We start from the raw sequence: 72,089 nt of genomic DNA, 5'->3' as shown, positions 1-72,089 counted from the left end.
GGGCCGTTTCAGTAGCCAAGTACCTTTCTCAAAGGGCATCAAGCATACAATGACACTAAGCCTATATATAAGAAGGAAACACCTGAAAATCATGTAAGTAATAATTACCTGAAAAGCACCATATATGCATGTGTATCCACGTGCAGGCCGCATCCCGGATGTAGCCAGCTGGGGCGGAACCAATATAGCCCAGGCTATCACAGAGGGGAGCGAAAAAAAAGGTTCCCGGGTACCGGAAGTGATCTCACTCCGTCACCACGGCAACCCGCAGCTACCCCCGGCTGTCTAGCGCACCACAGTAAACACTGCGTGCACGATCCTCAGACAGGGGGAGCCGCTATAAGTTACCAGGTGTCGGAGTCTATCACACTCCGTTTTCACAGTGCCCTGATGCTGCCCACCGGTGCCCATGCCATAGTTCACCAGCCTCCAAAAAGGCACATAGACATTGGGCGGACTACAAGTAATATGCACCTAATGTATGATGATATAAAATCTTATGAACCTCATAAGAAATATTAATGAGAAAAATACAGTGGACTATATTATTAACTAACACATAGCAGTACAACCGCAATAATCGTACCACTCGTAATGTTCTAATTATAACTTATACCAGCAATCACTTTTTCTCAACATGTTATGCAATACACAATCATGATATTACTGGGAAGGAAGAAAACTACCAAAAAGTGATAGTCATAAAAACTAAAGTGAACAATCAATATACAAATAAATGCACATAAACAAATTCACAACAAAATGCACATAAGAACTTATATAGGTGGAGAGAAATTGAATGTCGGGTCCATAATAAACCTAAAAGCGTGTATGTCCAATATCTTTCACGCTGCAACAATAGCGTATGTCTGTCCCCACCTCTCCTCAATGGCATAATGTAATCAAACGGTAAGAACTTAAAGTCATTCAACCGATGTCCTGCTTGCGCGAAATGTTTCGCCACCGGTGGCGTGGTATTGTCAATCTTGTCCAGAGCTTTATTAATTGAAGAGCGGTGCATTTTGATCCGTTCTTTCAACATGCGGATGGTTTTACCCACATATATTTTGTTACACGGGCACTGGATAATGTATACGACGAACTTGGTGGTACAGTCCATGCGATATTTCAGATGAAACTTTTGGCCCGTAAACGGATGTTGCCAGTCACTGCATGTCAGCATGAACTTACAGTTGACACAGCCACTGCATTTCTTAGCACCAACTACCAACTTCAGCCACGTGCTGTTTCCTGTCGCTTTCGGTCCCACATCCGTGAGAAACACTTGTTGCCCAAAATTAGGGCTTCTCTTATAGCAGAACATGGGGTTATGCAAGCAGTGTGGACCCATTATCAGAAAGTCCTTAAAATATGCCAGTGCCTAAAGATTGTTCCTCTCAATATTTCTGAGTTTATGGAGTATGTATTGGGAAACATCATCCATTTCTCCACTTCCAATTTGTCTCTAGGACACAATAACTCTTCTCTCTTCAAGGTTAAGCATTTTTCTTTTGCTGTAATGACTTTGTTGACATCATAACCTCGAGAGATAAAGTTTTGTCCCATCTCATCCAAAGTTCTGGTAAGCTCTTCTCTATCAGAGGTGATCCTGACAGCTCTTACCAGTTGTGAAAACGGAAGCCCGTGTTTGAGGGGCTGTGGGTGAAAACTTGTTGCTAACAACAAATTATTTTTTATCAGTTGGCTTCTTGTAAACCTTTGTACCGAAAGCACCATTTGTCACTGAAACTAATACGTAAAGAAAGTTCACGCTAACAGTACTGCTGGTACACGTAAACCTTATGGACCCGACAATAAGGTTAAATTTCTCTACAAACTGATCCAGCAGTGATTAAGTGCCAGTCCACACTATGAACAGGTCACCTATATACCGTAAATAAAGAGCAATAAATTTGGAAAAAAAGGGTCTGCCATAATAATACGATGGGGCCATTTTGGACCCCATGGCGGTCCCTTTAAGCTGTAAATAAAAAGTATTGTCAAAAAGAAAATATTTTTTTTGTAAAATGTATCCAATTAATTGCAACAAAAAAACAATCGGTGGACCTGTATAGTGTGGACTGGCCTCCAAGCATCTCCTAACAGCCTCAATCCCTACTTCATGGGTTAAGTTAGTATATAACGATGTGACATCTAGTGTCACCAAGATGCAGTTCTCAGTAGGCATGTCAAGTTGGCTGAGTCTGTTTAAAAAATGGGTCGTGTCCCTTAGCCAGTGAGGAGTATTCTGGACCACGTCTTGTAGATAGTGGTCAACATATTGTGACACTGGCTGGGATAATAACCCAATGGAGGATATAATTGGCCTCCCAGGTGGGGAAACCATAGACTTGTGTATCTTTGGTAGTATATAGATGAGTGGCACTCTGGGATGCTCCTGTGTCAGGAATCCAAGTGTGCCCTCATCTATCCAACCATTCATAAAGCCCACCTGTAAGATGGAGTCCAGTTCACGTTTAAAGGATAATATTGGATCGAACCGCAGCTGCTTATAGCATGATGCGTCCGCCAACTGCCTCAACACTTCATTAATATAATCAATCCTGTTAAGAACCACAGTTGCTTCACCCTTATCGGCCGAACACACCATAATCAATGGGTTCTCCTTAAGGGACTTCAAAGCCTGTTGTTCAGCAATACAAAGGTTAGATCTGCGGACCTTAGATCTCTTAATTTGCGGTACAACCTCTTGCCGTACTAGGCGCATAAAGGTGTCGACCGAGGGGTTGTTCGCCTGTGGTTCAAATTTGGAGCGAGTTTTAAAGGGGTTAATCTGGAGATCTGCGGAGTCACCCACCATGGGGTCACTAGAATGCTGGGTAAAATGGTCTCTCAACTTTAACTGCCTATGGAACCTGTATAGTTCCACTTCACAGTCAAAGGGGTTCTGTCTGTGTGTCTGAACAAAACTTAAACCTTTATTAAGGACAGCTAATTCAATAGCAGTAAGCTGATAATCAGATAAATTATATACAATTACCTCTTGCCCTCCCGCTGTGACCTTTTTTTTGCGATGCTTGACCCCCCTCTCCTGCCGGGTTTTTTCCTCTCCCCTTGCCCTTGAACTGGGAGGTCTCCCCTAAAAAAAGATTTTAGGGTATGTCCTCCCAGATGAATCTGTGTCACTCTGAGAAGTGTTAGAGTCCAGATCTGTAAATTTTATATCTGTCTGTCTCGTGTCACCCCTCCTCTGTCTTGGAAAATTACCCCTCCAAGGTCTTCTATTAGGCTGTCCAGAGAGCCACGGGTACACCCGTAGTTCCCTATAGTCTTCTTTCACCTGCCTGTACTTGTTCTTTTTAACAAGCAACAAATCAGATTTAAAAGTAGCTACTGACTCTTCCAACTTTGCTAGCCAATCACTGCTGGAATCAGCTATCACCACATCCAAGCCTGTAGTCTCACAATTTTCAATTTCCTTCTGTACACTAAGGATATCGCTATTAATCTGTTGCACCACCAATACAATCAGATCCCTGCTGCATTGGTTAAGAATTTGGCACCACGATTTGCAGAAGTCCTTATTCATACGACCTACTGTGGGCTGGTTCTTAATTCTGAACCCGCGAGGGATTAGACCATCCCTATGATACTGGGAGAGGGTCAGCCTATACAACTCAAGTTCAACAAGCCTTTTACGTAATTTTAGTAGGTCGGAAAAGTATCCTTGTCACAAGCCAATTCAACTGTCCCAGAAAAAAGGATTTTATTGGCATCTTTCTCCGTAAAGAGTTTAGTGCCAGTAATATCCTCCAGGTGTAATTCCATCTCAATATATAGAAAACACTATGGAAGAGAATATTTAAAATGTGCATATGCACAAACAATAAAATCATCGGCAAAGAGGTGCATATCCAAAAGGTCCATAAGGATATATAGAAATAGTGGGTGGAAATATAATACTATATATATATATATATATATATATATATATATATATATATATATGTATATATATATATCTTGATTCATTAAGTCAGTGGTTTCCAAATTGTGTGCCACGGATTGGTGGTCCAGGAGCTATTCAAATTATTTATGGTCATTGTAATTGACAAAACCTATGATGGTGGATGACAATCATAAATATATATACAAACAGAAGCAAATCTAGTCCATCACCACAAAACTGAATCTAATGGTCCATACACACTGGGCGACTATGCACAGCATGTATTGACAGCGATCATCACTATCATCGCTGGGGGAAATCCGCTCAGTGCATACACACTAAGCAGCTTTCCCCCTGCCCAGCACCATCAGCGGGGAGAGGACTGCTTTGCATAGCGCAGTGCTAAGCCATACTCAAAGCCTCTCATCTGCTGGTATTAGCAGCAGATGAATGTCTTTCCAGGCGATGATGCAGGAGCGTGCAGGAGCGCGCAGCAGCACTCACCGCTCATCGCCGGGGCATACAAACTGAGCGGCTTTGAGCTGAAAGCCACTCAAACATGCTGTTTTGAGCAGCTTTCAGCTCAAAGTTGCCCAGTGTGTATGGGCCTTAAGGGGAAAATTTCTAAGATGAGAGTTCTATTTTACAAGGGATGTTGCTATGGGCAATCAAACAGATCCTGTCTATTATCTTCCTGAGGGTATGGCTAAATAAAAAAGTAGATTCTGATTGGTTAAGGAAAAAGAAAAAGTAGTGCTAACACACCAATGAACAATTAAAATATGCAACTTTAATAACATATAAAAACAATTGCTAATACACACCTCAACAGGGGCAAGGATCCGTTCCTATGAATACCGCCAATAGTCCACATATAACTCCAATGGGGTAATTGTTCGATGAATGTACAAAGCAGTCAGTAGCACAGCGAAACGCATGGTCCACGCCTCTTTGGACTCAATTTGTTTTCAAGCAAACACCCTTCTACACCAAAGGACTTGTCCCACCTGCTGATTCATCTGATCGGATATATTTTAGCCCTGGAAGTCTCTTGCCAGTTATACTATGGACACCTGATCACTCGCAGGAGTGAGGACTCCCGAGCCGGCTAATTCTATCTGAGCCATCGGTTGAGTCCACTAAAACATCTTCAAGACACCATAAAGTGGCCAATACAGACTCCATCACATTCATCCACCAGGATCAGAGCAGGACAAAATACCCTTCAATTTGGTGACTATAGAATTGGGTCCATATTAATACATTTGATCCATTTTCTGTTTTTTTAATGTATTGTATTTTAATATGTCTAATTATTATTAAATAATTATTGATTGATTGGCTAAAATCAGCACTGCTTTTTCTTGTCTATTTTTATTTAATTTCACCCATTTTGGAGCTGACTACTCCCAAAAGCAGCTGCTTTTTGATAAAACAACTCTAGGCAAGCGCTCTACACTAACCTAGGTTAGTTTCTTCTCTTTTTTGAACAAATAAAAATATACCTTTGACAAAGCTGCACAACCTTTGACACCCTTCCAGCACTTTATTGCACCTCACCCCGGATCCGGACCAGCCGCCCAACTAACAGAACTTTTCCACCCACTCCATCACCCCCAAAGCCCCACCTCTGGACTTCCTCTTCACCACCTTATGGAGAACACTTGCTGACATGCATCCTAAAAGGGAATACAATCTCCTGGTGACTGCACTGTGGTAACTATAACCTATGTGGGTTTGCAGAGACTGACTGTCGGAACCCTATACCACATTCTGAGTTACATGTGGACTATTGGCGGTATTCATAGGAAAGGATCCTTGCCCCTACTGCATTGAGGTGTATTTGCAATTGTTTTTATGTGTAAATTTGCATATTTTTAATTGTTCATTGGTGTATTAGGGCTACTTTTCTTTTTCCTTATTTCTTGTATCTGAGGGGTTGCTCTCCCCTCCTCCAGTAGCTGCATCATGTCACACCGCCTGCCAGCACCCAGTTTGGTTGCCTAGGCAACACTACATCTTTTTTCCTGATTCTGATTGGTTGCCCACGGCAACATCCCATGTGAAATAGAATTTCCATCTTGGTAAATTTTCCCCTAAGGATTACAGATAAACACAATCTACTTAATATCATTTCTACATTGTGTTTTGGCCTAGGGGTGCCACGAAAAAAATTCTGATACTTTAGGGTGAGTCAAAACCAATGCATTAAGTTAAATATCTTATTTACATTGTTTAGCTACTGCTTTGGCTATTTTGAGTGGCCATGCTTTATTAAAATTGTTCATGTTTCGAATTACAAACAGTGAAACTGGAAAAAAATTGGTACTTGTGTATTAGCCGGGCACCCTGTACGTAGTTAGCATAGCGGCACTGTCAGAATCAGTGTAGTGTTCCCGTGGCCAGCATAGTTAGCGTAGTAAGTCAGAAGTAGTGTAGTGTTTCCTTGGCCAGCGTAGTTAGCGTAGTCAGTCAGAAGTAGCATAGTGTTCCTGCGGCCAGCGTAGTTAGCGTAGTCTGTCAGAGAAGTAACGTAGTGTTCCCGCGGCCAGCGTAGTTAGCATAGTCAGTCAGAAGTAGCATAGTGTTCCCGTGGCCAGCGTAGTTAGCGTAGTCAGTCAGAAGTAGCATAGTGTTCCCGTGGCCAGCGTAGTTAGCGTAGTCTGTCAGAGAAGTAACGTAGTGTTCCCGCGGCCAGCGTAGTTAGCATAGTCAGTCAGAAGTAGCGTAGTGACTGAATCTGCGTAATGGTCCCGCGGCCGAGTAGCTAGTGTCTCTGTCAGAATCAGCGTAGTGTTCCCGCATAGCGTACTCAGTCAGAAGTAGTAGTGACAGTGTAATGACTGCAGAACCTGTGACAATGTCTAGCTTGGCAAAGACAGAGGAGGAGGCAGTGTTATTCTTCCAGCAGCACCATTTGCATAAATGGACACCCAATGCGCCTCAGCATGAAGGAGTCAATGTGGCGCTGCCATTTCAAATTGTGCCGTTATACGCTAACCCTGCTCCTTCAGGCTGAGAAAGGCAGCGGCACAGATGCAGAGACAAATGCATCCACTTCTGATGCTGTTTCTGCCAATGCAGATTCCGTAGAATAAGTGATTTATTATTTTCTTTTCTCATGATTAATTGATTTTAATGTTATTTGTTAATGTGATCTTTTCTCCTTTATTATTAACTAAAATCAAGTTAACAGTTAACACATGTTGTTATTACTGTCTCGGATGTATGATATGGCAGGTGTGAATGTGTTCCTAAAACACCCCCACTATCCATACCAGCCCGAAGCGTGGTAAGTGGACACGTTACGCGTCCTCCCGACCTGTTCATACCCCCACCATCCACGTCGGCGTGGAGTTGATTTTATAAAGTGTGGCTAGCGGACGCGGAACACATGTGAAGTACTCCACGTCCCCTCGCGGGGCTCGCTGCGCTCACCACGCTTCGGGATGGCGTGGATAGTGGGGGTTTGAAAATGGCTCCTTTAATGTGCATAGAACGCACCTGCGCCCGCATACCCCCTTTATGCATGAGGCGCATGTGCTAATAATTACTGAGATGCAGAAGTATCTGAGACGCATCTGTGTCTCAGACAGCCGGAGCATTTCTCCGCCGGCGACCACATGATCACCTCTCCGCTGGCATCCGCCAGCGCAGGGGATCTGGCGGTTACCGGCGCTGTGTGAGAGGTTCTCACTAGGCTTTGCAAGGATGCCGGGGAAACAGCAATGGACGCCGGGGACATAGGGACAGATCCGGGCTGCCATGGACTCACTATGCTAGGCAGTCGTTGGGCTGCCGTGGAGTCACTACGCTAACTATGCGAGGCAGCCGTTGGACTAGAGAAGAAAAAGATAGGAACAGCGCTGTACTGAATATATGAAATATTTAATAAAATGTAAACATTTAAAATACAATAATTTGGCCAATATAGACAAACAAGACACACAAACATATAACAAGAACTTCCCCCTTGGTGTTAGAACTGGTTAATTTTGTTATGCATGTAATTGCAGACTTTCATTGCTCATTAGCAGAGCCAGTTAGTAGGTTTAGACAGGTCAGAGTTCAAGTCCCCACAAAATGTGCACATTAGTATTGTGGTAATACTTATTGTAATCCAGGGGTATCAGGTGGCTTGTGACTTCAGCGACAAATTTCTCCGACCGCCCACACTGCGGTCATATCTGAGACCAATCCAGTTGCTGGATAAAATATCAGCCTGAAAATCCCCTCACAACGCGTTTCTCCGCCTACGTCCCTCAGCGGCTTCCTCAGGAGAAGTATGTGTTTGTGTGTCTTGTTTGTCTATATTGGCCAAATTATTGTATTTTAAATGTTTAAATTTTATTAAATATTTCATATATTCAGTACAGCGCTGTTCCTATCTTTTTCTTATCTGGTCCTGTGCATAAAAGGGGTTTTGGTAATCCCCCTACAGGTTCAGCAGCAGTACCGAATATACAATCGGCGCTCAGTATCATTGTGTGGAGCCGTTGGACTACACTGACAGTGTAGCTTAGCCTACGGCTGCGTATGTATCCTAATTGGGCGCCCAGCTACTACACAAGTACCAAAATCTTAAATATTAACAATTTTACTACTAGGATTTGTGACAAGGATTACAAAAACGGGGACTCAGATGAAAACAGCAGGTCACAGCATAGCAGGTTGAAACCAAATGCAGTCGGTATTACAGGCAGTAGCATACAGGCAGACTTAGCATAGCAGATTCTTGAAATGTTCTACAAATTCATGGGTTCAAATAGTGGATCCTGAAATTTTTAAAACCAGCACCAGGTTCAATGGCTGGTCCTGGTTCCCAAAATATGGAGGACAACATGACTAGGGGTCCCCCATATTTTCAAAACCAACACCAGGCCCAAACAGCCAGCAGGGTAATGCCACAGCCAGGGGAAACTATTCCTATTGGTTACCCCGGCTAAAGCATTCACCCTGTGGCTGGTCAGGCCAGGCAGGAACCCTGGGGGAGTGGGGACCCACCAATAAAGAGCTCCCCACCTCCAGAATTAACCATACCTGGCCTGAAGCCTGGAGCTGTCCCCAGTGCCCCAGGTTAGTGGGCACCAGGCTGATTCCAGTGTGCAAAATGTAATTATTAACTATTCGGTTCTGCTGTGGAACTATGTGTCCCAGCAAGCCTTCCCTGCATAGATCATTAACTGATATTCAAGAATATTTCCTTCTGGCTATATTGGATTATCTTTCCCAATTTTCCATACCACTGTAGTAAAATCTGTGTGGAACAGACTGTCTAGAGGCCCTTATATTGTTCCCCATACTTGGGATATGTAATATCCTGAGTATAAAGAGGCTGCCAGCTCAAAAATTTAAACATCCATGTTCAACAAGTGTAAATCAGACCTCATAGTTATAACCCTTTCAGACATAACAGCAAATTACAGGGTGAAGCATTTCTACCCATAATTTGTGTAGTGTGAATGGGTCATCCCAGGTCTTAAAACCCAGGTCACTGACCCTGCTTTTTACCAGGGTCGTCGACCCTGGGATTTGTGACCCAAGTTGACCTTTTCACACTACCCAAATTACCCTTGTAATTCAGCAAATTACCTTGTTGACAGATTTTTTAACCTGGTAATTTGCTGTTATGTGAGCACCCGGCAAAATGACCCAGCACTCAAGATGCCGGGTAATTGCCAAGTCACATGTAAAGGGGTGATAGAGTGCAAGTAGGATAATAGAAGCCTTAAAAGTCAAAAGTAATGAGGCTCTGGAATAGTTCCAATGTGTCTGCTTAAAACACTAGGGACAATCACCAATATCCAAAAAATGTTTTAATATTTTGTGCATCAATCACAAAGCAAAGCTGGTTGACTTTATTTATGTGTTGACCACAGCTCTGTTGCAGGCTGAAACTTTGGTCTACTGTAGTTTGCTTTGCGGGTGATGTAAGCTAATAAACATTTACCATCTACCACGTTGGAACTATTATTCTGGAGCCTCATCACTTTTGTAGTGGAGCATCCAGTAATTTGTCACTTCATGACATCAACGTGTCTTACATCTTTTAGCAATGCCAATGTGTTTGGTCACTCTGCTTTTGGCTTGGATTTTCTAGAGAGATATATAGTGATCTTTTTAGATCTACTTTTAGGACCCAGTCTACTAAGCCTGCTCTCCGACTTGCTCCACTTAAACCATCCTGATCCACCTCCCCCATTTTGTTCCATTGTCACCTAACCTCCCGCCATGCCAGCAATTACTGTGTTCTCAGCTGCAAGTTCATCCTCCTCTAGACTAATACATTACCTGCCTTAACTCCCTAACAACTAGCAATGGAAGACATTGAGGTGCACAAATGCTGGAGATTTGGAGATTGGCCAGACATTACACAATGAGAGAGAGAGAGAGAGAGAGAGAGAGAGAGAGAGAGAGAGAGAGAGAGAGAGAGAGAGAGAGAGAGAGAGAGAGAGAGAGAGAGAGAGAGAGAGAGAGAGAGAGAGAGAGAGAGAGAGAGAGATGTAAGAAATGTATTTACTTTATTGTACAGTACTATATCCATTATATATATTATTCCGAAAACCATGGTCTCCATAATGTACTTAAAAATTTTTTTTTTGCTAAAAACCTTCTGGCTACATCTGTAACTGGCACTACTGGGGGAAATAACATGTAACAGGTACTATATATGTGCAAGGAAATGATTGCTTGGCATTCAAATGCAATTTCTGAGATAGTACACAAACTTTGTTTCATTTTTTAAAACCTTGTTTCAACACAAATAAAATATATTTGTGTGTATTTCATGTGTTTGATGCGTTTGTACAACATAAATGCAAGATACTGTACCTCCAGGATACCTCATTCAAATATAAATATATTCCAAAATACGGAATAACCCGTTATCCCAAATTCTTCTGGTCCCGAGCATTTTGGATAAGGGATATTCAACCTGTATAAGCCCTAGTGCTTCCTATAATAATAAAAAAAAAATGGGGTGCACAAAGACAGGAGATGGAACATTTTTAAATGATTGCATTGTGTACATGATAGGTTTTTAAACCCAATTCAGTTTTATTTGAGATATATAGATATACAGATGGCGCCGGGCTTGTCTTTGCTGGGGATGGCGGAGGACTCGCCACCCGCCATCCCCCGCCCCTCGCCATCTGTATGTCGGAAGGGGACGCGCGTGCACGAGGTGCACGCGCGTCCCGTTCCGACGGTGCCTTTCCCCGGGTCCCCGCCGGCTTCCCCGGGTCCCCGCCGGTCCACACCGCCCCCCCCGCAGCCCCCCGCAGCCCTGCCCGTCTCCCTGAAGCTGGAGACGGGCAGGACTGCACCCGCCGCGCCGCCTCGCCGCCCGGCTATTGAGACGCTCGTGCGTGGGAGACGCACGAGCGTCTCATTCAGCCAGAGCGCCAGATTGCTGGCGGATCGCCAGGGACACGGTCCTGGCGCTCCGCCAGCAATAATAAGGCCCGCTCTATCTGTATATATATATATATATATATATAGTCCAAGGGTTTCTCCAGGGAGAAAGTAGGCACTCTCCTAATTAAAGTCATAAAACTTGTTTGTAATCCAAGTATTTTGATTTATTAGGCATCCAATTAGTTGGTACAATATATTGTGCTCAAGGATACTCCGACAGTTCGGTCCAATAAAGGCGGACCTTTATCAAGGAGCATGAGTCAGCAAAGTACATATAATCAGCGATGTGGCAACATTAAATCTGTTGGAAAACCTCCTACTGCAGGTGTCCTACCGAGCCTGACGAAAATGCACACGCATTGAAACGTTGCCATCTTCAATAAACTTCTGTAATTTTGTATCTCTACGAGTCTGGAGTGCTGTGTCCACCATACGAAGTCTATATATATATATATATATATATATATATATATATATATATATATATATATATATATATATATATATATATATATAAACAAGAAACAGAGTGCGCCACTATATTGACTCTCCACCACCAGTAAGAACTGTACTGATTTACGGACACATATCACAATCTTCCATGGTTTAATACATAGTTTTATTAAAATGTATTATATTAAAACTTTTGTTTGCAGTTTGGTCATTTTTCACATGGAACATAGATGGGTGTTTCTATTTTGCAACTTAGAAAGGGTTGCTTTCGTTGTCTCAACTGTGCTGTCTGTGGAGCCCTCACGGTCGGCAAGGACTTTTCTCATCCACATACAGGTCGCAGGTACGAGCTCAGGCACAGGGTGACATGTACCACCAGGTACATTGTCTACCTTATCACTTGTCCCTGCGGCCTTTGCTATGTGGGAAAGACCGAGCGCACTTTGAGGGAACGGATGGCAGCGCACAAGACTTCGATACGGGCAGCGTATTCTAGCGGCCACAGCGATCAACCTGTCGCGTGGCATTACCTGCTGAATAAACACAGCATCACACAACTTAAATACATGATCATTGATCATGAGCCCTTGACAGCCAGGAGAGGTGACAGGGCTCTGCGCCTTCTCCAAAGAGAGGCAAGGTGGATCCACAGGTTAGGGACACTCTCGCCCAAAGGCCTTAATGAATCCGCAGGATTGCATTGCTTCCTATAGTTATTTTCAGTAATTGGTTGCGTATGTTTGCACAGTTGCCTCCGTATGTTGTTACTTTCGTCTGTTGTCATGTCATCCTGCTTTATGTATTAGCATTTGGATTGTTATGCGTTTACTGCTGTATATGTATATGTATTTGCTATCGCCACGCATTGCAACACTGTTTTACTTTGTTTATATTTTTTGGATTACAGGCTACCATGGTAACCGGCGGGGCGTGATGACGTCACTGATGGGCGCATCAGCTTCAGCGCAGCGGTCTGTGTGTGTCTGCTCACTTGGTGGAGGGAAGATATAAGGTATGTTTGCACTGTTAATTGGTTGTCCTGATGACGATGTAAATACATCGAAAACGTTTGACTAGTACCTGCGTTTGTGTCATTTATTACATTCGAGTGCCGCCGCTTCCTGCTATTATATATATATATATATATTATATATTTAGCCAGAACCGTCACTCACAATCAGTGTAGGCAACGGTGGGCGGGCTTTCACGGGTGATTGACAGGCCCGTCCACCGTTAGCCACACTGCAAAACCTGGCCACTTCCGTTCTACACACTATTTTATTCTACACAGCAGCTCCCACACTATCCGCCCCCTCCTCGGCCGCCACTCCCCATGACCGCCCAAAGCCCGCCCCACGGCTACACACCGCGCCCCCACCCCCAATACATCCCTTCCTACACACAGCCTCCCAACACTCCCCATGCCCACCCATCCACGGCCAAACCCCGGCCTACGCCTACACACCGCACCCCCCCCCCCAGCCTCGCTCTCTGGACACCCTCACCACCCCTTAATGCCAGGCACTCAGCCCTGCCTCTACGCCCCATCCAAGGGACAACCCCCCACACCCGCATGGATCATAAGCCTCTGCCTTGCGCAAACACCCTTTTGTATGCAGTTGTGGCATCCCCCGTCACCCCCCCTCCTCTGCAAAGAAATGTAAATCCGACCTTGCCTGAGCGCAGCAGCTTCCGGCAGCACTGAGCAGCAAAGACTGGTCCAGTACTCCAGTAACCTAGCGGCATGTGCGTGAGCTTCCGCCAGGTGTCAGCCCCGCCTCCCATCACCATCCGCTATTGAGGGCTCCCCGGGGAGAAGCATCCCCACGGCACCTTCCCCCAACACTGCCATCAAAGTCCGCTGCGCAAATATCTGTGCCGCCGGCCACTTCCGCAGCAGCAGCTAATCTGCTACAGTGGCGGTCTGGGCCGGGGGGCAGGGTGCCATGTGCCCCCCGGGCCACTCGGTTACCTAGAGTTTTGGGCCACTTTTAAAGTCTAGAAGGGCCCTGGTGGTCCAGTGTGTCCTACCGCTGTGACCCGTCAACTGTGCAGCAGCTGTCACGCAGCCAGGAGCGAAGTGCCGACAAGCGGCAGTGAGAGAGTGATTAGAAGCGGCCTGCTGAGGGGTCAAGCGGGTCAGGTGCAGCCTGGCTGCTTAAGCAGCACATTCGGTCATCAATTCCCAGGGTCTGTCTGTGGCGTTTCCTGAGCCCTCCTCCTTCCCAAGAAGCTACACCCGCAGCCTGCCCCAGTCACTCTCTGATGACACAGCGTAGTAAGCGCCGGGGCTGAAGTGATGTCCTTCTCTGCCTCCTCGCCACTGCCTGCTGCAACAGTTGCGGCTCTGCAATGAAGAACTGCAGCAGAGATGCAGACTTTTTCTGTGAAGAGCAGCACTGGTAGCAGGCGCCAAGCCACACGCAGGTACCCACAGAACCCCCCCCCCCCCCCAACACTTAATCCAGCCCGGGGTACCTGTTCTGTCAGCACGTAATTCAACGTTAATCACCTTGAAACTGCCTAGAAAATTCCCTGTTTATTTTACCAAATGCCATGGAGGGGGATGGCACCACATCACACCCGTCATCTCACTCCCTCTTGCCCCCTATCAACCCCCCTTCTTCTCCACAGCACCTCTCCTGTCAACTTACCTTCTCTGTTGTTGCCCTCTGTCACCTCAACCCCATCACCTCAACCCTTTGCCTCCCCCAGCAATTCACCCTCTAACCCAGTGGTTCTCAACCTTGGTCCTCTGGACCCCCCCACAGTTCCCATTTTCCATGTCAACCTGCAGGTGCACAGGTGCACTCATTATTCACTGACACATTTTAAAAGATCCAAAAGTGGGGCTAATTACTTCACTTTTGATTCTGTGTGGAGACCTGGAAAACATGAACTGTTGGGGGGGGTCCTGAGGACCGAGGTTGAGAACCACTGCTCTAACCCTTGGTAACCTCACCCCTGGTCACCTAACCCACTCTAACCCCTCTGTCAACTTACCCCCAGTCAGCTTAATAGCACGCCCGCTTTTTAGTGACCACACCCCTTTTTTCGGGCCGGTGCTCTGTAATTGCCCCCTAGGCTAAAAGTTGCCAGTCAGCCCCTAATCTGCTATCACCTGCAGAAAAGAGCCACCCTGCAGCCGCTGCGCAGGGCCTGCCGAGGCCACTACAGCAGCCCAGATCTAAGCAGGACTGATTGAGGCCCTGGGGGCTGAACCCAGAAACATGCACCACCATCAGGAGAATGGAGAAGGTACCTTTCCCTTTCTCTCTCTCTCTCTCTCTCTCTCCTTCTCTCTCTCTCTCTCTCCTTCTCTCTCTCTCCTTCTCTCTCTCTCTCCTTCTCTCTCTCTCTCTCTCTCCTCTCTCTCTCCTTCTCTCTCTCTCTCTCCCCCCCTCTCACGCCCCACGGTCACCCATCTCTCTTTGCGTGACCCCCCTCTCTCTACCCCACTGTCACTCATCTCTTTGCCTGGACCCCCCCCCCCCCTCTGCCTAACCCCCCTCCCACCCAATCCCTCTCTTCCAGGCCCCACTGTCACCCATCTCTCTCTGCCTGACCTCATTGTCACCCATCTCTTTGCTTGACCCCTCTCTCTCTTTATGTAATCCCCCCTCTCTGCCTAACCCACCCAATCCCTGTCTGCCAGGGCCCTCTGTAACCCATCTCTCTTTACCTGACCCCCCTCTCTCTGCGTAACCCTCTCTCCCTCTCTGCCTAACCCCCCTCTCACCACATCCCTCGCTCTGCCTGACCCCATTCTCACTCTCTCGGTCATAACCCCCCTTCTCTCTGCATGACCTCCCCTCTCTCTTTGTACATGACCCCTCTCTCTCTTACATACAGATAGTGGTAGATGCTCAATTAGTTCAGTAGCATTTCCCAGGTGCATGAGGGAGGGGTTAATTACTGGGTAAGTAAAACAAGACATTTTTTCCCTCAGCACACTGAGCAATGCTAGTAACCAATCTAGAACACTACATGATAATAGAATTCAGAGATATTGGTTACATATACCTGCGCAGGTGTATGCTATGCCCCCAAGCCGCGTCAAGGCTTCTCTGTATATTGGGGGTCCCTAGCGCTATATCTAGTGCAGGTTGCGGCACCCCAAAAAACCATCATAAGCTGGGAAGCCCAGTACGGCATGCCAGTGATATACTAAGTGTTAATAATTAGTGATAGGAAGCCAAAGCTATATAAAAGGGAGAGATAAATGAATGTAATTAAAATAGGATAGAGATAGTGTTAGTGAGGGAAAGGTGTTAATAGAATGTAAGGGCATGCCGCACTAAAAAGCCACCCAGCCCATCCAGTCCAGGAGCACCGCACCCCACACCACCGTTACCCTAAATTGGGTCTACGATTGGGTCCTCTCTCTCTTAACCTTAAATCCTCTCTCACCCCCTTCTCTCTATTCCTGACACTCTCTCGCTCTCCCCTATAATTTCCTCACTTTCCCTTATCCCCTGACATTCTTTCTTTGTCGCTGACACCCTTCTTTCTCTCTTCTCCATGATTCTCACTCGCTACCCCTTTTATCATTCTCTCTAGCTATCTATCTACCTATGGGGGCACCAACTATTAGCTTGCCTCCGGGCGACATGGACATACTTACGCCACTGCACCAGGGCACACAGCCGCCAGCTCACCAGGGGTCCCGCTGCGCGCGGCAGGGGGATATGAGAGGCCACGGGGAGCTGGCCAGTGCCGCCAGTTTCCTTACTCTGTCAGCGGAGAGGAGCACCAGAGCACACAGCTGCCAGCTCACCAGGGGTCTTGCTGCGCTAGGCAGCGGCAGGGGGGACATCAGAGGCCACGGGGAGCTGGCCAGTGCCGCCAGTTTCCTTACTCTGTCAGCAGAGCGGAGCGGAGCACCAGAGCACACAGCCGCCAGCTCACCAGGGGTCTCGCTGCGCTCGGCAGCGGCAGGGGGGACATCAGAGGCCACGGGGAGCTGGCCAGTGAAGATTATATGGGTCAGCAGAGCGGAGCGGCAGAGCACACCACAGGTTTGTGGTCAGCGCACCAGGGGTACCGCTGAATATGCACCCAGCCTATCCCCACCCACACCACCACCACCCCCACACTTCACACACCCAAAGCATCCATGCCACTGCCCGTACGTAACCAGTCCACCCACGCACCTAACCAACACACCCACAGGATCCCCCCACCTGACACAAGCCCACCCAAACACCCTTTCCACCCTCCCAAAACCACCCTCACCCACCCACACCACTACCACACCCACATGCAACCCCCCTCCACCACCCACGCATCCACTTGCACAAACACAGCAACTGCACACCCATAACCACCCCTCCACCACCAACAGTACACCAAACCCCTTCCCTAAGCCACACCAAAATCCCCCACCCACCCCTTCCAACACCTCCGACACCTACGACCCCTACCACTCTTCCACCTACAGCACCCTCGCCCCAGCACCTCACACACCTACACCACCCACATGCAACCCCCCCCAACACACACACACCTTCAACTACACCGCCTGCTAAACAACCACACCAGCCCACACCATATTTCCCGCAATAAAGGTGTTCACATGTTATGGGGCGGAGCCCCTTACGTCGGTGTGAAGAGCGCCTGTAGGGCGCGATGAATCACCTAGTATATATATATATATATATATATATATATATATATACTTGTAGATGCTTTACAAAAAAGCAGGGGCACTCACCACTTTGAAGCTTTAAATCAGCACAATTTTAATTCATCACATAGAAGTCGACGTTTCGACCCTCTGGGGGCCTTTGTCAAGACAGCACATCTTTCTTGGGCACAGCAAGCAGGAGAAGTGCCCAAGAAAGATGTGCTGTCTTGACAAAGGCCCCCAGAGGGTCGAAACATCGACTTCTATGTGATGAATTAAAATTGTGCTGATTTAAAGCACCTACAAGTATTTCTGGCAGTCCTAAATAGGATCTCCTCTAAGGCGCACCCCAGCTACCTCAAAGCATATGGATGTGAGTGTGGGACTTTTCTCCTACCCTGTTTCCCTGATAATAAGACCTACCCCAATAATAAGCCCTACCCTTATTTCTGGACAACGGTCCAAAATAAGCCCTAATTCGAAAATAAGCCCTAGCTTAATCCCCATTTTGCCCAGTCCCCCCCCCCTCCACCCGCATGAAATGGATGCTGCCTCTACGGTAGCAGCCCTGGTACCGCTGAAGCCTCTGCTGGCATCAGCGGTCCCAGGGATGCATTGTGCATGTGACGTCACTGCGCACCTCAAGGACTGAGTGGCGTCTGTTCACAGACGGGAGCGGAGTGACAGAGCGGCGGCGAAGGAAAGGCTGAGTGGCTGAAAAATGCAGAAGGAAAGGAAAGCGGCAGTTGTGCTTAAAGTATAAGGTGATTGAGGGGCATGATGTAGCTAAAAGAAGGACTGAGGAGCTAAAATAAGCCCTACCCCAAAAATAAGCCCTTTGGTGTTTTTGGACTGAAAAAAAAAATAAGACAGTGTCTTATTATCGGGTAACACGGTATATACAGTATATATATGTATATTTATTTGGCATTGTATATTGTATCTCCATCATAGATCTATGACATTATGGAAAACAGAAAGAGTCTGAGTAACTGTTACATAATACATCTACATAATAATACACTCTTCTAGACACCCATTAGTGAAATAAATGAACCAGTGCATTGCTGTAATTTGGAAGTAAAGTTTCTTTTGAAATATATTGTGACCTGTATGTCAATTCATTGACATTTACTAAATTGTTTCAATGCCTCTTTTACATCTTTGTTCCTCAAACTATATATCAATGGATTTAACATTGGGATAATGTTGACATAAGCAACAGAGAGGATTTTCTCCTTAGAAAAATTATTTGACGACGATGGTAACATGTAGACACAGAAAACCAGCAGGTAGAACACAACAACCAGTATAAGATGAGAAGCACAGGTCGAGAACGCTTTCTCTCTACCCTTGCTGGAGCTAATGTTGAGGATGGCAGATATAATGTAGATATAAGAGGTTAGAGTCAGCAAAAAGCAGTTTGCTGTAATTAGAAGGCCTTCTGCAAATATGACATACTCAACTGTAGAAGTGTCATCACAGGCTAACTTTATTAATGAGGTCATGTCACAGAAGAAGTGGTCGATTTCCATAGATGAGCAATAGCAAAGAGATGAAATAAGGACACTTATGGGAACACATACTAAAAAGCCAATATTCCAAGCAGAAATCACTAAAGACAGGCATGTTGTTCTATTCATGGTTTGGTGATAGTACAACGGATGACAAATAGCTGCATATCGGTCATATGCCATTGAAGTGAGTAACATATATTCCATGCTTGCAAAGGAGTTGAAGAAGAACAGTTGGGTCATACACCCTTGGAAGGAAATCTTCTTGATGTCCGTTATGACAAGCTGCAGCAGGCTGGGAGCTGTCACAGTTGAATACAATAAGTCAATGAAAGACATATTGCAGATAAAGAAGTACATGGGCTTTTGTAAGTAACTGTCCGAGCAGATTAAAATGATAATTAAACAATTACTGATCACTGTGAGCAGGTACACCACTAGGAAAAGCAAGAACAGAGGAACCTTCAGGTCTTTGAAATCGGAAAATCCCAGGATGATGAATTCACTAGTGCTACTATCGTTTGTGCGATGCTGGACCAGAGTAACTGTAAACAATAGAGACAAGAGACAAATTATAACATTTTTGATCCATCTAATATATACTGTATATACTGTATGTATATATGTTGTTCACATTTTTGTCTGTGAGGGCAGATATCTTGAGGACGGGGTGCCATCCCCGAAAGTGCTAGATATTTAGCTATGCCCAATACACTTTGTCTTTGATTATTCTGTTTCCGTGTGCCTCCTTCTTTGGACTTGTATATTTTGGATATTGGAGTGCACCGGACTGTGTTGTTGATCTAATCGGAGTGCTTCATATGAGGAATATATGTATATATATAAACTTTCCAAATGATGGGCGTCACTCCGGGGCTTGTGTAACAACAGTGAAATTTATTTGTTCCCCACGATCTACACCATTTCGGGCCTTCGCCCTTCGTCAGGACCAGAAGATACAACAGAGTGCAACATACACAATATACACACACATACACACACACACACATCCCCAATGGAAGGAGAGGCACTCAGACCTTGGTAAGGATCCAAGTGAAGAATATATTTGCCAAGCACTTTCAGGGTTAGCTCCCTGTCCTCTTTGTTACATCCATTAAACGGATAAATTGTGCTACTTTTGTTTCCTGGATATTTAAAACAATGGATAACAATAAATCTGCTTTTCTCAATCTATACCACATCTCTTGGCAAACTAATCAGTGATTTTGGATTTCAGTATAATCTGTACATGGATGATACTGAAAATGACCTATCCTCCCTAGACATAACATCATCTATATTGGGCCATGTCACTAAATACTTTTCTGCCATTTGATCAGTGGCGGTTTTTACCTATGGGCAGGCAGTGACTTCCTATTGGAAGTCCGACCTGCCAGTCACTCAAGGCAGTCCCATTGGGAGGTGTTCCCTCCCTCCGGGATACCTCTCTGTGCACAAATGCTCGGCAGCATGGGTTCTGTGCATGCGCAGTACCACGGACCATACTGCACATGCGCCGGACCCAGGAACCTGATTAAGCCTCCAGTGGCTGCTACAAAGGTAGCCCATGGATGCCTGGGCTGGGACATGCGCAGTATGCATGAAGTTACTGCGCATGTGCTGGCCCCATGCAGGGGGCCAGCGGCCGGACCAAAAAATGCGGGGAGCGTGGCAGTGGAGGGGGGGGCGCATTACGGCAGCCCCCCCTACTCCAAAATGGTAAGAGCCACCACTGCATTTGCTCTTTGATGTCACCTCTCCAACTGAATCTGAACAAAAAACTAAATGATTTATATATTCACTAACCAATAGTAGTTATCAACCTAGTACCTCTAAAGGTGCCCATAAACTGTGTGTTTTGCGGGTGTGATGCAAGCTCCTGCGCACATCCCATCGCACAGTTCAAAAAATATGTGCTGCACGTACTTTTTAAACTAGGTGCTGATCACATGTAATGATTGCAACGTGTATGGGCGCCTTAAAAGTATGTGCAGCCCAAACTTTTTGAACTGTACAATGGGATGTTCGTGGGAGTGCACATCGCATCGGATCCACAAAATGTACCATATATGGGCACCTTATCAATGCATAGAACACAACAATAAATCCTACCCCACAAACTTGCTACCTTCTGTAGGTGTCATCCTTAGCTGGGCTAAATCTATTCGGACTATTCAATTTGTTTTCTTCAATGATTTTTTGCCAAGGCAATACATTTTCAGCATGGCCGAAAAACACAAGCATCAGTGAATTACTCTCAGATCCATGTGTTTTCAATGAAATTGTTGAAGTTTTCACTACGTTTTTAAGTAATTTTTCACCAATGCCTTTTGGACCAAAAAAAGTGAAAAGCATCCTCTAAAATTGATTAAAAAATGGGCAAAATTAAATTACAAAATAATTTGCTGAGCTACATAACAATCTGTTAACAAATTATAAGAATACACATTTTTATATATACACACACACACACACTTTGAAATAGATCTGCACAAAATGAAACTAAATTTTTACTAAGTTCACATAAAATGTTTTGTGATTGAACAACCAAAAATTGTAAAAATGTAGAGATATAAAATAATAATAATAATAATAATAGTAATCATGATAATAATAATAATAATAATAATAATAATAATAATAATAATAATAATAATAATGGGTCATTAATCCAAAATCAGACCATTTTAATAATATATCTAGACATAAAAGTGTCACAATATATTTCAATATTTTCAAAATGTATAGAAAATAGATGAAATACTGTATAATAAATAATAACATAACCATATAATTTTAAACATAGTAAAACTTAAAAAGAGAATACAGTTTTAAAATGACATCATGTATAATCCCAAAGGTTTTCAGATTTTAAACTATATTAAAATTGTAAAGCGCAACGGAATCTGCTGTGCGATATAAGAAACTTTAAATAAATTAATAAATACTATCTCCAGAGAAAACAAAAATTATGAAAATATTATACCACTTTCAGACAGCGGCTGCTGAAAAACCCGGCATTTACAAGCAATTATCCGGTATTTGAAGCACCGGGTTATTCGCTGTCAGACACCCATTCAGACAGGAGAGCAAATATCCGGGTCTAAAATTTAGACCTGGAGATTTGCTTTAATACACAGGGTTTTCTCCTGTGTGAAATGGTCGATCTGGATCTTAAACTCCAGGTCTTTATTTGCAGTGTTGGAGACCCATAGTTTAATTCCGGATTGACCCTTTCACACAGAAAAAGGATCCGTGTATTTAATAAAATTCCCAGGTGGAACTGCTTCACCCGGAAATTTCATTTTCTGTGTGAAAGGGATATTAATTTCATATTATAAGTTGGACCACAGTATATCAATGCATTCAGTAAAACTAAAGAAGGTATACAATAGATATATAGAGATAGACATATTGATATTTTTTTTACAGCCACCCTGCTACATGGTAACAAAATATCCAGTCACTCTCTCCCCATTTACCATATGAACTTGTGTTCAATCCATTTGTGACACACAACATCATATCAGAAACAGCAAGGGCTTAGTTATGACAATCTTTAGCTGCGCTACACTGCATGCTGTAAGATTATATGTAACAAAGTAATTGACAGACGGTTTTATAGCCTTACAGTATATACAGTATTCCTTAGAGTGTTTCAGATTTTTTTTAACCAAAGGATCTACTGTAATGTGTTCACTAGAGTATTACAGAAATATTTATTTTGAAAGTGCGTAACTAATCAATTGGGGACCTCTGCATGTCATTAAAGTCAAAAATGAAACATCAAACCCCTGAAGCTTCTTAATTATATATCTATATATATATAGATATAGATCTATATCTATATATATATATATATATATATATATATATATAGATATATATATATATATATATATATATATATATATATATATATATATATAGTCCAGAATGGAGCAGCACTTCCTCGACAATAAGGTATCAGTGGGGTGCCATCCAAAACCCGGCAGGGTTAATGTAGACGTCCATACAAAAGAATCAAACACAGGCAGTGTTTCTCAACGTTTCGAACCTTTTAATGACGGTTCTTCATCAGGATGTACAATAAATAACAGTAATAAAACAGTATTTATACATACCCCATTGATCTCCACACCAATAGCGTCAGACTCGAGTATATATATATATATATATATATATATATATATATATATATATATATATATATATATATATATATATATATACACACACAAATACAGGGTGCCCAGCACTCACCATAATAAACTAACTCACCTTAATATACAAATAATCAATTAAATCAAATGGGGTTTTAGTTCATGAACTGATCAATGCATATTTAAGATTTCAGCCCATCGCCCCCATGTCTACATTTACTAGAGTGTGTGGTCCCAGGCCACTGCACCCCAAACTGGGAAGTAAAAACAAAAGAGTTGTGCCTGCGCTGGCTGTTCCAAATAATTGTACCAGACGTTTCTCAAAAAAAATATCTACAACAATTTATTACACATATAAAACAGGTAAATATTTAAAAATCACACTTTGCATACAGGTACCTAGACATTAAGTCCAAGGACTGGGGTTTTATACCACTGGGATAGCAGTTGTAAACACTAGGTGGCTGAGATATATGAAGGTGCTGACAAGGGTTATATTACCATCCTGGTCGGTCTGGAAGGTGTTTGTTTGTCCAGACAATGGAATCACAGTCCAGAGTGTGCCCTGTGATGGCAGGGGCTCAAACTCTCCACTTCGATGTAGTATGTCCTTTATGGAAACTGGAAGAATTAGGGATCAAGCAGATATCCCAATGGATGGAACTCCAGATTTCTCCAGGGAGGACGTCTGTAAGTGGGAAAGTCTGTGTACCGTGGTTTCAAAGAAAAATCATGGACCAATATTTGGATGGATCCTGTTAGGGAGGTGAGGGGTGTCAGTCGCCAAATCTCAGCAGCACAGGTGAGGGTGTTTGAAAAGCTCAACGCGTTTCCCCGGATCTGACCTCCGGCTTCTTCAGGAGCAAGTATACAACTGTGAGCTCCAGGCTCATATTTATACCTGGGGACTGATTACCCAGGACATGCACCTGAGTGTGAATGACAGTTTAAAATGTAAAATACTATAAGAAACGTCTGTAACTTAATTTAATACCATATTCTATTAATAAAGGAGGCAGTGTATTATATGTAATGAATCTTTTTATAGAAGGATAAATATAACATTTGTCCCTATGGACTTTTGAACTTGCGGTCATGTGACCCGGAAATAATGGACAACACATTGTGTTTAAATACGTGACATCTGAGAGATGTGGAATGTGTGGCTGTGCTTCAGGGCGATACAGGATGAAGACAGGACCCCGGTCCCACGCACCGATTGCCGGTATCGGTGACGCAATCGCCGCGGGACCCCCCAACATACCTGGACGCAGCTCCACCGTTGCCCAGCAATGCTCCCGGTCATGTGCACGTCACATGACTCGGGGCGCATTGGACGGCGCACTATGACGTGTCTTCCCCAGCGTATGACGCCCTATTCACACACAGGGAAATCTCACGCGAACCAAACTGGTCACGTGACTCCCTACGCGAGTCTCCCGGGATCAAAAGTGGAGAGCCAGCGTCACTGTGTCGCCTAGCAACCAGCGGAGAATAGGTCTTAAAGACCACAACACTGTACCACAACAACACTGCCATCAAAATAGGAGTTTCTAATTTATAAGAACATAGATGCAATTTAAGAAAATAGGAGAAAAATGATTACAACAAAGTAGGTTGATCCTTTTACATAGTGTACTATATGTCTCAAACACTTTTTAGACCATTAAGTAAATACAAATCTATAAGTATAGATGGATACATGGGAACAGTGGAGACTGATACACATTTAATTGAAATGTACATTATACAAGAATAAACTGATGACTAATGATGTAAATACACATTTGGTGATTTGCACATATACACACATATATATGTATGCATATGTGTTTTTATATGCATTTCATTATTATACTATAGATTGTCTTATAACACGGTATTTAGCTCTATCGATTCATTTAAACCATCCGGATGTAACGAGTTATATTTGAGAGTCCAATAGATCTCCTGTTTACATAAGATGTTAAATCTGTCACCTCCTCGTGCTTTATGTGCAATATGTTCCAGACCCGTTATGGACAGACATGTCGGATCTGAATTGTGATGTGTTTTATAGTGTCGAGAGACACTGTGCTTCAAAAAGCCTTTTAAAATATTACGGCGATGTTCCATAAATCGGGTTCTGAGTGTTCAAGTAGTTCTCCCCACATATGATTCACACAGCGTCTTGAACCAGAGCACACCTCCAGAAGGTGACAATTGCCTCATGATATATTCCTGACTTAGTAGTGAATATACCAATTTATATTCCAATTAAGAGACGCTACTGGGAATATTTCTGTGGTTCTTAAAAGAACCATACATCGGGTCTGCAGAGACCAAATGAAGCTACCAGTGTTACTCTAATACAAGGGATATGGCCACTTATGAGAAGTAATGGGCCCTAATCATTGACTCATCATCCGAATGAGAAATTTAAAGTGATAGAGCACCTCAATTTTATAAAAGACCCTCTTACCTTATTGTGAATACACTCCTCCTGTGAAAGCTGTCCGAAATAATTCCCAATCTGTTGCAAAACCCTTGATGAAGTACCACAAGGGGACGAAACGCATTGGGTGTTCACATTTGCTATTTTAAAGTACCTGAAACCAACAAAGTACATCTTGTTATATTCTGGAACAACTGCTACCATTGTGTGGAACAAGAGACTTTTTAATAAATATTTTAAAATGTATGGACTTTATTTTATATGCTTTAAGAAATTATCATAAGGCTATGTTGGTCTATTAACAAAGATCAACACAAGGGGCGCCATTTTACGACTGTACTCCATACTACCTCTATCCCCCATCCAACAGGGGATCTTGTAAGTTAGGCAGCCTCCACATAGTAACTGTTAATTCTGTGGCGCGAAACAGGAGTCTGTTCTCCATAAAGGAAGATATATTTAGCAGATAAGAAAAAAGTTGGAATGACATATAGACACGGACTAAGAGCTAATAGCAGGAGGAGACTTTAGCAGAGAAGGGTTAAGTCAGAAAACGGAGAGGTACTTATCTACTACTAATCAAAGCCAGAAGAAATATAGCAGAGAAGAATAAGTGGGCGAAACAACAAAGACACACAGACAGGAGTATACACAAAGACAATCCGCATGTATATCCACATATGTATGCGCCTCCCTGCAGATGTATTATGGCATGCCTGACAGCCAATGGGACCAATGTGGTTAAACAGCTGGTCATAGTATATCATTGCAGTTATAGTTAGGAACACAGTAAAGTTTGATATATTTAGCAGAGAAGAATAGGTAGAAAAACATTTAGACAAAGACTAAGTTCCCTACAGATCAGAAAAATTTAGCAGAGCAGAATAAAGTCAGAATAAATGAGAGATGCTATCGTTAAAACCAAAGTGAGAAAATTTAGTAGAGAAGTCATAGTTGGATGAAATTAAACATAGACATAGGACAAGAAGTACTATTAGGTAGAAATTTAGCAGAGAAGTACAGTAGGAAACAAGAGCACCCTTATGCATGTACAGAATACAGAATACAGAACAAGGCTACTACTAGGGATCACAAAAAGTACTAGGGATCACAGAAAGTAACTAAGGCTCATGTGGTCATTCAGACACCTTGGGGTCAATGTCCCCAATTTAAATATCCAGCGTGCTTCAAGTTGCATGAGTTTGGTAGATCTGTCACCTCCTCTTATATTTGGTGGGACATGGTCTATCATGCGGTTTCTCAATGAATTGAGATTATGTCCAGCCTGGCAGAAATGTCTTGATACTGGCTGCTCACTGTCCCCTTTCTGGAGGGCTAACCTGATGGCGGACCGATGCACTGTCATGCGCTCTTTAAACATCCTTTCCATCTTACCGATGTATGACTTTCCGCATGGACATATTAGTTGGTATATCACAAATTTGGAATTACATGTCAAGGTGTGTTGGATAAATAATTTTTTACCAGTCAGGGGGTGTGAGAAGCTGTTGCCAGGTAACAGATACTGGCATGTGGTACAAACACATTTAATGCATCCTCTGTTAGTGGTTCCTGCTTGGCTATTTACATCTTGGTGGGAGATGTTGGTTTTAACTAAGATGTCTCGGAGGTTGCGTCCTCTCTGATAGCATGACATCAATCTGGTTTCTGTAAGTTTCAATTCTCCATCTGACTGTATGATGGGCCATAATTGTTTGGAGATATTATTAATACCTTTGCTTGCTGTGGTGAACCGATTTACCCATGGGATAATCGGCATGGTGGTTTTAGTTTCTTTGTTAGCCAGAAGTTCTTGTCGGTTTACACAGTTTGCTTTTTCTTTCGCCCTTTGGAGAAGGTCTGGCGGATATCCACGTGTCAAGAATTTATTAGACATCTCTTCCATTTGCTGTTGTGCCAGTTGTGGGTCTGATGTAATTCTTTTTACCCGTATAAGTTGGGAAAATGGCAAGCCACTCTTGAGTGGCAATGGGTGACAGCTGTTATAATGTAATAAGTTGTTTCTGTCTGACTCTTTAGAGAATAGTGATGTCTGTATTTGTCCCTGGTTAATGGATATTTGTACATCCAAATATTGGATGGTTTGCTTGCTGGTATTGTACGTTAATTTCACCGGGTGTATTTTGTTGTTGTGATTATCAATGGTCTTGACCAATGTATCCTGATCGCCTCTCCAAAGGATAAAGAGGTCATCAATATACCAGCAGTAGAATGCTATCTTACTGGCAACCTCTGGATCTTGGAAGAATATTTCTTGTTCTACTGAAAACATGTATATGTTTGAGTACGATGGGGCCACAGGGGACCCCATCGCACACCCCCGACGTTGTAAAAAGAACTTATTGTCATGTAGAAAGAAATTTTTTGTAAGGATCATATCCAGCAATTTTTCACAAAATATTAGGTCTGGCCTAGCATAGTCAGGATGGTTTGACAGGAACGTATTAACTGCATAGATGCTATCAGTGTGGGGGATCACTGTATACAGACTTTGTACGTCTATACTGCACAGGATGATGTCTTCTTCAAACTTGGGTATTGCCATCAATTTTTTCAATAAAGTCGATGTGTCTAAGAGAAACCGTGGGTGGCTTTGTATGTACGGCTGGAAAAGGGCATCCAGGTACAATGCTGCTGGTTGAAATAATGAGCCAATGGCCGATATAATAGGGCGTCCTGGGGGTTTGACCATAGATTTGTGTATTTTTGGGGTTGTGTATAGCAGTGGTACCCTAGGGTGTAGGGGGACCAGTGCTGTTTTCAATTCTTTGTTAATGGTACCCCTGGAGAGTGCTATGTCCAGAATGGAGGTCAGTTCTTTGGTATATTGGGTTGTAGGGTCTCCCTGTAGCCGCAAATAGGTGTCTTGGTCTTGCAATTGGGACTCGATCTCATCCATGTAGTCCCTGTGGTTCTGGATGACCAATGCTCCACCCTTGTCCGCAGGACGGAAAATAAGTTTGGGGTTGCTTGCCAGGTTTTTTAAGGCCAATCTCTCCTTCATGTTTAGGTTCAGCCTATCGTTGGGCCTTTTTTGTACATGTGCTTCACACTGAGTTTCTAGCATTCGGCCAAAGGTGCCGATCGAGGGGTTAAAACTCTGGGGATCAAATTTAGATCTAGGTAAAAAATTTCTGAGTTTATCTGGTATCATAGAACCTTCGTCATTAGTCGTGTTTGGTATGGTGCTATTTTTTACAAAGAATTCTTTTTATTTTAATTGTCGGTTTAGTTTAAATTTTTCAACTTCCCATTGGAAGGCATCGTGTTTCTGGGAGGGCACAAAGGATAGTCCTTTAGATAGTACTTGCAGTTCCATAGTGCTAAGATCATATGTGGAAAGGTTAATTACTGGGGTCTCTGGCTTTTGGGCGGACGCCCTGGTCCTCTCCTGGCGTTTGCATTGCCCACCCCTCCGGGTGTATCTGCGGTTGCGCCTCTTCCTCCTGTTTTTGCTCAGGTCTGTGTCCCTAAAGGGCCACCTCTTCCTTGGGTATTTGATGGATATGTGTCACTGGCACTAGATGTTTGCTAATTGGATGTGTCCAAGTTTCTTTGTCTTCTCCCATGACGACGGAATAGCGGTTTTCTGCGGTCTTTATATGAGGGATTACCAGTCCATTTATACACATTGTGGTATTCATAATCCTGATCCACTTTGATCCGTTTTTAATTTTTGAATTTAATTAGATCTCTCTTTTATACTTGCAGCTGTTGGTTAAGCTTGTCATACCATAGGGTTGATTGGTCTGCTTCCAGGATAGGTTTATGGATCACCTCAAATGCTTTGATTTTCTCTTTTAGTGTGTTCATTTCTTTGGTTGACTATTCGATGATCAATAATGTCAGATCAAAGGAGCACTTATTAAGGATCCCCACCCATTTTGTGCAAAAGGCAGGGTCATATCTCCCTATGATAGGGGAATTCCTCACACAAAGCCCTCTTGGGATCTTCTTCGCTTTTTAATATTCACTGAGCGTTATACAGTGATAGTAGTAATCGATCTCTTTGCGTTTTAATTTGAGGAGTTCACGATAGGATCTATATATATATATATATATATATATATATATATATATATATATATATATATATAGACAGGTAGACCCAGCACTCGTACCTGTGGATGTAGCTCCAAATATACTGGCTTAGGTGCTTTCTGTGGATTTGTCAGATCCGTATAAAGTAATAGATGAATCAGTGACACTCACGAGACTTCATAAGTTGCAAACAGTGGCTACTTTGCTCCCTGATGACGGAGAAGTATCTCCGAAACATGTTGGAATAAAGTAGCCACTGTTTGCAACTTATGAAGTCTCGTGAGTGCCGCTGATTCATCTATTACTATATACAGTATATATATATATTGATGTGATGCTTGAAAAGTTTGTTGAAAGGGGGTACGATTAGGGCTTGCTGCTTGAAGCTAGGGCGAAAGCCTTTTCAAAAACTAGGGAATCATTATTAAAATACAAAGTGAATAAGGGTGACAACACTAATAGGCTCCCTTGGGTAAATCACTTTAGCACAAGCAGTACAGCCATTAAGAAAACTGTTAAACATCTATGGCCCCTGGTACAGATGAACCCTGCTTTGGATCTGTCTGGTACCAGGATTATGCCCTGTTACACTCGTGGGAGGAGTGTGCGGGACATAGTCATGAAGACCGATATTGCAAAATTGCAACAGAGTGGCAGTGAACAGTTTCTTGCTGCTAGACCTGGTTGCTTTAAATGTTTAAATTGCATTACCTGCAGATCTCTAAATACTGGTGATTCCTTCTGCCACCCATCCAGTGGCAAGCGATATTTTTTACGCCACAGGGTGACATGTACAACCAAATACATAGTGTACATGACTACATGTCCTTGTTCACTTAACTACATAGGGAAGACTGAGCGCACTTTGAGGGAACGGATGGCCTCTCACTGCTATTCCATCAAATTGGCTCTGGAGAAGGGTACGAGTGACCAACCGGTGGCGAGGCACTTCTCTGAGGCCCGCCACACGATTCCCATGCTCAGATATACCATCATTGACCATGTCCCTGCATCTGTACGCAGGGGGATCGGTCAAAGAAGTTACTACAGTGTGAGGCGCAGTGGATACAGCGTCTGGGAACTTTGGCCCCTCGAGGCTTAAATGAATTCAGGGGATTGCATTGTTTCCTTTAAAAATGAATTTTTTCCCTATCAGACGTATTGATCGGTTTAGTTGAATTAATGTGCCTTGAGCTGAAATATTGTTGCATCATGCCAATATGTGTATTATAAAATAACTTTTTTCCTGATGCTTCCATAGTTTTAGTGTCGTCTTATTTTTTGTTTTGTTTTAATTTATGTTTTTCTATGTTGCCATTTGTATTATTATGTTTCTTTTTCTGTCTGTATATTTATGTATTGAAATTAGTGGTCTTTCACTTTTTTTTTTTTTGTATTTATTATTGTGACGCGCCTTTCTATGGTGGAGTCAAGTTTTTGTATACAACGTCGCCATGGTAACATGGGCGTGCTGCGGTTGAACTGGGTGCTGGCCGTGAAGGGACGTGATGACGCTGTATTGAGCTGACAGCGTCTTTGCGGTGGCCGCAGGTAGACGCGTAGTACAGCATTCTTGGTAACTACTGGCAACATTGTTATGGTTGCTATGGCAACATGGATTGTTTCTGGCGTCCTGACGACGGACTGGCGCAGCCGTGATGATGCGCAACTGGTGCTGACGTCCGTGGACGGCGGAATGGCGCCAAAATCAAAGGTTGGTGATCGGTGTAGGGGGGATTGGGGTATGTATAAATATTGTTATGTATGCATTGTGTATTTGTATCCTGATGAAGAACCGTCATTAAAAAGGTTCGAAAACGTTGATAAACGACAAACTGCCTCTGTGAGAAATTATGTGGCTATTGGTAGTCCATGACCTGTAAGGTTATTGATAGTCCATAACAATGAAGTGCAAGTAGGCTTGTCCAGAAGCTTTATTTGGTCGTAAAAAATTCATACGTATAGGATGGAAGTGAATTGACCCATCGCGTTTTGTCTTATTAGTCAATACTTCATCAGGGGTGTGCTTCTTCCAAAAGAAAAAATGATAAAAATGGTCAATTAGTTGGAGTTAGGGAGGTAGTATGTATTACAAATACCTTCGAAATACAAAAGTGACCCAATAAAGGAATGAAAGGGAGGGTTCACTAAAAGTGCCAGCACGTTCCTCATTTTGTCATACTTATAGGGAAGCTGTCTGCAAACCAAATGTCGATTTAATTGGTATATGATGCGCAGTGCAGAATGTCACAGTGTAGTACAGCGTGGTTTAGTGTGGGGTATGGAGTTGGCGGTGAGGTGAGTGTATTTATTATATTCGTCAACCAGATTTAAAAATCACAGGCACTATCAGGCATACAGTACATTGTATTCTGTATTGTAATATCCATCCATGGCTATTCAGTATTGTACTGCAGATTTCATTATTGGAGAAATTACCACCCAGCGGTGAAGCAGTGTCATTTCATGCTTTAGATCATCTTTCGCCATAATGCGCCTTAGTGCACCTTAACGTGTGTACGGATGGTGTAATGGTTAGCATTACTACATCACAGCACTGAGGTCATGGGTTCGATTCCCACCATGGCCCTAACTGTGCGTAGTTTGTATATTGATTGACTGATGTAAGTGTTTGTATATTCTCTGTAAAGCGCTGCGGAATATGTATGCGCTATATAAGAAACTGTTAATAAATAAAATATATAAATATTCCATAGACAAAAAACCTTATGGTTTCACATTTACCCTTTCAAGTCCAAGTCTACTCAGGCTCAGCAGCCCTAGTGCTAGTAGCAGATCCAACGGTGAGCCACTTTAAAATAAGAACATAAACAGCGTTCAGCCTTCATTTTTGAACGATAAAAAAAGTTATATTTAATTTAAACATTTAAATCAGACTGTTTGAATTGCAAAAAAAAAAAAAAATGTACTTTAAAAGGTTTAGGCTTTTTAGACATAATATGAAATTTCACTGAATCTCCACCACTCAAACTAAAAAAGGACATATTCCTTGAGCAATATATATATAAATATATATATATATATATATATATATATATATATATATATATATATATATATATATGTCCCGTGCTGGCTCCGGCACTCTGCTTTTCCCCCGGACTCACTTGCTCCAGTGCCTTCAGGTGTGGCCGCTTGGGTCCACTAGCATACACCAACGATATTTCGAGCGGCACTCAGAGACTTGATAAACGAAGTAACACTGCAAATACGTGTTTAATGCAAACTTCAATGTTTCGGGGCGCTGGTCGACAAAGGTGACCAGCGCCCCGAAACGTTGAAGTTTGCATTAAACACGTATTTGCAGTGTTACTTCGTTTATCAAGTCTCTGCGTGCCGCTCGAAATATCGTTGGTGTATATATATATATATATATATATATATATATATATATATATATATATATATATATATATAAATGTCCAGAAAAGAAGGCACTCGGAGACTGTATTAAATAAATGAAGTTACATCTGTATTAAGGTTGAGTACTTTCGGGAGCTCAGTCCCGTCTTCAGAACCCTCTACAGTCACCCGGACAAGTGACACAGACATGAATAAATACCCAAGGCTTACCTGATCACGGCGTCCCTCTCAGCGCGCGCTCTCACCTTCCCGGAAGCACCAACAGCCAAACTTCCGGTCTTCGCACATGAGGTTGCCATAGGAACCACACGAGTGCGTTCCACAGGCTTCTATTGTGCATTTCACCATCTTAAACAGCCGCTATGCGCTGGACGGGGCACGGTGTGTCGCACTTTAGCAGAGAGTTCACCCCATGTCAGGCGCCTGTAAAAATAACAGCATCATTAATTATATAATAACACCAATGAATATACCAAAACCAACATGAAAAAATAAAAATAGAAAAGGAAGACAAAAAATATATAAGAATGACAATAAATACATGCAAGCTGGTGTCAGTTCAGGAACCTACGGGAATATTACTTAGAGTAACGACTAAGGAAATACTTAAGTGAAGCTATTCCAATAAATTTTATCGTTGAGACCACGATTAGACGGAGGGACATGGTCAATCATATAATATCATAATATCTTATATCTTCCAAAGAATGTCCGGCCTCTTTGAAATGTCGCAAGACCGGTGGGTCGATAACTTTGCCCTTTTAGGCCCTTTAATATATATATAATCCAATCCGTATGGACAGCACTCTCCAAATATGGAACAACAACCAGGGTGCCAACCCAAAAAGAGTCCCAGAGATCCAGGTATCTTCAATATTCAGAATAAAGAAAATGATGGGGCACTCACCGGATTTTGCTTGCAGAAGCAATTTTTAATCACATACCGATAACAACACCATTGTGTGACAGTGGGTACAGGTCAATGTTTCGGTCCTTCCTTGGACCTTCTTCAAGACCCCCTTTGCTGCCTCCTCTGCATGCAACTACCCATCTGTTCCAATGGTCCTTAAATACCCAAATCCAGTGTCACATAGCCACTCCCATTGCATTATACAGGAAGTAATCCAATCACATTATAAAACCTGGCTTGCCATAGCCCTAGGTGCTCTATATTAATATTACATGCTATCTGCCATCAAAACATCGCAGTCACACATAAATCATGCACAGAAAACATCCACCACTATCTGTATACCTGCTTATTTGCGGTAGCCCTGTGTGTCTTGGACGCTGGCGTGCGCTCCAAACCTCACTCTGAGCTGCCACCAGGAAGTCATCGCTAACAGCCTTGTGTAATCGTGATGCAGATTTCCGCTTCCGCATTGCGGTTCATCTGCGTTCCTTGTAATCAGCAGCCAGCATAGGCGGGTAGGTTATTGGGGTTTGCGCAATAATCTGATGCGCTCCATTAGCCGGAAGAAGGTGTTTCTAAGGGCACATATGTGTTCCAAACACGCAAGTGATCATGATAGTAACCTAGATCACATGCAAAATTTAACAGGGCACATCTCTAAAGGCTCCCATGAGTATCTCACTATGTGTCAACACGTTAATTGTCATTATTAGCATTATATACATAACAATGTTTAGATCATAGCGCCGCCCTGTACTGTTCTAATACACCTATTGGGCATAATGCTATTGAAGTGGATTAAAGTAAGTCTGTGCATAGCAATGTGCGAACGACAATGTCATCTATGGCAAAGCATTGTTGTTTACATGTGCATAGAACACTGGATCTGAATTATTTAACTGACCATAAATGGAACATTTACTGTACAAGTGCCCCCATATTAAAACTAAAAAGAAATAAGGAAAATATATACAAAATATACACTAAACAAAAATGTAACACACGGATAACGTCATGTGCGAAAATATTGCCAGGCGCAGTAATTTTTCAGAAAAAAAGTTTTTGGGGAAAAATTCACAAAAAAACACTCAAAGTGTTAGACTCATTTAGGCCCTTTGGGGCAGTAGTGTCCAACCTCATAATCCATTTTGCTTCTTTTCTTAAGAGCAGGAGGCCACGGTCCCCTCCTCGGTCAAGAGGTGGTACCCAGTCTATTATCATATAGGACATAGCCGATATTTGATGTTTAAGTTTGAGGAAATGGGCTGCAACCGGTTTGTCTGTTCCGGATGTCGCATACGCCAGTCGAAATGAAGACCGGTGCTGGTTCATCCTCTCCCTGAAAGTCTGTATGGTCTTGCCCACATATATGAGCCCACACGGACATTTGAGGATATATACCACATGGTCCATTGTACATACAAGGTGATGTTTAATTAATATCTTTAGACCAGAATGCGGATGGCAGAAGGTACTCACCGTGATGAGTGCCCTGCATGTAGTGCATTTCAGGCACTTGAAGCAGCCGTTCTTGTGCTGAAGCCAACTGCCCATATCTTTTGTGTGGCGCATGTTTGGGCGCATCAGGATATCCTTGAGGTTTTGACCGCTCTTGGCTCCTATCAGTGGCGGGGTGTGACTCACTGATTTAAAGGCAGAATCAGTCGCTAGTAACGGCCAATGTTTGCGTACTGCTTTGGTGACACTGTTGTACCCACTGTCGCATTTCATTACAATGGTCATCCGGTTCGAATTGTCACGTTTGTGCCCATCAGTGCTAGAGTCCTCATTTATCTTTCTTGCTTTAGTCAGGCAACGCTCAATATCGCTTCTCCTATAGCCCCTTGCTTTGAAGCGCTCAGCACATTCCTTCAGCTGTAACTCTGCTCGTGCTGGCTCGGAGTTATTCCGCATAACCCGCAAAAATTGCGAGACAGGTAGGTTGGACTTGAGCTTCTCAGGATGGTGGCTTGTAGCCCATAACAGGGCATTTCTATCAGTTGATTTACGATACAACGTGTATTGTAGATGGCATTCTTTTTTAATCACTGTGACGTCCAAAAAATCGATTTTAACTGCATCCACTTTAGCAGTGAATTTAATGGGACTGTCCAGCTTGTTTAAATCATCCACCATAGCCAGAAAAGACTCCTCCATCCCCTTCCAGACCATGAATAGGTCATCAATAAATCTCTTGTAATGTACTATATTTGCAGCATACTTGTACAGAATGTGGACCTCTTCAAATTCTGCCATAAAAAGGTTGGCAAACCCTGGCGCGAGGTTAGAATCCATTGCCGTACCAGACGTCTGCATAAAATGCTCGCCCTGGTACTGGAAATGGTTCAACGTTAGCACCTTCATAATCAAATCACAAATAAATTCAATCGGAGGCCCACTGTATGGACCACGTTGTAGTGCCTGCCGGACTCCGGCCTTGTGAGGTATCACCGTGTATAACTAGGCCACGTCAAGTGTGGCTAATATGCAATCATCATTTAGCTCCACAAGACCCCTCAGGCCCCTCAGGAAGTCCCCAGTGTCTCTGATATAGCTCGATACCACCTGGACACATGGCTGCAAATAAAAATCAACCAGCTGTGCCAGGGGGTTGTAAAATGGACCCGCACGCTGAAATAATGGGCCTTCCTGGGGGGTCCTGGAGTGTCTTGTGGATCTTTGGTAGGGAATATAACAGTGGGCATTTTGGATGTTCAACCACCAAGAACTTATGAAGATGCTCGTCAATCCAGCACCATGCTCAACGCACTATTTAGCAGGTTGTCAACCTCTCTCTTGACACGTGGCATGGGATTGAAGTCGATCTTCACATAGGTGTTAATATCCCCTAACTGCCTCCTAATTTCTTTGTCATATGCAATGAAGTTCTGAATCACAATTGCACCCCCGTTTGTCAGCACTTCTAATCACTATAGATGTATTTTTCTTCAAGTCCTCCAATCCCCGTCTCTCTGGGTGTGTCAAGTTGTCAAATGTGCGCTTACTGCTCATGTCGGTTCTCACATCCCGATCTACCATGCGCAAATATGTTTTGAGACTGGCGTTGGAGGACTGGGGGTCAAAAGTGCTGGGTTTTTTAAAACAAGACAACGTGTCCATATCCTGGGCACTTTCCTTAGCCGAAAAAAATTCTTTAAGTCTTAATTTGCGCCCCATCTTAAAGTGATTGACCGCCCATTTAGTTTTGTCAAAACCACATGTGGGCACAAACTTCAAACCTTTCATCAATAGGCTTTCTTCAGCAACAGATAATTTATGATCAGATAGATTAAAGATAAGTTGTTCTACCTTCTTCCTCTGTTTGCAGCACCTCCTCCTCCTCGGGTGCGGTCTCTGTCGCCTGACCGGCCACCACCTCTGGGTCTGGTGCCCTGATCTAAAAAAGACGTGGAGGCCTGGTCACGCCCCGAAGGTGGACGGCTACCAGAGGTATCTGACTCGGCTGATGAATCTGAATTGTGGAATTGTGAACCGGATCCCTGGCCCCTTCTATAATTTCTAGTCTTAGATCTAAATCTGTTGGCCTGAGTATCCCCACTTAGCCAGCGATAAACTGAGTGGTGCTGGTAGTCTGATTCAACAGTATCCCACTTCTTGCGTTTAAATGCAATTAAGTCGGTCCTGTAGTTCTCTACCGATGTTTGTATCTTCACCAGCCAATCCTCAGATTTATCCTTGGCTAAAGTTTTTTTGTATTTCTTCTCAAAATCCTTGATCTCAGTTTTTACTTTTTTTAATTCACTTCCCACTTCATCTATCACCAAAATCAATAAATCAGCAGAGCACTTATTTAAAATGCCACACCATTTGATACAAAATGCAGAATTTTTTCGCCCAATGGTGGGAGTGTTGCTAACCCGGAACCCCCGTGGTATGCGCTTCTTTCTATAGTATTCTGAGAGGAACTGTCCATGAAGTATCAGATCCACCTCCCGCTTTCTTAGCCTAGTTAATTTGTAATGCAAATCCAGGGGGGTTTAGGCTGGCAACCTATCGAAGTCTACCTGATCAAACAGTACACGATCAGCCTTATCATCTGTAAGGCTAACAAAGATGCTCTCAGCCTCATTTAAAGCATTCTCATCCAGAAAGCCTGGTAATAGTGACATAACTCTAAGGGCCCACTATCCACCAACAGTATGCTGCAAATACAGTTGCGCCTGGCAATGCACACACGTATCACAATAACCACAAAATTAGTTACAAAAATAGAGAAGTAGCAGAAACAAAAAATAGAAAAAGTTTAACTCATAAAGAATTCATGTATTGCGACATCCAGATTTTATGCATTTATCCATGGGGTGCCAGTCCAGAAAAGCACAATGCGATCCTTTATCCAATCCAATCCGTATGGACAGCACTCTCCAAATATGGAACAACAACCAGGGTGCCAACCCAAAAAGAGTCCCAGAGATCCAGGTATCTTCAATATTCAGAATAAAGAAAATGATGGGGCACTCACCGGATTTTGCTTGCAGAAGCAATTTTTAATCACATGCCGATAACAACACCATTGTGTGACAGTGGGTACAGGTCAACGTTTCGGTCCTTCCTTGGACCTTCTTCAAGACCCACTTTGCTGCCTCCTCTGCATGCAACTACCCATCTGTTCCAATGGTCCTTAAATACCCAAATCCAGTGTCACATAGCCACTCCCATTGCATTATACAGGAAGTAATCCAATCACATTATAAAACCTGGCTTGCCATAGCCCTAGGTGCTCTATATTAATATTACATGCTATCTGCCATCAAAACATCGCAGTCACACATAAATCATGCACAGAAAACATCCACCACTATCTGTATACCTGCTTTTTTGCGGTAGCCCTGCGTGTCATGGACGCTGGCGTGCGCTCCAAACCTCACTCTGAGCCGCCGCCAGGAAGTCATCGCTAACAGCCTTGTGTAATCGTGATGCAGATTTCTGCTTCCGCATTGCGGTTCATCTGCGTTCCGGTGGCCGGATATCTTGCCTAAACAGGTTTAGGCTTTTTAGACATAATATGAAATTTCACTGAATCTCCACCACTCAAACTAAAAAAGGACATATTCCTTGAGCAATATATATATAAATGTCCAGAAAAGAAGGCACTCGGAGACTGTATTAAATAAATTAAGTTACATCTGTATTAAGGTTGAGTACTTTCGGGAGCTCAGTCCCGTCTTCAGAACCCTCTACAGTCAACCGGACAAGTGACACAGACATGAATAAATACCCAAGGCTTACCTGATCACGGCGTCCCTCTTAGCGCACGCTCTCACCTTCCCGGAAGCACCAACAGCCAAACTTCCGGTCTTCGCACATGAGGTTGCCATAGGAACCACACAAGTGCGTTCCACAGGCTTCTATTGTGCGTTCCACCATCTTAAACAGCCGCTATGCGCTGGACGGGGCACGGTGTGTCGCACTTTAGCAGAGAGTTCACCCCATGTCAGGCGCCTGTAAAAATAACAGCATCATTAATTATATAATAACACCAATGAATATACCAAAACTAACATGAAAAAATAAAAATAGAAAAGGAAGACAAAAAATATATAAGAATGACAATAAAAACATGCAAGCTGGTGTCAGTTCAGGAACCTACGGGAATATTACTTAGAGTAACGACTAAGGAAATACTTAAGTGAAGCTATTCCAATTAATTTTATCGTTGAGACCACCAGGTTTAGTGGTCCCAAGCCTTAGAATCCATTGTGATTCCCTGATTAAAAGGGCTTGGGACCTGTCTCCTCCACGATTAGACGGAGGGATATGGTCAATCATACAATATCTTATATCTTCCAAAGATTGTCCGGCCTCTTTGAAATGTCGCGAGACCGGTTGGTCGATATCTTTGCCCTTTAAGGTCATGCCAATGGAGGATCTATGACCCCCCATACGTTCCTTAAATTTACGGGTGGTTTGGTCAACATAGTATATGTTGCATGGACATGTCACCACATACACCACGTAGGTTGAGTTACAGTTTAGGACATGTCGGATATCATAAGTTTTGTCAACATGTGGGTGTTTAAATGACTTGCATGCAATCATATATTTGCAAGTCACACAACTGCTGCATTTATAGCAGCCGGGTAGTTTTATAGTGACATTCAGTGGACTGATAACATTGGTCACATCAGCGTGTACCAGCCTGTCCCGCAGACTCCTACCTCTTCTGTATGCTAGAAGAGGTCTGGCATCCCTAAGCACAGGCAACTCCTTGACCGTACTTACAATGGGCCAAAGGGCCTTCATGGCTCTGCCTAGTATGGGGCTGGTAGTTGAGAAGTCGCTGACAAAGGGAATGGTTTTACCCTTGTCTCTATGGGTGGTTTTAGAGAACTCTTCCCTCTTTTTGGACAGCACCATCTCTTTTTGATTTTTGAGGTGATTTAACTCATATGCTCGTGCTGCAAATTTTGTGACCATTTTATCTAACTCGCCTGGGATGGCTTCCTCCTGGTTGGTAATGCGGGCCACCCTAATCATTTGGGACAAAGGGAGGCCTCGTTTGAGAGCCGGGGGGTGGTGACTGGTATCTTGGAGTAAGGTATTTCTATCAGTCTCCTTGCTATACACATTGGTCAGAAATTTACCTTCCTGCAGTCGCACTGTGACATCTAGAAAGTTAGCCTGGTAGGAATCGTACGTGAAAGTGAATTTTATAGGGCAGTCTCGACCATTAATGTCGGACATCAGCTGTACAAATGATTCCACACCCCCCGTCCACAGCAAAAAGATATCATCGATGTATCTCGTAGATCAGGTAAGCCTTGGGTATTTATTCATGTCTGTGTCACTTGTCCGGGTGACTGTAGAGGGTTCTGAAGACGGGACTGAGCTCCCGAAAGTACTCAACCTTAATACAGATGTAACTTCATTTATTTAATACAGTCTCCGAGTGCCTTCTTTTCTGGACATTTGCATTCTACTTTTGCTATGGCACCGGGGCAGTTGGCATAGTGGAGTGCCGACATAAAGAAAAAAAAAATATATATATATATATATATATATATATATATATTATGCCATCTCACCATGTGGTTAATTGAAGATTCACAGAGTAAGAATGCCATCACACACACAAAGGTGGATCTGCTTATTCGCAGAATTTTGGATGGGACTGCTCACCTCCCACATCCTACTCTTGAACTACCACTAAAACAAACATTTTTGTTAATAAATATACAGTAAATAAGAAAAAATGAAAATGGAAGGGGGTCCATAACCAGCACTGTGCTTTTAGAGCCAGTCCTACTTCAAAAAATACAGGTAGGGTCAAGAAATGTGTAGGGTCTCTTAAATAATATTTTAGAACTGGCACCCGGATCCACTAGCTTGGTAGGTAATGCCATAGCCAGGGGACACACTTGACGGTCATGCAGCCAAGGCATTCAACCACCCTGCTTATACGCCTAGGCCAAGGATCCTGGGGAGGTACCCCCTCCCAAATAAACTGGTTCCCCTTCTCCATGCTTGGTCTGAAGCCTGGGGCTATACCCCGCACCCCTATGCCTTAGGTGCATGGTTGATAGCTTGTACTACACCTCAAATTATAAACAGCATCAGGCTCTTGTAGACGGCCCTGGTTCTAAATATACAGGGGACAAAATGTGTAGGCCCTCCATATTTGTAGATACAGCACCCGGCTCCACTGGCCAAAGCATTTACCCAATCTAACTAGTCAGCCCAAACTGGGGATTATTGCGGAGGCGGGGACTCTTCAAATAGAGGGGTCCTCCATTTCTGGGGTACCCAAGCCAAGGGCTATCCATTACACCCTTGAGTATCTAAGGAATTCCCTATGGGAGAATTCCATTTACTCAAATCAGCCTTAATATAAGGGCTTGAATGTGCCCTTATAATAATGGTCAACACTCCACCTCTTAAAAAGGAAAAATAGAGCGGGGATTCCAATGGTCAAGACCAAAGGGATTCCTCGGTCTAAAACCTGGCGCTTGTTTAAAGAGAAAAGGGGTAAACTTGGTTTGAAAAATTGGAAATAGTCGTTAGTGCTGCAGCAACGAAATGATGAGCAGCCAATTACTCATACAAAGAAAGAAAAAACACACATAAAGAGATTACGTTGCGCTGCAATATATGAGTATCGATTTGCTGTGCACAAAGAGATCGGACACACTATTCAGATTTTACTATAAATTTTATAGGTACAAAAAATTAATGAACAATTCTAGAACACTTTATGCTTAAAAAAGACATATGTAGAAAAACTTCAATCAATTGAGATCTACATACAGTAAAAATATATAATAAAAGGTCACATCCGGTGCACAGTTTCCAATATGAGGTAATGCCTCCAATAATATTTAGCTTAATAAAGCACAAAAAAGGTTGTAGCAGTATAATATCCCTTTATCTACTGAGTTAGCATGTAGGCAGACACGCAAGAACCACAGTTCAGTTGGCCAGCAGGCAAGGGGTTAATGAGCATATGCGGTAATGTTAGTTCACCAATTATAGCAAGGGCAAGATGATTATCTCATACATCCACTTTGTTAATCAGAGCGCTCTGTTAGTATGCAGAAAGCCCATATGATGGGTAAGCAGCAGGTTATGCAAGCATAGAATTAAATGTTACTTAGCAGGCTGAAGGGGTGTGATGTTATAGTCACCTCACTTGTACATCAGCTTCAGGTAGTAGTCCGCGACAGCGGGTGGCTGGAGTAGAGGATACACGCTGTTTGGAGGGGATGAATTTCCTCACTATGGAAGCGCAGGCTGAGGGGGTGTGATGGTATAAACACCTCGCTTGTACGCCAACTTCAGATGGTGGTCCGCAACAGCGGGTGGCTGGAGCGGGAGGTGCACGTTGTTTGGGTGGATTAGATCTCCTCACCATAAGGCGCGTTGTTTGTAGTGGGGGCTTTGTAGTCGCCTCTGGTGTTTGTGGCGAGGATCAAGCCGGCAGGAGATAAAGCGTGCAGTACGCTGCAGAAGGACTTGGACGGAAACCTTTGAAAACCGGATGTGACGTAGTAGGCGGAAGTTGTCAACGCGTTTCGTCTCCAAGGGAACTGGAAACTTTCTCAAGACCTATAAAATTTATAGTAAAATCTGAATAGTGTGTCCGATCTCTTTGTGCACAGCAAATCGATACTCATATATTGCAGCGCAACGTAATCTCTTTATGAACACTCCACCTCTTGTCCATTAAATGTGTGTGTGCCTTTCAATGTTTCCATGGCAGGGATCCAACATAAAACAAGGTCAGTGAACCACACAGATAGGCAATATGATATATTTGTCAATGTTTCAAGATTTGATCTCATCATCAGGATATACAAGGAACATACAAAAAAAATCACTAAACTTAAACCTCCAAGCACCCCAAGTGAAAGCCACCAGCCTCTGGGACCCACAGAAGATGACTAAAGATGATGTTGTTACACCTTCGTCTGTTGGTGTGGCTGTGGTAACGTGAATAAAGCAATATTCAGAGTATTTTTAAAACTGTAATTACAGCATTGTGAATACTCAGAGTATTCAACTATCATGTATATAACGACAGTCAACTTCAATCAGATTAGATAATACTGCAGAAACTTAACATTAACACCTCTTATGGGTTATCACATGTCAGGAACCACGGCCTGTGTGGTAAGCGCAGGTTCCATGCACGTCACTTACCAGCCCGCTGGTGCATGTTGCACCGCAGAGCAGCCGTTAGATCAGGCTGGTGTGATGTTCCGTCCCGAAAACCCACATGGTGGCATGGCGTCTTCTCCAAACTATGAAGAAAAAAAAGGACCAGGTATAAGGTGCATTACTAACTGCTGCTGGTTTGAAAGGATTGTCAATCCACTTATAAATAAACAGAGTAAGACAAAAATGTGATAAAACCAGCGCTGGCTGAATTTCTCAAATAATTCAAATAAATCAATTTAAAAAAATGGCTTCTTCAAAAAGTAACAATTATTTATTATGCACTTTTTAAGATATGATTTAGAATAGAAATAAAAATAAAAAAATATACTCATAAGCACCAAGGGAATATAGATACTGACTGCTAATTGTGCATAAGGTGCCTGGATATTGGCATTTATCCCTAAAAATCTTGGATAATGTAACATTTGATAACCGTGCTCTGATCTGATTTTAGAATTTTTATGAATTTTGGACAAGTCTGGATCAATTCACTTATTAAGATTCATCCGTTAAATGCTAAGATCAATTTTAGGAACACATTTTTTTATTTCTATTTCCTGTTAAACTTTGTTAAAGTGGTCAATGTCATTATATTAGCATAAAACCAAAATAAAACCTCTAACCACAATTTTTAGGGAAGTTTAAGGCAATATGAGTAATGCAAATCATGCAGATGGAAATGATTGTGTGGAAATGATGTATGTATACTCTACATTCAGAATCAGGACAGAAGTCTAAGCAAACATTATTTACAGTACTATAGCTCTCTATAATACTGAAGTCATATACTGTATGCCGACAATAAATATTCGCTACCTGAAAGAGCTTAGTGCATATTTGCCATGCAACATAAACATGTATGTGGTAGCTGGATGAACATTTCTAATTTAAGCTTATTAAAAGCACACAAACAATAGGCCCAATTCAGTCCTGCTCGCTGGGCTGTGAGTGTTCGGGGGCCAAGCTGCTCCAAGGAACTTCCTCCCGCCCCTGTGCACGCTGCAAATGCATTCGCAGCTATGCACATAGAGGGAAAATCCCCTTGCTCTCAACGCTAAAGGTGCCTACACACGGGGGCGATTTTGTTTAATATCGCTGGAAATATGGTCGCTGAGCGACCATATTGCCTGTGATGGGAGTGTGCACTGGCGATATATCGCCGGGTGCGCACTCACGTTTTTACCCCTGCAGTGATCGCTGGTCACAGGAACATGCTCCTGCGACCAGCTGATTTCCACTGCCGGGCTCCCCCCCGGCAGTTTCTTTTTCATCAGCGACCATCTCTGGTCACTGATAAACAGGAGACACAGAGCAATATATTGCTAGCAATATATTGCTGAGCAATATATCTCCCCGTGTGTACGGGGCTTTAGTCTAGACTACTCCGCGCTGTGCAGGCCGTGAGGAGGAAGAGGCCGCTGCTGATGTCAATGTCCCTATCTCCCAATGGTCGGCAACACCTGCCTTTTCTGGGTCACTCCCAAATTAGCATGGCCACCAAAGCTAAGTAATAAAATACTTTCTAACCTGCACGACCACTCTCACCATCTAACTACAAAAGCTTGAATCACTGCAGAAATGGTCACCTTATCATCCATCCCACAGACTTTGGCCCTTATTCAGATCTGATCACAGTACAATTTTGTTCTCAAAATGGACAAAACCATGTGCACTGCAGGTGGGGCAGATGTAACACGTGCAGAGAGAGTTAAGTTTGGGTGGGGTGTGTTGAAACTGAAATCTAAATTGCAGTGTAAAAATAATGCAGCCAGTATTTACCCTGTAAATAAACAAAATAAGTCACGCAAATCTAACTCTCTTTATACATGTTACATCTGCCCCACCTGCAGTGCACATGGTTTTGCCCATTGTGAGAACAAATTTGTACTACGAACAGATCTGAATAAATGCCTTTGTTCAGCGTGGACTTAAAAATATTATTCTGATTAAAAACTCTAAGAAACATTTTCAAAATTAAACTACCTTTCTTTCAGAAATTTCTATAGCAATCCCTAAAATCTGCAGGACAACTCCTCGGCCACACCAACTGATGTTTCAGGATTTTCTCTCTGCTGCCCGTCTCTCCCAATTGTCCCATGAAGCATTGGATAGTTTGTGAAGGGAAATCTTGGTCAAGGAAATTGAAGCTTCCATCGAACTGCAAAATTCTGGCAAATGCCCTGGCCCAGGCTGTTTTACAACTGCATATATAAAAATTACTGGTCCATCTGACCTCCACTTTCACAATCCTATAAAGAAGTCTTGTGGTGTCTTCCCTACTGAGGGTACTCCAAAGAAGGAAAAGGACCTGCACAATTGTTTTAGTTATAGACCTACAGTATTTCCCTCTTCAATCTGGATGTTAAAATCTATGATAAGATTTGAATCAAAAGGTTTAATTAAATCATTCTTTCTTTAGTTCGCTATGATCAGGACGACTCCATACTGGGGTGCTAAGCACAGGACAATACCCATAGGACTATGGTCTTAATTCTTAATATAAACTCCATGAGGTCCCCAGCTATTTTATTTTTCCTTGATGCCAAAAAGGATAGGATCAACTAAATTTTTATGTCGCATACTTTATGGAACCTTCACAATCTGCCCCACCTGCAGTGCACATGATTTTGCCCATTTTGAGAACAAATCTGTACTGCGATCAGATCTAAATAAGGGCCATAGTGTATGGGTTCTACATGCCTACATGGCATTATCCTCTCCTCCTCCACTTCTCTTAAAAGGCCAATGAACATTTTCATCTCCAGGCCCATTAGGCCCTTAATCCAGCCCTGCCCCCACAGGGTCAGGATTAGAGGTTTTAGTGGCTGTGAACCTAATCTGGACCCAGACAATGGCCCTTATTCAGATCTGATCGCAGTACAAATTTGTTCTCAAAATAGGCAAAACCATGTGCACTGCAGGTGAGGCAGATGTTACATGTATAGAGAGAGTTAGATTTGTGTGGGTTATTTTGTTTCTGTGCAAGGTAAATACTGGCTGCATTATTTTTACACTGCAATTTAGATTTCAGTTTCAACAAATCCCCACCCGAATGTGTCTCTCTGCACATTGTTACATCTGCCCCACCTGCGGTGCACATGGTTTTGCCCATTTTAAGACCAAATTTGTACTGCGATCAGACCTCAATAAGGGCCAATGTCCTCACCCCCTCTATGTTATGCAACTTTGCTTCCCTGACCCACTTTTTGTAGTTAACGGACCCCTAATCTGGACCTAGTCAAGCCACCGTGCATTGGTTTCGTCCAAATCAGTCCAACAGTGTCCGAATGCATACTACACAATCAAACCACAACAAATATGTGTGATATAAATGAATCATCGATACCACACAGGATAGGGAAGTGTGGCAATGCTGCTTAAATATGTAGAACTAGCAGCCAAAGGCACAGTTTCCCCATTGTCTTTTATAAGCAGCAATGACTGAAGAAGTGACATATGCCGACCTCAGGTTTCACGCCTCCAGCCGGCAATGTACTACTCTGAAATTGGAGAACGATTTAGCAGGTAAGGAGTAGTATTTTCATCATTGGTCTGTAAAACTAAATCCCTGTACAAACTATCTTATAGGCTATTCCGCCAATACCATTAACAGTAATCGCAGTTGAGCGATACTGGACATCACATACCTATTGAGCAATTGTTAACAATATCCTTAAGTGACGTCACCAGGCCACCACTGCTAGCATACATCGTTGACAATAAACCCAACATTGGTCGTGCAGCACCGACAACAGGGGCGGGGGGGGGGGGGGCATCATTAATGATATTGAGAATACACACTAAGCAAACTCATTTTCAAATGATATTGTTCAAGACCTCGCTTTAAAATAGTCTGTGTATGTGTATGGGGCTTAAGTCAGTTTCAAACTAAGAAGATTGGATCCTAACTGTAAATTCAGCTTCTACTTTTATTTACTTACATATTGAAATATCATGGTACAGTACTGTGTAAGTAAAATATTTTTTGTCTGTAAACATTTATAAAGCTGCGAATGAAAAACATTAATGGCTAAAAAAAAAGTTATTGGCAATGCTGACATTATTAAGTAAAGTAATATCTAATTGTAACAATTGTACAGCGGTTCTTTTATTACAGTATACCTTATTTTGTGTTTGAAAAGAAAATATTTCAGTACAAATGCTGCTTCAAAAAGTCTGGAAATGACAGTTTAACAGTTATCAGACAGTTCAGGAAATTGCAAAAGGTGTATACAGTATGACACAAGCACAGGGATTTCATAGAGTCATTTCTACCATTGATATTCATTGAGATATACATATTCTGTAGAGCAGGGATATTTTTATTAATAAGGAGTTAGAAAGAATAGGAGGGCCAGATATTCTAGTTTTACTACTAAAAAAGTAATCATTTTTAAGCCTCCTCCATTATACAGTATAGCTGTATTGATTTTGGGCCCCTTCCTTTATATACAGTATACCTTGGCTTGGGGGCATATCATACACCTGTGCAGGTATATGTAACCAATATCTTTGAATTCTATTATCATGCAGTGTTCAATATTGGTTACTTATACCATTCAGTGAGCTGGGGGAAACAATGTATTTTTTACTATTGTACTCTCATCCTGAAGACATGAGGGTGGTTACTCTGCATTGGAATTTTTTCTATCGAGGGTGCGTTCCTGGCAATGAAGGACAGTAGATAATAGATTTTATATATATCCCTGATGTCTCTCAAACCAGGGGACCCGCTCAACCTGCCATACTCCAAAGACCAATCCCGAAAATTTCTTGGCAGCATTGACCTTTATTTAAATGGGAGATCACCTTTATATACCTAATACCCCACAGTCCACATCTTGCAACAATGGCCCTGATGCTAATTCGATCGGTCCCCCGTATGTTCGCACAGGGGATCGATGTTGAAGCACTGCGCATGCGCGTAATTGGTTATGCACATGTGCAGGGCTTCTGTGCGGGCGCCTCTGCCAATGTGCACAGTCAGCATGGTGCTCACACAGGGAAGTGGGCAGGATGGGGGCGTACAGGGGCGGTGGTGGCACTCCAACATGGGAATACCCAGCATTTCATGGGCTTCCCCATGCAAACACTGGGCATTCCCATGCAAATGCAGCCGTGACGTGCTGGTAGGACGGCTGCCCCCTCTTTGTCCTGGAGCCTATATATTTAATTAAGTCTAAATTATATTTGAGAGCCCAGGAGAAATCATTTGATGGTCGTCGATTATCGAATGCTTTCTCCTGCTGTGGGCACAAGGGGATACGTTAAGCGGTGATCCTCGCAGTTTTCCGAAGCAGTTGTGTATCAGCGATAATTTGAAATAGCAGCCAAGTAAACTAGGAGGTCAATGAATTAACACAGGCGCACAGAGCAACACAAGAAAAAAAGAGGTATAGGGACCACCCTTTTGAGGGGGTTGGGCCCAGGGGCGCTTATTATGAGTGGTAGCTCTAGCAGCTGCTTATGGAAACAGGATAGTCAATCCTGTATATTCAATAAATGCAAAAAAGGAAAAGGTATACAGCGCTGGAAATTAATGGTAAGAGTTTAAAAAATCTAAATGAGAATTGGATGGTCTATAACATTTAATAAAATAATAATGTAATGTCCTGTATGTATATACTGTTGTGCACACATAACTATGGGGGAGTAACAGTGAACTAAGAAGCGATGGGACTTGTAAGGTGCATGCTTTAACATCATCAGCTGGAAGATGGTGGGGACTGCCCATCGGAGAGTCTCATATCCCCAGCACCCAAGAAATTGACAGGCTAGAGACTGGCCAGCCCGCGGACAGGCTCGTGCAAGTGGTCCCGACCGGGATCAATAAAGCTAGACTGCGCGAGTCCCCTAGGGGGATATAAGGCAAAGAAAAAAACGTTGGAGTAACGGTTCCGGAGGGAGAGCGCAAAGAGGCTGACAGACGGAGCTAGTGAGACAGGAGAAGTGTGGCGCACATATAATTACCTGGACGCCGAGCCCCGGTCTATCTCCTGCTGCATTCCGGTGACCGGCGCTGGAAGCAATAGCGCTGGTCCACCCTGAAGGTGTGACACCATCGTGGGCAGTCCTGGAGGCGGCGGTCGAGATGGTGTAGGCGGGGTCCTGGAGGACGGCCTACTACAAGCCGGGGAGCATCGATTGGAGTGACGGTGCCGGGCGGAGCAGAGGCGTCTCCAGCAGGTACAGCGACGCCCAGAGATCAGCTGGGTACCCGGCTGGAAGTGAGAACCGGTGAACGCAGAAAAACGGGAGCAGAGAGAGACGGCCACACGCAGCGGGTGGAAGAGAGAGAGAGGGAGCAACCGTATACAGTCCATAATCGTGAGTAGCCGTGGGAGGGCCTCATAGAGGTCGAAACCCGGCAGCCACAGCACACACTGAGCTGCGCACGTTCAGAGCAGGACCAGCCTCCCCAGAGCGACAGCATACAGTATAGGGATCTATTGCTTTAGTGTCTCACCCCCATCGAAGCCAGCGTTAGGATATCCCTGCAGCTAGTCCACAGAGCCGGCGGATTGCAAGTTAGAGAGTTCCAGTGGGGCACACCGAAAAAAGTAAATACAGTACATACAAAGTGGTCACTAGAGAAGTATATAGGTCTACAGATTGAGCAGCAATATTCTCAGGAACTTACCTGGACTACTGCAGACAGCTGTTGTTAACCACAGTGAGGAGGCATCTCTGTGAAATAGAGATAACCTCATTAATTAGTATCCACCTGTTGGGTTGGACTAGTACTGCACAGACAGGTGGCTTCTATAGGGAGCATCAGACTATACCCTCCAGGAACTGAACAGAACTGTTATAATAGCACCTTTTTAGAGTCAGCCCATTAGGGCGCTATCATAAACTGTTGTATCCTAGTGTATTAATATAGTTTAACCTCATTATTGAATAAGTAGAAGGCCCCTCTGCAAAGGGGTAGAGTTAATTGGTGTTGAATTTACTGTATATTCTAAGGTATCATTATCCTATTGTTAGCAATAATAGCCAGTGTGTAACATAGATAAAAGGTACATGCATAGGCAATAGTTACAATTAGTATATACAGTACGTACACATATACTCATATAATAGGCATAGTATACCCACACAGGGTTTAACATAAAGTTATAGGAAATACTGAAAGTATTTGTGTTTGACTTGCATATTTATTATTGAATGTCATTACAATGTCTCGGTAACCATGGAGACACTTTTAATTAGCCTGCATAATAGATGCCTAAGCCTGTATATTATTGCAAAGAAAAAGTTATACTGGTGTTTTTATAATATATGCCCAAAAGAGAAAGAACCTGCAAATAAAGAGATACTTACCGACCTTGAAAATCTGTTCTTTGAGTCGTCTGGATCTGGGAAAAGAGAACGCGGATTCAGAAGAGGATAATACTATCCAATAAAGTAGTACAATAACATGTACATTACTATATACAAAATTAAAAGAATCACCCACAATAATTCGTTTTCATAGCATCATGGAGAGTCCGTTTCTAGGTGTACCCCAAATCACCAAGTATGGATGAATAATTAACGTCCCTGTATTGGTGTGCATACAGAATGCATACAGAGTCGGCCCAAGATGGGTAGTAGTCACCAACAGTTTATTGGAGATAATAGGTAAGTGGTTTTTGCGCTGATCTTTGTGCTCCAAAGTGCACAAAGAGCAACAACTTTTCTTACTGCAGAAAAAACTATGTAGAGCATCACTTCTGGTGGGCAGGTGGTACTACAGCCGCATCCAATCATGAAATCACCATCGGAGAATAGTCGTACAGTGGCAATTGCAGATCATGGCATATACGATGGCTTTCACTCTACTGTTTCCTTGGTTCTTCTAAATAGGAATGATTGCATTATTTAAATAATAATTTTTCCAATCTTCTACCTTGCAGTTGGTTCTCATGATAATAATGTTAAACGCCCTGGATGCCAGAAGGTAGCACTCCTCTTAACAGGATTTCTGGTCTTCATTCTTCTTGGATCATTGATGGTAATCACTATTTTACGTAAGTTGCAATAACAGTTACATGTAATATTATAGTAACAATGTACGGTTTAGTTTCACGGCAGCTGCGCGCGCCACTCTGTGCTTGAATCTTGGCAGCTTTGTAAAACTGCCTTACTTCTCTAAGCTACGTTATCAGCGTAGCACCTGTTTGAATCCTGGCAGCTCGCCAGCTGCTTTACTTCTGTAATCTATGTTATTAACATCCTACGCTGACTCCGCGGCAGCCCAGCACTGACAGGTCATTGTGGAACTTGTAGTTCCACAGAGAAATAGACAGCCCGGCACACCGCTAACAAAAGGGCGTCTAAAGTAGACACCCCGGCAATCCAGGCTGCCTTACTTCTCTAAGCTATGTTATCAGCGTAGCACTGGCAGCAGCATTACGCTGACTCCGCAGCGGCCCAACGCTGACAAGTCATTGTGGCACACCGTGCTAACAAAGGGGTCATCAAAATTTAGACGCTGTAGCTTCTTAATTTAGACGCTAACAAAGGGTTCATCTAAATTTAGATGCTCTAGCATCTAAATTTATTTGGGTATAGGGGTACATAGGGGTGCAGTGTGCAAAACACTATTAAACCTGTTAACAATGACACTTGTCGACGTAACAGCTATCGACCTTGTGTATTCCACTATCCATGGCAGCCCGAAGCGTGGCGAGTGCACGCGGTATGCGTCCTACCGACCATTTCATACCCCCACTATCCACGTTGGCATGGAGTTGATTTTATATACTGTAGTGTGGCGAGTGCAGTGAGCCACTGAGCCCGAAGCGTGGTGAGCGCTTCGGGCTTGGTGGCTCACTGCACTCGCCACACTATGTATAATCAACTCCACACCGACATGGATAGTGGGGGTATGAAAAGGTCGGAGGACGCGTACCGCGTGCACTCGCCACGCTTTGGGCGGCCATGGATAGTGGAATACACAAGGTTGATAGCTGTTATGTCGACAAGTGTCATTGTTAACAGGTTTAATAGTGTTTTGCACACTACACCCCTATGTACCCCTATACCCAACTAAATTTAGATGCTAGAGCATCTAAATTTAGATGAACCCTTTGTTCGCGTCTAAATTAAGAAGCTACAGCGTCTAAATTTTGATGACCTACTTGTTAGCAATCTACCAGCTGACTGACTACGCAACAGCTGACAGACTACGCTAATTGCATATCGCTCAATCTACCAGCTGACTGACTTAGCCGCGAGAACTAGACGCTGTTTCTGACAGGGACGCTAATTCTGACTATGATGACTAAAACTGGACGCTAGACGCTTTTCAGTAAATACGATGACTAAGCTAGTCGCGAGAACAGTATTGCCTACGCTGACTACACTACGCTACTTATGACTAACTGCGTGATACTTGTTTATGGACGCTGATAACGTAGATTACAGAAGTAAGGCAGCTGGCGAGTGGCCAGGATTCAAACAGGCGCTACGCTGATAATGTAGCTTAGAGAAGTAAGGCAGTTTGGCAAGCTTCTTGCAAATTCATCCACATCACCCCCCCCCCATGTGAATGATATTGCATTTGTGACTGCAACCACATTTAGCAACATGCCCAAATCACTTCCATAACACAAAACAGGGTTTATTTACTAAGACAGGAGTTCTATTGAGGATGGGAAGTTGCCCATAGCAACCAATAAAAATCGATTTCTTATATGTTTAGCACCTTCTAGAACTGGGGTAGCCAACTCAAGTCCTCGAGAGATACCAACAGTTAATGTTTTCCAGATCTCCTCACAGAATCAGAAGTGAAGCATTTAGCTCCACCTGTGGATCTTTAAAATGTTTCAGTCAGTAATGAGTGCACCTTTGCAGCAGCTAGGTTGTCTGGAAAATATGAACTGTTGGTAGCTCTCGGGGAATGGAGTTGGCTACCACTGTTCTAGAAGATTATAGATAGAATCTGATTGGTTGCCCATATAAACATCCTATCTTCTATTGAACCCTCATCTAGGTAAACAAACCCCAACATCTTTGGGCATCTGTTTAGTCAGCCCACGGTTACCTCACAATTACAGCACAGGAGCACCCCATACATTTCTGCTACTGAAGTATGTTGACGTATGACTACATAGACACCCAAAAATTATTAAAAAAACTCTGTCTACCTTTTCGACTGTTGACCTTGCCTACATCGACCAAAAGCTTGTGTAAACCTTTTGACAGCGTTGACCTAAGGTCATACTTGCCCACTTTTGAAAACTAGTTTCAGAGAGATTATCGTTGGCAGCAGACTTTTGCACAGAGCCTGTCACGGACCCACCGGTCGCCTGCTCCGATACGTCAATCTGAGCAGCTCCGGCCGTGACTGGGGTTCACTTAGGACACTCGGGTCCTTTCCTTGAGGTACACTGCCACCAGCCAAAACCTGATTTTAGCGCTTGAAACTGCGCAAGGGGCGGCTTGGCTCGCACCTGACCGCACAATACAATATACAAATGGTAACACGCTGGAGCGTTCTCTTCTGAGGCTAATGAGTCTTAAGAACACAGTACCAGAACTGAGAATATGTATCATTTATTCCTAGAAATACTACAGAGCTTTAGAAAATAGTTACAAGATTTTACAATGATTTTAAAAGTACACACGAGTTTTAAATGCAATTTCAGAAATAAAATAAATGGGAAAAATGACAGAACCGTAGCTTACACTTAAGTACCAATCCTGACGTGGGGGGGTTCTCCACAAGAAATCTCTGGTCGCGTACAGCCTGCTTGCTAGACCCCCAGGTAGTGACACTGACTATAGGGAGAAGGGTCTTAGTTATACCTTGAAGACTCCCTCATCCCTCCCACCCTTGGATTTTTAACCATTCCCTTGCTGAGCCTAGTGAAGGTCCCTAGATATAGGATCTTTCCCATAAAGAATTTGTCCCTGCTTTGAAGTAGATTTTATACATTCCTCAAGTGATAAGAGGTAATTTAGTGGAGCTCCAGAGCACCTTTGGCCTGTTGGCTGGACACTATTGCTCTCCCCCCCAATCTGGTTTATGAGGGGTCTCAGATCTTATCTTACATCCTAACTCCAGAGGAGTCCACAGATGGCTACACTCCCTGGGTCACCAATAGTCCACACACATAATACATGACATGTTCTGATCTCCCACATAATAATCACAGGCGGCATGATTTTACCAAACATACCAGACATACATTGATTGAACAGATGATCATAACAGGAGGCATACGTTAATTTGATCGATCACCTGATCTGATTGTTACAGAGCCCCATTGAGGAGGGGTGTCATGCTCCACCCAAAGGGCATGGCTAGCTCCATATATGGGGGTATATGTGCTAAAATGCTTGTTGCAAGACATTTTTAGATAACATTAGTAACTACATATTTTGGGTAATTTAGCAAGTATTGATAATAATAACAGTGCAATATTGTATTATTTGTTTGCAATTAATCGCTGTGATTTTTATTTTCTTCTCCGCATAATATACCTGATAATAAATGTGATGCCTATGTAATAAATTCCAAGTGAAAATCCCATCTGTTTATATATATCCCCCCCCCCCCCAAAAAAAAAAAAAAAAAAATATATATATATATATATATATATATATATATATATATGTTGAGACATCAGGGAGATGCATGTTTTAGATGTTTTATGTGATGGTGTATTTCCTTGTCATGTTAGTTTATGTATATTATTGTGTTCTGTAAACATACGGTGTCTGTATTTTCTAAGTATTACAGGCACAAGGAAATCAAGCTGAGTTCTATAACAAAATTGAAAATGTATCGCAGGCCTTGACAAACATGAGAAATTACTTTTGTCAAAAAAAAACACAAGAAGGTATGTTAGCAAATGAAATGATTTTGATCAAATATATAAACCAAAAAATAAATCTTCTAAAAATGTAAATGTGGCTAGTCTAGGTACAGTAGGATAATTTTTGACTAATTCTAATATTATTATTAAGTCCTGTTCAGTTAAAGTTAATAAGGTTACTGCCAGATTGCTTTGCCAATATATCTTACTGAGGGACATGCAGTCGGGGGAGGCAGGGCAGGCAGTGCCTCACCTGTCATACATGATTTAAAAATACAATGATGATATTTATAACACTTACACTTTGTTATAAATATCTTTTTTGTTAATTATTTATGAGGTGGGACACTCCGGAGAGGCTCGGAGGCAGCCGGAGCTGTGCCTTCCATTGACAATTGTAAACTCTCAGCAGTGGGGGGCAGGGCTAAGACGTGGACAGAAAGAGAAAATCAATGGGGAAGCGGCACCTGGCACTCGCATCAATGATAGGGATGTGCCTTCAGCCCACATCAAAGCATGCCCCTGTCACTGAGACAGATGTGATAGGACAGCTCATCATTACAAGTTTGATAAGCAGGTTGACAGAGATGTGGGCACTGGTGATGGCAGTAGCAGGTGGCGGGGATAGTGGGCATCAGCGGGGAGGAGGAAAGGGTATTGGTAGTGGGGGTTGCAGTCATCAGCAGCGGGGGTAGCTGGCATCGGCAGCGGGGTAGTGGGTCGCTCATCGTAAAAAAAAAAATATTTCAAAATTGCCACGGCCAGCCAATCGCAGTTGGCCACTTCATCGCCCCAGCCCCTTTGATCTGGCTATATTAGCCAGCACGAGACAGGGGGCAAGTAGTCTGATGGCAGAGAAGGAGCAGAGAAGAGCTCAGTGGGGAAATGTACTAAGAATACGAATACGAATTCATATTCTTAATATGACAGAATACGATATCGGTTGTATTTTGTCAGAAATACGATTCGTAAATACAGCGGATTTACTAATCTGTCCTCTTTACAGAATCAAACAAAAGATGTAGGGGTCCCCTGAATTTTTTTAAAACCAGCTCCAGGCTCAAGGGCCGTTCCTGATTCCCAAACTACGGGCGACAAAATGAGTAGAGGTCCCCCGTATTTCGGGAACCAGTCAGCAGGGTAATGCCACAGCTGGGTGAGACTTTTTCTACAAGTCCCCCCGGACAAAGAATTTACCCCCTGACCGGTCAGCTCGGGCTGGGACCTTGGGGAAGTTGGGATCCCCCCAATGAAGGGGACCCCAGAATTTACCTGCCCAGGCTGAAGGTGTTTGGGCACTAGGCTGATGTAAAAGAAAGACAAAACTTTTGTGTACTGTGGAACTACAAGTCCAAGCAAGTCTGCACCGTATGCAGGGACTTGGAGACCCACAAGTTCCAGCATGCAGGGCATTAAAGGGCCCGCTGTTACTTGTAGTTCCACAACACTAAAAACAGTGAAATAAACACATACTGACACAATAAACGTAAAACTTTATTACATACACAGCCCATACATACAGATACTTACCTACAGTACATTGACACGTAGGTAGGTATCCATCCATCCGTCCACCTGTCCTATAGTAATCCATATGGGGTACCTGTGGAAGGAAACCATACTCACCACGGTCCTCTGGTGTAGATCACGTCCTCTTCTGTCATTGTAGGCATACAGGGTAGGCATACAGGGTAATTGGCAGAAAAACAAACCGATCAATACCGATCCCAGAACGAACTGAGGAGAGGCGCAGAAAGCTTGGTTTCTGTGGCTCCTCACCGCATGTTGCTGGATGGAACCATTACTTTATGTATGTTGTGCTACATTGCCAGCTAGGCAGCCTAAAGCCAAAGTCTCCTTCCCACGTCACAAGCATTAGATCCTACATGCCAGTTGTATATATTTTGTCACATGCACATGGGCAGTATGACTGGTGAGTCACTGAGCCATACATTTTGTGCTGAGCAGCATTACAAGAGGATGTGTATTAGCCTTAGGCTCCTGAAACCTCTAATCAGGCCCTGATATTCAGGTACTATTAGTTTTTCTTAAACAGTGCAATAATTCTGAACTTTTTAGTAAACTACAGAATAATGGTCTATTTAGTCAGAAATGTCTATTTACTCCTGATTAAAGCTTTTCATTCAGCTAACCAATGTAGAATATGCAAATTCTCTTAATGAGGTTGGGTGGAAATGAAAAACACTCTTAGCAAGTTACATTTCTAATTTTTATTAGTAGAGATTTTGGCTTGATTTGGATTTGATTCTGCTTCATCGTCAGGTTTTATATTTGGATTTGCCAAACTGCCCGGTCCACTAGCAGCACATGAACACATTGCAGGTCAGAAATATTGCGGGTTGGATACAGCATGGTTTACAGTTCAGGCCGGATACAGTGTGTGTCCGATAGAAGGCAGGTCCGATTCAGGATGCGGCCATTAGGTCTACAAGCATTACAGTAGGTCAGTGATGGCTAACCTTGACACCCCAGCTGTTGTTGAACTACACATCCCAGCATGCCCTGCATCAGTTTTAGCAAGGCAAAATAGTAAAACTGATGCAGGGTATGCTGTGATGTGTAGTTCAAAAACAGCTTGAGTGTCTAGGTTAGCCATCACTGCAGTAGGTCGACAGTGATTAGGTCAACCATTAAAGGCTTGGACCTTTTTCATGTCGAATTTGTCGACTGTCAACCTATAGTGATCGACCTAATGTATGTCAACCTAAGTTCTGTCCACCCTGTGATCCTTACCTGTCCTATTCCGAGCAGGATACAAGACCAGTCAGATACAATGTGAGTTGAATACAGTGCAGATACAGTTCACGTCAGACAAGTGTGGATTGGCAATAGAAACCGCTTGGAAGATTCTAGGCAGAGTTATGAGCCAATGGGGAGTGGGTAGGGTGACAGACTGGTGGTGTGGGTGTTTTAGTGGGTAGAAGGTGGCAGGCTGGTGATGTCGACTTGTAAGGGCACCACTTTTTTAAAATATTTCAATTGCCACTTTAAATTCCCAATTCGCTCATGACACCAGGGAAGGGCATTGTAGTGGGATTAGCATAAAGTGGCAGAATACAACTAAAGGAAAAGACACAAGGATGACTGCAGCTGTGTCCAACTCAAAATCAGGACCTATGAGGAGGGATCCTGGGACTTCAACAGACCCCACCCCTTCAACAGACCCCACCTCCATGAGGCTGCTTCCAGAAATTTCTTTGGCTGGTTTTCCATCCCAATCCTGTATCCTCAATATGGGGGTGCCAACAGTTTCAGCAATGTGGGTGTGCCAACTGTGTTTAAGTGCCATGATGCCGGCGATGTTAGCAGTGCAGGATAAGATCTGTTGAGTATCATGCAGCAGAGCAGCTCCAGCCAAGTTGTAATGGAGAAGTACACCAATTCGCTAAAGGTCCAGAGGGACCCCCTGGTGGACGCACTGGCAGGGTGGTACGTGGTGTAGCGACGTTCTCCAGGGTTTCTGTTACTTATGCCTGTTTGATGTAATCAGCAGTTGCTACCGTGGTAACAGGCCGCTGTTTGCCTGAGAGACAGTTAGCCTCCTGTTACAATGGTAGCAGCCTTTGATTTGATCAAGCAAACAGATCTGAAACAGCTTTACAGAACACTGGAAATCCGACAGTAGGAATATGATGTTCTGACAGGAAGACCCAAGTTAGGGCTTGGATACATTTGGAACCCCAACGTTTGAGCGACGTTCCAGAGACCACATAAGTACTGGATGCGTTGCAGCACTAATAATACTAATAATAATTATAATAGAGTCAGTATTAACTGAAATGTTTGTTCCTTGAAGAGGCGGAAAAAAATGTTTAATGGAACATATTCTGTAAACAGAAGAACAATTTAACATTTTGCATCATTTGACAATTTTTTTTTTAATTTTAGAACCATGTCTGCTTTGCCCAGTTAACTGGTTCCTAGCCAATGGAAAATGTTACTTTAAACCACAGCTTATGTTATCGTGGCAGGATTCACAGGCATATTGCTCCACTCAAAACTCCACTCTTATATTACCAAAAACCGACAATGAACAGGTAAGAAGCACATTGAATAATGGGTTTATATCAGCTTTGGCTCCTACCTCAGTGTAGGAGAGGGGCTGCTGCTGACCGTGATGCTGTACTTAAATGCAGCATTTAAGAACAATATATGTAACCAAAAGTGATTGGACACTGAAAGCATATCCTAACCAGGGGTTAAAGTGAGGGGGAACAGGGTGAAACTGAGTTCCACCACCTAGAATGGCGAGGTGGAACATTTTAACCTCCACATTGGCCCTGCACAGTAATTCTCACAGAAAAGCAATCTAGCTTGCAGGAGGATGCCAAAAACCCTACCACTGGCCCTGTCTCTGCCTAATGGGGGGGAGAGGAGGTGGAGTAATTAGATGGCATAAAGAAATTAGTTCCCCCACCTCTGCATGTCCACTTTAAGCCCTGCTCCTAAATCTTGTAAAGCTCAAATCGGGACCTGCCACCTCGAAGGTGTGGCTGGCCTGAAGGGGGGTGGAGCTTCTGGATGGGTGGGCATGGCCTCTGGAAGAGGGGTGTAGCCCTGGCAATGCCACTGCTGGTCCTAGAACCTGCCAGCACTCGCCAATTGCTTAAATTGCATATTTTCTGTATCACATAACATGAATAGGGGACACTACCATGAGGAGTAATAATATTCAAGACCACTACATGCAGTGTAATGTTAATGTAACTTACTGGTATACCTTTTTCTTTTTATAATTGATGTGGATAATGTTTGCTAAAGGCCTGATTGAGACCTATTCGCACGGCTGCGATTTCACTGGGCAGGTAAATATCAATAGACTGGGCATACATCTGGGCCGCAGTATGCATGCGCTAAAACAACAAGCTATAAAAATCTGCATCTTTTTTTTTTGACTAGCAGCCCGGCCGCACTTGACAGGAAGTCACTGTTTGTGGGTGGTAACTGACTGTTTTCAGGGAGTTTCAGGGAAAATGCAGGCATGTCCAGCCGTTTGAAAGGAAGTCCTGTGGGGTTATTTCTAGTCCCAATCAGCCTGTTTGTATCGCAGCTGCCAAGTAAGTTCTGGGCTTCGCATAGACTGCACACTGGAAAAATCATTCGATGGTGAGCAGCTTGCCAATGGATTTGCAGGTAATCGCATGGCTGCAAAATTTTGCAAGCCATTCACATCAATTTGCAGGCTCGCACGGATTGGGATATCACTGTTGCTGGGCAGCGAAAACCTGTTTGCAGGGCGTGGCAAATTAGCAGCCTAGTGATCAGGTCTGAATAACCCCCAATGTATGCAAAGTTAATAGGTATTGCTTATACTATATATTAAAAATATATACTGAATATTTATTTATTATTTTTAGGCAGCTATTTTCAATTATTTCGCAAATTTTTTACCTTTTTGGATCGGTCTTTCATGTTCAAAAACAAGTGAGCAGTGGAAATGGGAAGATAACACAGCAGAAGACAGGTTCGAAAAATTGCTCTAGAAATGTCAATGTATTGTCACTGTTATCTTATAATATTTGCTACAGGGATTGGTACTAAATCCTGGGGGTCGGAATCCCGGCATTGAAAATCACGATGCCGGAATCCCGACCGCCAACAAATGAGATGCGAAAAACGGCGAAATCGCACATTCTGAGGGTGTGATTTTTAGTACCGTCGGAACTTGCATCAAATGTTTTCCCATTATAAAGTATACAAATCACAATTTTAATGAGATGGGAAAATGTTACTAAAAATCGCCACACATGCAGGCCAGGTTCTGACAGGCGAATTTGCCAGAACCATACATAGATCATTGCAATCTGTGCATGGTCCTGTCTTAAAAAAATGTGTAAAAGTTCATTTAAAATGGCGTGAGGTCCCCTCTCCTGACCATAACCAGCCTCGGGCTCATTGAGCCAGACCTGGTTTAAAAAATACAGGGGACAAAAAGTGTAGGGGTTCCCCGTATTTCTGAAACCAGCCCCGGACTCTTGGACCGGTCCTGGTTCCAAAAATACAGGGGAGAAAAAATCTGGGGGTCCCCCGTATTTTTAAACCAGCACCAGGCTCCAACAGCCAACGGTGGCATGCCACAGCTGGGAAACACTTTTTACATAAGGTCCCCCGGCCATACCATGAGCACCGTGGCTGATCAGCCTTGGACGGAGTCCCCCCCCAGGCTTCACAAGTCCAGGGCTGAAGCCCGGGGCTGTCACTGGCGTCCCTGGCCATTGGATGCCAGCCTGATAGGGTTAAAACAATCATACATAACATTGCTTTATACAGGTGAACTAGAAGTGCCAGCAGGCCTCCCCCACATGCTGGGACTTGGCAAACCACAAGTCCCAGCATGCGGGGCATTAACGAGCCCGCTGGGACTTGTAGTCCACCTGTAAAACGAATGTTAAAATAAAACACACACACACAGAAAAGTAGAACTTTATTACACACACACCTCAATTTTACACCAATATACTTACCGACCCAGGGTCCAGCGTTGACTCCCTCCTCCAGAGCCAGTCCAACCCCGCACTGACAGCGGGGTGAACCGGCTTCCTCTGGCACTGATCACCTCTCTATTACTACTCCAGTCTGCCTCTTGCTTCCCACTACTGCTCTTAGCCTGTCCCATATCCACAGTATGACTACACCAGCCTGTCCCTGCTTCCCACTACTGCTCCTAGCCTGTCCCCTTATCCACAATACCACTACTCCAGCTGGCCTCTTCTTCCCACTACTACTCACAGCCTGTCCCCTGCTCCCCTCCAGGCCTCACTGTACAATACACACCCTGATAACTACACGCGCCTCGGGCCCATAGTCTCTATCCGATCAAACCCCTGGCCTCCAGAATATACCCCTCTGACTTATACAGTATCCCTGCACCACCCTTGGCCCCAGGGACATATACTACCCACCATACAGTATCCCTGCTCCCCAGGTACATACACTGTCCATGCTACCCCAAGTCCTACTAGCAACAGTACCCCCAACCCAGGGACACTTTCCACACTTTTTTTTGTGTGTGAAGCTCAATGTGTTTTAATTTTATTCCTGTGTGGGCTAGTGGTTAATGTTTGACCTGTCAGGGGAGGACGGGGGGGAGGGGGCAATGTGTTTATTCCTGTAGGGGACAAATTGATTTTTTTTCCTTACTGGGGGTCAGATGTGTTCGTTTTTTTCATGCTTGTGCAAATGTGTTTGTAGTTTCCTGCGGGATCAGTCCTTATATATTTGGTTCAGGGCCATGCACCTGGGCAGTGTAACGGCATTAGCATAAAGTTGCAGATGTGACTGCAGTGAAAGCTGCAAGAAAGGCCACAACTGCCTGCAACTTGTAAACCTACCCTATAGGTAGGCATCCTGCCCCCTTTCACAGACCCCACCCCCTCAGCAGACTCCACCCCCATTTAGGCTGCTTCCATAAACTTCCCGGGCTGGTTTTCCATCCCAATCCGACTCCTACACAGTAGCTTGAAGGTCTGGGGGCCACTACACTTCCAAGAATATAGATACCAGCAGGTTCCACACAGGTGTGGTGATGTAGTAATTCCACCTACAGTAGTTTGGTGTTGGTTTGCCTACATTTGATTTGGTGCCACCCATATGAGGTTACTTCTAGAAATATTTCCAGGCTCAGATTTATTTCCCAATGGACATACCTCTCAACATTTTCCCTTTTAAAAACAGGATTCTCATGCGGTGGAGAGCCGTGGCCTATGTCAAATGGGTCATGGCCTCGTGGGGGGGCCACGGCCGCAGGTCACGCCCCTATTTTCCATCACTACATAAGTGCAGGACATTTGGGAGGGATGCCTGAATACAGTATAAACAATTTTGTAGAGATATCTGTCTTTACTTTGTAAGTTTGCTATTTAGCATTAAAATGAGTATGGGGGAGATTCTCTAAGCTAAAAATGCGGTAAAACCCCTGTTATCGGGTTTTTACCGCATTTTGGGATGCTGTAACCTGGCGGGGGGCATCGCCAGAAAAATCTGGCAATGCCTCATAGAAGCCTATGGGCTTCTACCGCAACCCTCCGCCGCCCCGCACCGACCCACCGCCACCCCGCACGGACCCCCGCCGCCCAGCATCGCCCCTCCCTCTCACCTGTGTCCGGGCAGCACAGAGCTGTGCTGCCCGGACCTGTGACCTCCTCCTCCCTGCACTGATCCTCTTCCGGGTGCAGGGAGGAGGAGAGCCCGGCGCAGCAGCGCTGGGTAAGGGAGGGAGGGCAGAGCCGCCGGGTCCCCATGGGACCCTATCGCAAAGGACAGCTCTTAACGCAAGAGCTGTCCTTTGCCATAATTATTGCATATGTTAGTGCATATGTGATAATTATGAATGCGAAGTGCGGCGATAGGGGGCGGAGCTGGGGTGCGGATGTTAGAGCATCCCCCCCTATGAATATTACAAAATATGAAAAGCAGATGTTTTTGAACCACAAATTCATGTTATGTTATGTTATTTTCTTTTCTTTATCATACAGGTTACCAAAAAGAGACTGCAAGGAAAGAAAATGTGCCATATTTTTCAGGGTCTCATCCATATTTTCCGAAAGCTGTAATAACAAAGTACAATTTATTTGTGAGAGGTTACCTGTAGATCTCTCTATCAATATTTAATATCACACTCAAATTATACTCCTTTTACACCAAAATCCTGGGTCCGACCCGGTATTTGGAACATGCTTCTAATCCGGGTCGGATCTGGGATTTCCCCCGTTTACACTATGGTGCAGACCCAGAATATTCCCGTTCTGGAACCATTTACACTGCACACGGGTGCAGGGGGCGGTGCTTGGAGATGACATCATCTCCAAGTGCCAGGAACACCTACCGCCATGCTGGGGGAAAGCCCAGCACCAAGGTAGGCTGCTGGGCTTCCCCCAGCCTCTGTGCACCTCTAGTCCCGGTCTGCATGGTGAATGAATGCCACTGCTGTCTGTTGTACAGTACAGCAGCAGAGGCTGTGTGCTCCCCCTTGTCCAACCGTCATACTGATCGCAAGACACTGCAGTCAGGATGTTGTGTAAATGGGCCCCATGTCAGGATCTGGGTAGGATTACGCTGAAAATGGACCTGGTTTTTTTTTCAGGTACCCAATTTACACCGCCGCTGACCCGGGTTTTTGCGGTAGTGTAAAAGGGGTATTAGTTGCAAGTTTATTTAATCAGACTGTACACCTACAGTATCTGCCATAATTACTGAATGGTCGCATCCAAAACTTAGCGATAAATTACAGGGTTCTGCGGTTAAGCCAAATAGTGGGACAGATCTTTAGTAATTATACATTTCAAGAGACTTTGTGGTGAACACATTTTGAAATGCTTCATTGTATTTTGGTAATACTGTATGTTACTGTACATATATTACACCTTATGTGTGTTAGGAAAAATATCTAGATAGATAGATTTTTTTTTTGCATGTCAAAATAGACCAGGCACACAACTTGTGTATGTGGTTAGCAAAACCTTGTTTGTGTAGATGATTTGTGTCTCAGTAAGGATATCAATGTTTTGCAAGTAAAATCATGTAGTTCTCATGTATGGTTACGAGAATACACAGGAATAGCTTTACAACAACAGACGTAAATTTCAAGTAAAGTCTTACCCAGTGTTATTAACAGCAACATCAATATTGGAATTGCTCTAAACCCTACAGAATGCTAAACATATTAATTACAATAAATCATATGTATTATTTCTAGAAGGTTATTTTTGGTGACGATCCCTTTATCTCTCTTCATACTTAACCAAAACCGATAAATGATGTACCATTTTAAAGGTTAAGTTCTCCCCTTCTGATGAATTGTTCATTTAGAATGATACATTCTATAGTTTGTTTAAAAACCGGAGTTACAAATTGTCTTTTGTCACTAGACTTCTTTCCCTGGATATGTCAATGACGGCCACTAGGTGGCCCTGTTGCACTTCTTGAATAAAGAACAAACACTAAAGCAGGATACACACCTACTCCATATATTTATCTGTACAATCTATCTGGTGGGAACAGAAATCTGGAAATATATGAGAGCAATCAAAAATGTGCTCCCAAACACTTGAATACAGACAACGGTCAGTCTGACAAATGTTTAAATTAGAGATATGCGGCGGCCACTTTTTCGGGTTTTGGTTTTGGATCTGGATCTCCCTTCGTGTTTTAGATCTGGATTGGTTTTGGCAAAACCACCCTTGTGGGTTTTGGTTTTGGTTTTGGATCTGGATTTTTATGAAAAAATGCTAAAAATTGCTAAAGTAACAGAATTTGGGCCTGTTTTTGCCCCTAAAGTATTATTAACCTCAATAACATTAGTTTCCACTCATTTCTAGTCAATTTTGATCACTTCACAGCTTACAAAATTGTTTTCATTTACTGTAGTTGAGCCAAAAGGGTATACCGAGGTAGCTGGATGACTAAGCTAAGCGACAGAAGTGGGCATCACATACATGTGGACCTTACACTTCCAACCTGGCACATCTTGGAAGCAGAGCGGCACTGCAGGGGCAGACAGGGTGGCAGTTTAATAAATTATCCCAAAAAAAGAGAAATGCTCCAAAGAGCAAAAAATACAAAGAGGTATCGGCCTTGTCATGACTGGTGGTAGCAGCTTCAGCACTTCTATCAGGTTGCTGATCTTCCACTATTTCCTCCTCCATCATCCTCCAAAAATGTGTTTTTATTTTATTTATTACTTTTATTTATTTTCCTTACTTTACACTGGACACAGCCTGTCACACTGGACACAGCCCCTTGGACACTGGACACTGCCCCTGGACACAGCCCCTGGACACTGCCCCTGGACACTGGACACAGCCCGTCACCCTGGACACAGCCCCTGGACAATGGACACAGCCTCTGGACACAGCTCCTGTACACTGGACACAGCCCCTGTCACACTGGACACAGGCCCTGTCACACTGGACACAACCCCTGTACACAGCCCCTGTACACTGGACACTGCCCCTGGACACTGGACACAGCTCCTGTACACAGCTCCTGTACACTGGACACAACCCCTGTACACTAGACACAGCCCCTGTACACAGCCCCTGTACACTGGACACAGCCCCTGTCACACTGGACACAGGCCCTCTCACACTGGACACAACCCCTGTACACAGCCCCTGTACACAGCCCCTGGACACAGCCCCTGTACACTGGACACAGCCCCTGTACACTGGACACAGCCCCTGTACACTGGACACAATCCCTGTACACAGCCCCTGTACACTGGACACAACCCCTTTACACTGGACACAGACCCTGTACACTGGACACAACCCCTGTACACTGGACACAAACCCTGTACACTGGACACAGACAGAGCCAGATTAAGGTCTAAATGGGCCTGGAGCTGAAAACTATCAAGGGCCTATTACGCGCAATAATAGGGGTTGTGGCCAGCACCTAATAATGTGGGGGGGGGTGACCAGTGTTCTGGTTGGGTGGTCTGCTCATGGGTGTGTCTCTATTTGTGTAAATACTTTCAACTAATTATATATGCCTGGAAAAGGCAGGGGGCTGGCATAAGAAAAAAGCAGGGAGATATATTGGCGGGTGCACTCCAAAGGTGCACCCGCAGGACGCCGATGTTCTAAAATACTTGCGGGGTGAGGCGGCACTCCAGTCATAAAAAATACTGAAAACCGAAACTTGGTAGACAATATGTCAGCACCTTTTATGTGGTAACCTAAGTTTACCACACCATATACCCCTTATATAAATCATGTAACACAATTGTAACCCCTTATACTGTACTTGCTTCTTACACATTATGCCACATGGAATGAGACAAAATTCGGTACTTGTTTTCTAGAACGGCCACAATCGTGAGTGATCGTGGCTCTTAATTAAGGGACACGATCCTCACGATGTGGCCAATTTTTTACAATTTTTTCCCTTTGAATGACAGAAATCGGGTCAATCGGTCGGTCGCGACCAATTAAAATCGGCCGCTTCACCCGATTTTTCCATAGACTTCAATGTTAAAAAATCTTTTAACATTGAAATCGGGAGGATCGCGTCGGTCTTGTGCCATTATAATGGCACAAGATTAGATGGACTTGAATAAGTCCATCTCACATAGGGAAAAATGATAAAAAAGGTGAAATGGGCCAATATGACCCATTTCACATTTTTTATGTGCCCGCCACGAAAATATTATATTTTCTATCAATTCACTGGTTTAGATTTATTAAGCGCTGCTCACATGCCCTGTGCGTGATTGCTTGCTTGTTAAAATACACACTATACCAGGCATGTCCAAACAGTGGCCCTCCAGCCACTACACGTCCCAGCATGCCTTGACATAGTTTTAGCATTCCCTAATTGCAAAACTGTGGCAATGCATGATGGGACTTGTAGTTTTACAGCTGAAGGGCCATAGTTTGGACATGCCTGCACTATACCAGATTGAGCAATAATGCACAATATGCTTCATAAATAGGGGCATTGCGCGCCAAAGGTGCACATTAAAAATTTACACCATAATGCCCATTACATGTTAACCCTCACACCATAATCTCCATTACGTATTATGCCAAACACCAAAATGCCTATTAAAAATTATGCTACATAAGTGTTGCTTACCTACATGCTCATTGCCAGGGGTTCCATGCTCATTGCCACGTGTTCCATGCTCATTGCCAGGGGTTCCATGATCATTGCCAGGGGTTCCATGCTCGTTGCCATGTGGGATTACATGCTCATTGCCAAGGGGGAATACATGCTCGTGGTAACTGGGGGACAGTCGCCGCCGGGCAGAATTGACAGTAATTAACAGCCGGGCAGAGAGCAGGGGGCTGCCCGGATGTATTCAGAGCACTGCATGTCCAGGCTATTTGAAATAATACCCCTTTCATACCAGAAAATGCAGGGAATATGGTCCCAGGATCATGCAGGGACATTCTCGGACTGGCCCCTTTTACACCAGCCTAGTCCCTGCATTTTCTGGTGTGAGGGGGAGAGAAAACCACCCCGCCCCCCTTTAAACAACCAGCTATTTGGAACCAACTGACCCATTTACATGTAGCCTTCTAATGATTTTGGTCCCGTGAAACTGGGCCGTTTGGTTCCAGAGAAATCTGTCCTCAAACAACATGAACAGCCATGAAATTACATTTCAGAAATACCTGCAATATCTCTAGAACCAATGAACCCATATGGACCAGGTATCAGATTGAAGGCCCAGCTATTTGGGTTCGACTGAGATCAACCTCGAGTTTCTGTGATGCTGTAGGGGGAACTGGCAGCCGTTGGAACCGGGTAGAGGTCGGAATTAGCAGGTCCCATGTTATCCTATGGGGAAAACGTTCCAGGTTTGCCTGGCGGTATCTCTGGTTCCCGGGGGGCTAGCGAAGCGGGGCTGGTCTCGTTGGAAAGCCCTGACCCTCAGCTACAAAATGGGCCTATTTAGAGAGTGGGCCTGGAGCTATAGCTCCATCAGGCCCATTGTTAATCCGGCTCTGCGTGGACAGTATGGTGACTACGGGGACACTATGCTTACTACGCAGGGCTGCCGCTAGGACACTACGCTAACTACGTTAGGCTGCCGTTGGGCTACTCTGACAGTGTAGCGTAGCTTGTGCCGTGAGACTGAACAAGTACCATATAATGTCCTGCACACAAACAGTATTTGCAGGGTGGGGGTGGGTGTATGTTGGCCGCAGTCATGTCACACCTATATAAATACACATGTAGGCATCCAATCACTAATCATTGGGTAAGGTTACAGCATCGACATTTATGCTGTGTAATTATATCAGGCTGCACAAATAACTCAGTAACAGTAAGTTATGCTGTCATATGTTATTTCCCATCATTATTTGGGACAGTTCCATTTCCCAATAACTCACCTTTTCGTGTTTGGTTTGCCATTTACCACTAACTGGTGGATGTCATGTAGTTCCTGGATTTCTTAAAGCTGGGTGCTCACCATGTGGGTGTGCTGGATGATTTCCAGATTTGGGTGAAGCCGTTTCCAATACATTTTTAATCTCTCTGCGGTGTCTTGGAGGGTCACTTCTATCATTTGAAGGAGGATGCCTGGTGCCATGGGAAACGTGAGAATGTGGAGGTTGTCCTGTTACATTGTGGTTGTGGGGATGTGGATGGATTCTGCCAGTGGGTGGAGCACCAGTTGGTCTGTGATGACCCTCAGGATCGCCGTGACTACCATGACCACCTGGACCATCAGATCCATGAATGCCTGTTTTAAGTTTTTTTTAAATCTTTTAAAAATCAACATATCCTGAGTTTTATCAAACAACCTTTGTAGGTTCTATAAATCTATAATCAACTGAAAGCAAACAGGACTTCCAACAATCAAGTGATACTATACGCTTCGGGTTGACGTCTATCGTGGGGTCATGGCGGGCACATAAAAAATGTGAAATGGGTCATATTGGCCCATTTCACCTTTTTTATCATTTTTCCCTATGTGAGATGGACTTAATCAAGTCCATCTAATCTTGTGCCATTATAATGGCACAAGACCGACGCGATCCTCCCGATTTCAATGTTAAAAGATTTTTTAACATTGAAGTCTATGGAAAAATCGGGTGAATCGGTCGGTCGCATCGCGGCCGATTTTAATTGGTCGCGACCGACCGATTGACCCGATTTCTGTCATTCAAAGGGAAAAAATTGTAAAAAATCGGCCACATCGTGAGGATCGTGTCCCTTAATTAAGAGCCACGATCACTCACGATTGTGGCCGTTCTAGGAAACAAGTACCGTAATATATTTAGTAAATACCTATTGTTTTAAAATCTACTTCTAATATACAGAGATATTACACCACAGAGCACAATAATATCCAGCAATAGTGACATACTGTACATATACTGTATGGCTTGTTTGCTCTAACATTTTAACCCCTTCCCGACATTTGATGTATATATACGTCATGGCCGGGATGTACTTCCCGACACATGACGTATATATACGTCATGACTTCAAAGTGCCACTGCGTCTCGAGACGCAGTGACAGAGGGACGATGTCTGCTGTCCCTGACAGCAGACATGTCCCTGCATGCCCAGGGGGGGCGATGCCGCCCCCCCGTCGGCGATCGCTGTGATTGGCTGTTCAATGTGAACAGCCATTCGCAGCGTTTTCCTGTGTTACCGGCGAATCAGACGCTCGGTAACACAGGTGTCAATCACCGCCGGGTGTGAGGGGGCATGAGGGGGTCATCGGTGACGACGACACCTCACCCCACCTGCCCCCAAAGCTGTGATTGGTCCGTCGGACCGACGGACCAATCACAGCCAAGGCGCGCCATTTAAACTAACGGTGACTGCGCTGCAGACGCCATTCCGGTCTGGAATTGCGTGCAGAGCGGTCACCGGCCACTCTGTCGTGATATACATACCTGAACCTTGCCTGATACTTACCTGTTCACCGCTGATCACCACTGGTAGCGTGCTGCCAGCAGTTGGATGCTTCCTGGATCTTGTGACTTCCTGTGTCCTGCTGCTGCAGTGTCATAGAGTCACAGATCGTGAGAGATAGTGACAGATAGTGACAGAGAGTGACAGAGAGTGATAGAGAGTGATAGAGAGTGCTATATTTTGTGTCTGCTGCACCCCTTTTGTGCTGATCAGTATATCTGTGCTGATCAGCAACTTTTTGGGTTTTTTTTTTTTATATATATACCTGTCAGTTGCACCAAAGGTTGTGCTGCCTGTGCAATTGACTGCTGCCCCCCCTTTTGTGCTGATCAGTTTAAATTAATTAACTGATCAGCAACTTTTTGGGGGTCCAGGTTTTTTTTTTTTATATATACCCTGTCAGGTTGCACCCACAGTTGTCTGCCTGCTGCCCCTCACTGCTAATCAGTGTCGCATCACTGCATCACTGATCTGCAGTTTTTTTTTGGGGGGGGGGGATTGCAGTGGGGTTTTGTTTTTACACCCACGTTGCTTTTGTGGGTGCTTTTGTGGGTGTCCTGTGGCCGCTGATCAGTGACGTACATCACTGAACAGCATTTTTGGCACAGGGTTGATATCATTTTTTTTCTGCAGTTTTTTTAAATTGTTTTTTTTTTGGAGAGTGCTGTGGTATTTTTTTTTTTTAAATTGTTTTTACACCTGTTGCCTTTGAGCGCTGTTCAGTGACGGGCGTTACTGACCAACATCTGTGCTCAATTTTTGGCGCAGGACCTTTTTTTTTTTTTTTTTTAACCCCTTCAATTTTTTTTTTTTTTTTATTGGGATCAAATTCCTGTATAAAGTATTTTTTTTTCTGCACTACATACACACTACACACTACATACCCCCCATGTTGAAATAAAGTTTGTACCCCCCCAACACTATACACGTGTTGAAACATTACACTTACAGAAACACAAAAATAAAAATGGCATCCCAAATGTCATCCCAAATGTCATCCCAGTCATCCAGAAGAATGTATTCAGTGGAGGAGGCATATGCCATGCTTGCCTCTGACTCTGACACAGCCAGTGATGCAAGCGGGGAATTTGAAGGATTCGTCTTAAGCTCCTCTTCCTCCTCTAGTGATGAGGGACCCCCTCAAAGACGCCCCCGTAGAGCAGCTGAGACCCCCCCCCCAAATGATTGATCCCGTATGGACCCCACCACCAGACAATTTTGAGCCCCAGGTTCCTGAGTTTTTGGCCATCCCAGGAATCCAATTTGATTCAACAGGTCTCAGAGAAATTGACTTTTTCAAATTATTTTTCTCTGATGATTTTATAAATTTAAT

The 72,089-nt window shown here is 43.6% G+C and overlaps 1 protein-coding gene across 1 annotated transcript; it reads left to right on the top strand.

Moving 5' to 3' along the window:
- The first annotated feature begins 46,987 nt into the window (after nt 1–46,987).
- On the top strand, nt 46,988–65,043 carry LOC146009727 (natural killer cells antigen CD94-like). The gene is made up of 6 exons (XM_083150187.1): nt 46,988–47,075; nt 51,449–51,562; nt 55,274–55,381; nt 59,267–59,415; nt 60,736–60,842; nt 63,853–65,043. Exons 1-6 carry the CDS (start codon nt 46,988–46,990, stop codon nt 63,986–63,988), a joined length of 702 nt encoding a protein of 233 aa, XP_083006313.1. The 3' UTR covers nt 63,989–65,043.
- Nucleotides 65,044–72,089: the final 7,046 nt, after the last annotated feature.

The sequence above is a fragment of the Crinia signifera genome, chromosome 6, assembly GCF_055691185.1.
Source record: "Crinia signifera chromosome 6, ASM5569118v1, whole genome shotgun sequence".
NCBI classification, from domain to species: Eukaryota; Metazoa; Chordata; class Amphibia; order Anura; family Myobatrachidae; genus Crinia; species Crinia signifera.
The sequence above is the reverse complement of the archived record's forward strand: the minus strand, read 5'-3'. Positions and strand labels throughout refer to the sequence as shown.

What these genes read in the sequence shown, in the direction of transcription:
- LOC146009727 (XM_083150187.1), top strand. Translation starts at nt 46,988, where the DNA reads ATGACTGAAGAAGTGACATATGCCGACCTCAGGTTTCACGCCTCCAGC. An exon ending in TCAAAAAAAAACACAAGAAG is followed by an intron (nt 55,382 to 59,266) that starts GTATGTTAGCAA and finishes TTTTAATTTTAG; the next exon opens with AACCATGTCTGCTTTGCCCA. An exon ending in CAAAAACCGACAATGAACAG is followed by an intron (nt 59,416 to 60,735) that starts GTAAGAAGCACA and finishes TATTATTTTTAG; the next exon opens with GCAGCTATTTTCAATTATTT.